General features: G+C 29.6%; 1 protein-coding gene, 2 long non-coding RNA genes and 2 other non-coding genes across 8 annotated transcripts; 1 reads left to right on the top strand and 4 right to left on the bottom strand.

Moving 5' to 3' along the window:
* The first annotated feature begins 7,677 nt into the window (after positions 1-7,677).
* On the top strand, positions 7,678-13,955 carry LOC106795437 (gibberellin 2-beta-dioxygenase 8). 4 transcript variants are annotated; one of them, XM_041007617.1, is made up of 5 exons: positions 7,678-7,950; positions 8,093-8,152; positions 8,740-9,198; positions 11,240-11,561; positions 13,435-13,955. In XM_041007617.1, exons 3-5 carry the CDS (start codon positions 8,780-8,782, stop codon positions 13,663-13,665), a joined length of 972 nt encoding a protein of 323 aa, XP_040863551.1. In that variant the 5' UTR covers positions 7,678-7,950; positions 8,093-8,152; positions 8,740-8,779; the 3' UTR covers positions 13,666-13,955. The 4 variants fall into 4 exon arrangements, with proteins under 4 accessions (XP_040863551.1, XP_040863550.1, XP_014620559.1 ...); XM_041007616.1 differs by having other exon boundaries at positions 8,744-9,198; XM_014765073.2 differs by lacking the exon at positions 8,093-8,152 and having other exon boundaries at positions 7,679-7,950.
* Positions 13,956-22,499: 8,544 nt separating this feature from the next.
* On the bottom strand, positions 22,500-25,012 carry LOC102670250 (uncharacterized). The gene is made up of 3 exons (XR_417276.4): positions 24,561-25,012; positions 24,326-24,448; positions 22,500-24,112 (listed from the first exon to the last, which is right to left on the bottom strand). It is a non-coding gene; the product is annotated as an uncharacterized lncRNA (long non-coding RNA).
* Positions 25,013-46,010: 20,998 nt separating this feature from the next.
* On the bottom strand, positions 46,011-46,161 carry MIR5040 (microRNA MIR5040). The gene has a single exon (NR_048827.1). It is a non-coding gene; the product is annotated as a microRNA MIR5040 (primary transcript).
* A 97-nt stretch (positions 46,162-46,258) lies between these two features.
* Positions 46,259-46,403, bottom strand: MIR4348A (microRNA MIR4348a). Its single transcript, NR_048668.1, has one exon. It is a non-coding gene; the product is annotated as a microRNA MIR4348a (primary transcript).
* Positions 46,404-46,880: 477 nt separating this feature from the next.
* LOC121173217 (uncharacterized) lies at positions 46,881-47,752 on the bottom strand. The gene is made up of 3 exons (XR_005887634.1): positions 47,329-47,752; positions 47,082-47,208; positions 46,881-46,906 (listed from the first exon to the last, which is right to left on the bottom strand). It is a non-coding gene; the product is annotated as an uncharacterized lncRNA (long non-coding RNA).
* Positions 47,753-68,937: the final 21,185 nt, after the last annotated feature.

Consider the following 68,937-nt stretch of genomic DNA (forward strand, 5'->3'; position numbering starts at 1 on the left):
TGGCCATGTTGTAATGGTTAGAAAGTATCAGCTGAATTGTAATTTAAGAATGAACTTGTCTAAAAGGAAAGTGTAAATTTTGTCCAACCTAGTAAAAATTAGGATGAATTGTAATTTTATTCTCCCTATAATTTCAAATTTAGATTTTCTTACTTTTTTTCTCACGATTTTGGTTTTTCTATTTTAAAAAATTCATAATTTTGATTTAGTTTTTAATATTATATTTTTTTATTTGAATTCAGTTGAATCCTAGATATAACATATTCACTTAAGATATCATAAAAAATAACTTAATTAATTAAAACATAAAAATAAAAGAAATAAATGCATGCAAAATTAAGGATTAAATCAAAATTATCATCTTTAAAATAGGAGATCGAAATTATGAGAGATAAAAATAATAAATCAAAATTATGAATTAAGAATTATAGGAGACCAAAAATTACAATTTAGCCTAAAAATAAAATCGTGAACAACAGGTCACAAACAAGAATATTAAAGCAAGTGAAAAGGTGAATGTTGGTGTTGGTGTTGGTGTTGTCGAAAAGGAAAATATGATGGGGTTGATGTCCAGAAGGAAAATGTGAAACTTGAAAGAATGGTGAAGCATAGGCGTATTAAAGGATGCAGGGGTCAAATGGTGTTGATGGAAAAAGCAATCAAACTGAGTATGAAGGTGTAGCTTATAATAATGATGACTTGTGTAGGATATGCATTTTAATGATAATGAATAAAAGAGATATCTAGGATTAGGTAACGGTTTTGAAATAATTATGGAAGAGACTAAGGCAACACTAAATAAACAAGTGAAGAAAGTAAAGATAAAATTAATGCCTCCAAAGATATCCTATGGATCAGGAGAATTAGCAACAATAACTGGTTAGTAAAAAGACACTAACAGAAAGAAAAGTACTTTATGTAGTGAACCTATTACCTAATTTTGTAGTTTATAATTATGAGGAATAATAGCGGTAATACCGTGATTTTTAAAAATGCATGCATGATTTAGTGATGGTAATTAATTAACAAATGTAATTAAAGTTAAATAAAGTGTTTGAAGTAAATTAATTATTTACTTGAGAATGATGTGCTTATGTTTGTTGTGTTAGTGAGTTTGGGCTTGAGTAGATGAACCTTGATGTATGTTAAGGGATAAGTATGCTTAGAAAAAGTCTCGATGTGAAAAGGATAACTTGTAAGGGTCATAAACCCTTTCCTAATCCTCACAATTCAAATCTACTTTTACAATGAGCTCTCTTTCTCTTTTCCAAGAGATACTCAAATCATAAAAGCTTGAGGTTTGATGTTGGTAATCAAAGGAGACCCTTTTCCTTTCCCTTTGATGTTGTTTGGCTGAGTCATGGAGGGGTAAATATATTTTTTTCCTCCCTTTGACTCCATTTTTGTTTTCCTTCATAGAGCACCCATGGGGTTCATGAAAGTACTCATTTGGGGTTTTAATGTTGAGTGGTAATGAGAAAACATGCATCTTAGACCCAAAGTCTCCTCATTTCCTTCCTTTGTTTGTGTCGAAGCAAGTTCATTAAGTTTGATAGGTAAGGAAAGCTTTACCTTTTTTATATGTTTAGGTTACTTTGGATTGATTTAAATGTTGGTTGAGAATGAATCATGTTGTTTAAAAATAGAAGTTTGAGCATTTGAGGTTTTAAGTTTGAAATTCGCGTTTTTGATTATTTGATGAATATTAATGAAAAGTTCATATTTGAAAAGAGTTTTTATGTTGTTTATGTAGTGGAATTGATAGACAAAGGGTTTCGATTTGCTTTGGGATGATTTGGAAGTCATGAGAGACAATTCTATAGAATTTTGAAATTCTGTAGAATTTGAGTTCAGTGATCAGTTTGTGTCCATTGATTTTGCGTCCATTGATCAGTTTTGCATTCATTGACCAGGTTTGCGTTCATTGACCAGTTTTAAGTCCAGTGATCAATTTTTAGTCCAGTGTTCAATGATTAGTTTTAAGTCTAGTGACCAATTTTTAGTCCATGACCAGTTTTGAGTCCAATAACTAGTTCTGACGTGGATGTGATTAATGTTTATTTTTCTTGCGTAAATTAATTATTTTGAGATCTTAATGAATTTATGATGATATGAGATGCGATTGAGATGAAGTTGTTTTATGGTTAGAATTAATTTTATGTTGAGATCATGGGACTCACATTCATGAGTTTTTGGTGAGTTGTTTGCAAGAAATCAAGGGTGTTGGAATGTCTTGCTATGCTTATTGAACAATATGTTGGACTCACATTTATGATGATATGAGATGCGATTGAGATGAAGTTGTTTTATGGTTAGAATTAATTTTATGTTGAGATCATGGGACTCACATTCATGAGTTTTTGGTGAGTTGTTTGCAAGAAATCAAGGGTGTTGGAATGTCTTGCTATGCTTATTGAACAATATGTGGATTCATTAGTGTGATGAACATATGAATAATGAATCTATGATACTTATGGTGTTGAGATTGATGAATCAATATTTGATTGCGTATGATATTGATTCGAATGATTTTAACATGCATGCATTGATGAAAAACATTTCATGTGAGTAGATACGAAAGTTGCGAGTGTTAAGAAGGCCCTTAACCTAGTGCTGAAGGTTGTCGTGGTGGCTAACATCGAATGGGCTTATAGAATGAATGTGTGGGCGAATTCTTAGATAGGTTAAGGTCTTTGCAAGTCTTATTGAGCTAAGCCACTACCATTGCTCATTTATTTTCGATAAAACCACACATTCTTTGCAGGGTTAATTTGAGTCTGGTCTAATGGTTAGACCATATAGTACGAATATGTTAAGGAATGTGTCTAGGTTAACCACTCGAGAGGTGAAATCTTTCAGGTGTAAAGAGTTAGCATGACATAACATGATAGATAGAAATGTGCACTGATAATTGTGACTTGAGAATGATGTGTTACTTGACGACTCATGGAAATATTGTGCTATTTGATGATTGATGGACTCATGGTGACGATGATGTGTGATGATTGAACCTTTATGTAATGGTTGAAAAACTGGTGATTATTATGAGATATTCTATTATGAGAATTCCAAGACTTGTGCTTTATGTATGGTTTTTGCATGTTATGTTATATATGTGATAATGGATCATGCTTTATGTTAAGTTTTATTCCTTTTTATTGTGCTTGTTTTGGTAAGTTTACCCTTGTGTTATTGTACGTGTGGTTTATGCATGTGATTATCTCATATCTGACGTACATGGGAGTAGATCGATAAAAGGTAGTCACGTGCTTTTGGAGACTCCATGGATATGTGTACCTAGACGTGAATATGTGTTATCCTTTTTGTTTTCTCTTTAAAGTTATGTATAATGTTGACCGACTTAGAATTTATATAGTTTATTCTTATAACGTGATTTATGTTTATATGTGTTAACTCGTTGGCAAGTGTACCAAATTTGTCACAAGTAGTAAAGTACTCGGAAGTCCGAGTGTCGAATCCACAGAGACTTTGTTTGTACTTAGATTAATGCAAACCCAATCTAAAAGCAATAGATAAAGAATTTAAAATAAAGATAAGAAAATATAGTAGATAAGATAAAGATTTAAAAGAAAGGATAAAAGATTTAAAGATAAATATAGAAGATAAAATATTTAAATTAAGATATGATAAAGATAAGAGAAAATAGAAGATAAAAAAAATAAGATAAGAAAAGTAAAAGATAAAAATAGAAGATAAAATCAGAATATGATAAGGTTGGAACCTGACCTGCCTTGTTTGCCTAGGATGTATGAGTTTATGATTTTTCTTTATCAATTTAGGTGACTCTGTTTTACCCACATCTTTTCAATTACTTGCCCCTGATTCCTCAGGATGACAAGCCTATTTTATTTATTTATCTTCCAAATTCCTTTGCAAAACTCAACAAATAAAATGCATGAAGTATGAATTCTAGATATTTGCAAGAATGCATGAGCATAAAATAATCATTCTATTCCTAGCAATGACTCCCTTATGAAATCCTTTCTTTTTGTTCTATTAGAAATTACCCTCTTCCGAGTGTCTAACCCCTAAAACCAATCCATGCATACCTTCTTTAAATCTTATTTAGAAGTTACCCTCTCCCGAGCGTCTAACCCCTAACAGAATATAAAGATGAATAATGCAAGATAAAAGCAGAAAAGATAATAGGATAGAAAACACATTTGCATTGATAAATAGTGAGTACATCATATATCGCTTGCCTTTTAGGCCTGCTAACTAGAGGCTTAGCCACTCATAGCCATTGAAGGCTTTACAATGAGAAGGGGGTGAAAGAAAGAGAGGTAGTAAATGAAACCCCTAGGAGAGGGGGGTAGTTGTGTGTGGTTGTTTGGAGTGAACTTGGGCCTAATGCTAGAAATCTTTCTTTTTTTGATATTTTTAATATCTTTTGGATTTGTTTTGCTTGTAATCCTATCTTCTTGAGATTTTGGATATTTTCTGGATCTTTTTCTCCTTTAATCTCTCCTTTTCATATCTGCAAGTCGAAAAATATCAAATCTTAATATTTAAGTCAAAGATAACTGCTAAATTAATATTTTTAAAGATATTTTCAATATATTTTTATTATCAAAATAACTCATATTTAGCCGTTATCAATATGCATGTACTGAAGAGATTTGAGTTACTTTGATGTCATATAATTCTACTTTTGATGTTGTGCGTTTTAGTCTTTAGCTTTTGAGACGTAAAAAATTTATATACAAATACTTTTATAAATAAATTAATTGAAGAGTTTTAATTAATGGATTAAAATAAAGTTTTTCAGTTAACATAATTTATTGTTCCCATGTAATGATGGTGAGTTGTTACAATAACAATACTCTTTTCCTAATACTCGTCCTGCAATCGCTAAAAATATATTATAAATCATCAATTTTATTGAGTCTCACTTATAAATTAGGAAGAAAAACATTAAAGAAGAAATAGAACCCACTAAAAGTTTCGATTGAGAACCACTAGTATTTATCTTTAAATTAATAAATAGAGCAAGTGTTAGAAAAAGTTTGGACTGAGAATCACTAGAAAAACCCAATAAATTTCAATTAATAATAGAACAAGTGTTAGAAAAAATTCGGATTGAGAATCACTAGTATTTATCTTTAAATTAATAAATTTAAGCTAATAAAAAAATATGTTTCTAACCTTCTTCATTTTTTCCCCATGACTAATAGATGTGAACATTGAAAAGGGAAACTGAAAATAAAATAAAAAGAATAATTAATTTCTGAATGTACAATTTTTAACTTTTTTTTTCATTTTGTCTCCAATTTTAAATTTTTCTGCTCCTTCGTTTCTTGCCTCTGCCAAATATAGGGTTAGTGGTCAGTGCAAAAAAGTTTTAACAAGTAGTGGACATATAAAAGATAAGACAGAGAGATAACTAATAAGATCGTGGTCATGGGATGAAAGATAAGAATCGTGGTCATTTAAGTTGACACCCTGATCAAATCTTTAATGAGTGCGGGGAAAGACTATAAAGACATATTAGTCTATGCAGGGCAAGAGGATTTATAATAAAAAGAGTTAAACTCTATTTATTAAGCGCGCCTTTAATATTTTATTAAATATTTTACTAACTTTAGGACGGATTAATTAATCTGAACTATAAAAACATAATCATAGATTAAAATATTAACCAATATCTCACAAGTTTTCAAGAGCTTGATATAGTCTGAAATATGTGCGCCTTTAGTCAGTTAATATTTTGGAGGTCACTTAAGTCTATATGAATTTAATTCCACCATTGATTTTGGTTTATAAAAAAATCTCAATTTTTATTATTTAAAATCTTAACAAATTAAATTGATTAAACCTTATTTTACGTACTAAAAACTGATCAATAAATTAAAATATCAAAATTTACTAAAAAATATCGTATTGTTTCTTCTTTAAATTCTAATCTTATATATATATATATATATATATATATATATATATATATATATATATATTATAAAATCCTTCAAATTTTATAGCTATCATTAATTTGTTTTACTAAATTTCCAACTTCTATATTTTTAAATTATTCCATATTTCAAATTTGTTATAAATATCAGAATATCTAAACAGAAAATAATAATTTAAAATTAAAGTTAGAACAATTCATTGATTATAAAAATAAAAAGATAACTAGAATGATTAAAATCACGTAGCAAAAATGAAATTACACCATTTTTTTATTTTATAAAATACGTACTACTATAGTAGCTACTTATCCAATTACTATTATTCAAAGTTTTTGAGAGTTTTATCTGTGCCTAGATGTACAGGGATGGTACTTCTGGTGCCTTCCTAACTATGTTTACTACCCACATATAAATACATATTCATTTTGCTGGGAAAAAACTATTATTCTTCGTAATTGCTTCTTACCCTCGGATTTGAGTTTTATGCTTGAAAAAATGTGATTGAAAGGATATATTTTATTAAAGGTGGTCTGTCAAGTTCTTAGATAAATTAACTATAATTAAAGTTGATGAATACTTTGCATCAAGAACATGATTACCAAAAAAATGCATCTAGTGAATAAGTGTGTCAATATGGGACCCCCAGATGGGAATTTTTTTTTCTACGGGAATAGGGATAAATATTCTCTAGTGAGCACGACAGAGACGGGGGCATGGATCACACCCCTTCCAGCGGGGTTTCTGTCGCGAGAAAATTATATAATTATCCTTATATTAATTACTATTTTATATTTTAAATATTAAAATATTTAAAATTAATTTTACATTTTTAATACACTTAATCATTTAATGTATATACAATTACACACACTTATACAACATATCAAGTAACAAAACAACAACAATCTTTTTTAAATTTACTTGTATTAGGATTTAAAATTAATATTTTTTTAAAAATTTTGAACCCTGAGAAGACTGCGGGGACCCACAGGGATGAAGATAGGGAAAAAAACTCCAATAATGAGGATCAAGAATGGAAACCAGGGATTAGTTGGGGGGTGGGGAGCAAGGAGTACTCCCCTCTTCCCTATTCCCGCCCTACCCGGTTGACATCCCTACTAGTGAAAGAGGTGCAAACATTTAGTGTTAGACCATACTTAATTTGGACTGCCTTGGAGATAGAATACTTTTGCAAATTTAATTTGTAAACTGATGTTTGCTAACTTTAATCTAAACATGTACTTAGTCTTTAACAAACGTGAAACTTAATTCGGTCTTTAACAAACGTGAAACTTAGTCTTTCCAATATCTAATGGAAAAGGTATCAATATGTTATTAATCCGAGTGAAACTTAGTTCGATCCTCTTAAATAAAGTTTCGGGATCGAATTTTGTGATTGAAATAAACGTGATTAAAAGGAGAAATTTTATTAAAAGGGATCATTCAAGTTTTCTGGCAAGATTATCCATAGACAAAGTTATTGAACACTTTATACCAATAACATAATTATCACCAAAAAATATATCTAATAAAAGAGGTGCTCACAATTAGTCTCATATGCTTAATTTGGACTAACTAGAAGGATACATGTGAGAAAAATAAAAATAATATAACAATTATATAGTAACAATGTAAAAATTTGACTGGTTGCGCTTACCCTCTCAACGCACGTACGTTTATTCCACATTGCACTTCGCGGCTACAAGTAAGAACTGGTTTCGTATGTTGTAGTTGTGGTTTTGCATGCGTTTGTCCCCTCTTTTTTCTGATGCAATGCTTGGCCGCGTGGTCTCTACTATAGCCATATACTTAATTGTTGTATAGTGCTATTCCAATGATTCTAGATTCAAGATGCATACAAATATGTGGCGCAACCACCAATATCTCATTAAGTAATCTAAACTAACCCATTACTCTTCTTGTTGGTCACAGTTGAATCCCAATCATGATCGTCCCATTTTTCTCATTCCAAAACTAGAAGTTTCTTCAAGCAAGGACTAGTTCACCTTGAGTTTCTTTGGTACGTAGAATTAAATTAAATTAGAATAAATCAAGTCCTTATTATAGCTAGCTACCAAAGGATCCCTCGATCTCTTTCCTTTTACATTTACTTTTTCTATGCTGTGTTTAGTTTTTCACGGATTTCTAGCTTACTATGGTAGGCATTTGAAAGCCGCGAGTAGATCGGTTGAAATTCCATAATCATCTTCAAACAAGCACTGGTGAAACTTTGATCCTGGCATGATTTTTTTTTATTATCTTATATTAGGATGTTTGGATGCTCCTTAAAATTATAGTAACTATATCAAAACAACTATATGTTTATTTCACATTCAACGTGGTTTCATAATTAATTTTGTATCACCTCAGTGTCATCCCAAATATGTTATATGTCTATGAAGCTTTTCATGATAATGGTTGAATTTTTAAATAGATAAAGTGCATATATACTTCCAATCAAATCTTAAGTATATACATAGTTAAAACTCCAGATGTTTGTGTGTCTCATGTATCACAGAAATTAGGGCAACAGTGGTTGCTACTAGCACTAAATATTTGCAACATTTCAGCCCGAGTTTTGCATGAAAGCTTAATCTTCTGTTTGAACCTAGAGAAAGCATTGAGCATAATTAAATGCATGCGTAAACATAGGTATTTTTTAAGAGAAATGATCATCTTTTTTAAAATAAAAAATCCCATTTAAGTTTCATAAAATAAGTTGAACCAATTCCATACTAAAACTTTGCTGATTTTCCTGTCAATGTAATTTGTGGCACACACACCTAATAATTGATTCTTTTTTTTGAAGCTAGCTATTGTAAGATTTTCATACACGTATAGCTCCCAAAATGGCTCATGAACCACCATTCCTCGAGACCTACAAGACCCTTGTGCAAAAACACCAAGGGGATTCAAGGAATGGGTACTCCTCCTGCTCTATAGTGGAGAGATGTGATATACCTTTGATCGACCTTAGCCGGTTAAGTCTTGAGAGAGAAGAATGCATGAGAGAAATTGCAGAAGCTGCAAGAGAATGGGGTTTCTTTCAAGTTGTTAATCATGGAATTTCACATGAGCTTCTGAAGAGCCTGCAAATTGAGCAAAAGAAAGTGTTCTATCAACCATTTGTGAACAAGTCATCAACACAAGCCAAAGCTTACAGGTGGGGGAATCGATTTGCTACCGATCTGAGACAACTGTCATGGTCAGAAGCCTTTCATTTCTATCTGACAGACATCTCAAGGATGGACAAACATGAAACTCTGAGGTAAATACATCTTCAATTTTTCTTTTTCTTTTTGGAACTATATATGTTTGAAAAGTAAAAACATTGGGATGCAACAACTAAATTTTCAAGGAACCAAAATATAAAAAGACAATATAATGGCATGTCACCTCTTAATTTTCACTTTGTTTCTATATTTGTTTATGTATCATCTAATTATTAACATTACTTTATTTAACATTTGATCCCTTATACGTACTGAATTTAGACCATAGCTTTCTTGTTATGGTGTACTATGGCGAATAGATGTTTTAACTTATTATGACTATCAAACAGCACTAGTACAATAGTGGGTGCCTCTGTAACCCAACTCGTGATCATACATCTTCATTTTCTTCACAAGCTTTTAAAGGTAGACAATTCTTGTCACGTCACCCTTTTTTTCTCTTATATTTAATTTACACTTATAAAAAATCAAATTACCTTTAAAAAAAGAAAAAAAAATTGTGTGTGAATAAGACTCTTTTCCGATAGATGTAAAAGTAATGTAACAAGAAGTAATATGTGAGATAATTATAGACTAATAATTCTTTATTTAATCTATTTGGTTGAAAAGAAATATACATATTTTAAAGTACGAGTCAGTTGATTTGATGAATTTCTTGAATCCTCTTAAAATCATATATAGCTTGAATTTAGTTCTCTGCAAAATTAGATGGGAATGCAGGTTTTTTGTATTGGTGTTTCTGTCTTTCTAATGTTAAAGTACTATACCATCCTTGTTTGTCTGATTACAAGAAAATAAATGTCCATAAATTAACGCTTTCTCTGAGCTCATATTTGACAGCAAAAATAGCAACTTGAGATATGAAGAATCAAAAAAATTATTCTAATAGCAATGTTATATTTTTTTTAATTAGATTTTTAATTTCTATTAATTGATCTAACATATATTTTATATAGAAAGTACTAAATGAAAAGTTATATATATTTAATATCCTAAAAATATAAATTACCTTATGTAAAACTATTTTAAATTGATTAAAAAGTATTTAATTAAAATTGTTCTTATTATAATTAGAATATGAATTCACTTCTAGATAGTTCATGCATGTTTCAAATTAATAAATTAAGGTAACAATTTTAATACAATGTTATAAAATTTTGTTTTTTTTTCCTTTCCAGCTACAAGATAATAAATTGATGTAAAAATATTTTAAATTGATTAAAAAGTATTTTAAATTGATTAAAAAAGTATTTAAAATTGTTCTTATTATAATTAGAATATGAATTAACTTCTAGATAGTTCATGCATGTTTCAAATTAATAAATTAAGGTAACAATTTTAATACAATGTTATAAATTACCTTATTTTTTATGTAAAACTATTTTAAATTGATTAAAAAGTATTTAAAATTGTTCTTATTATAATTAGAATATGAATTCACTTCTAGATAGTTCATGCATGTTTCAAATTAATACATTAAGGTAACAATTTTAATACAATGTTATAAACTTTTGTTTTCTTCCCCTTTCCAGCTACAAGACAATAAATTGATGTAACAAATGTATATATTCTTCGGTCAGTAATTGTTAGAGAAGTTTTCAAATGAGCGGTACTATATATGTTTTTGCTACGAAATGAATCGTACTATATATTTAACACACAAAATACACAAATTTAAACAGCTCGTAAAAAGAAAAGAAAAAAAAAAAGGAGGGGCAAAGAAACGTACGTGGAAGGGATAGAAAATTCGAGGGAAAACAAATTAAGAGAGATAAGGCATGCATGCTCGCTTTTCTTTTGGTAAGCAAAAAATTATTAATAAACACCGAAATGGCATGCATGCTTTCGTATGACTTCGTTGTATTACTATGCTTTGTGTGTTTACTTTTTTCTTTTTTTGGTAGACAAATATAATTATATTAAGGTGAGTATAAGTAATTTTCCATATAAATCAGATCAACTAGAACAACAGTTCCAATTTTAAAACATCAAATAGCTAAATAGAAACAATGAGAACAAGACCATGTGTGTTTTACTTAATAACTTATATAATTAGTACTTTTTTTTAAAATTTAGATCAAGTCTTGAAGCTTTTGCAATAAGAATGTTCTCCGTTGCCCAAAGCTTGGCGGAAATACTGGTGTGCAGATTGAATACGAAATCCAACTATTTCCGAGAACATTGCTTGCCAGAAAGTTCTTTCATTCGACTGAATAGATACCCTCCATGCCCTATATCGTCAAAGGTGCATGGCTTGTTGCCTCACAGTGACACTAGTTTTCTTACCATCGTGCATCAAGACCAGGTTGGGGGATTGCAATTGCTGAAAGATGGAAAATGGGTTGGTGTCAAGCCTAATCCACATGCTCTGGTCGTTAATATTGGTGACTTATTTCAGGTGAAATCTCATCATTTATTTTAGAATAATGTTGCTTTTTTTTTTGTACAATATCTTTTTAATTTATTTTAAAAATATTAAATAAAGTAAATATATTTAGTAATTTTTTTTAAAATTTTTATAACAAATATTTAACAGTTTGTTTTTGTTTGATAAATAGAAAGATTAACAAAAAAATGTTAAAGCAGAATTTAAAATTTTATTTTTCAATGTTGGATAAATGACCTCAATAACTTAAGAAGAGAGAGTGAATTAAGTTTCAAAATTTTTCACTAACAAACCTTTAACCCCCTTCTAAATGATAGACTCAGGATGCAGAAGAAGAAACAACAATCAATTTAATAATGTTCTTTAAACATGCAAGACAAAATTGATTGCAATAATATAAATGAGATAAGGAAAGAGAGAAATGCAAACTCAATTTATATTGGTTCGGCCACTTTTCGTGCTTATGTCCAGCCCTCAAGCAACCCACTTGAGATTTTCCACTATCTCTATAAATCCTTTAACTTTGAACACACCTTGAGATCTTTCATCCTTGTGTTCAAAGATTCTCTAAGAGACAATCCGTCTCTTGATTACAATTCTCACAATCCAAGAGACAATCAGTTTCTTGATTACAACTGACTTTCTTTGATATGAACAAAAATATTTCTCTCCTTTAGAGTGGATGATACAAATTAAAGTTCCTAGATGAATTTCTCTCTTTTAGATATGATAATACAATTTAAAGTTCTTGGATGAATTCTCAATAGATTTGCAAGTGTTTGCCCTAGAGTTGTTGAGAGAGCGTTTGACAATTATGTTCTCTTAAAATATCTCTCTCTTACTTTTTGAAGTTAGACACATATATATAAGTTCTTCGTGTCTTTTCAAAATGGTTTGAAGAGATGTGTCTTTTCAAAAAAAATTTCTAAAAAATTTCACTGGTAATCGATTACACAGTTATATTTTAAAGGGTCATGACTTTTCAAATTGAATTTCAAGAGTTCTATTGCTGATAATCAATTATATATCAATGGTAATCGATTACAACTTTTAAATTCTAATTTCAAAACTCTTCTAAAAGTTGATTTTTCAAAATTGTCTTCTGATAATCGATTACCAGAACTTTGATCTCTTGGAAATATTTTTTTAAACAAAAATTTGATCTTGAATTAATCTTGAAACAATACTTATTTGTTGAAACAACTTTATATTAATCTTAAAGCAATACTTAACCTTTGAATGTTTGTTAAAGTAATCTTGAAAATAATCTTGTTTAATTATTCTTTTGACATTATCAAAATCATATATTGATATATTTACATTTAAAATATGCTGAATAACTAAATAACATTTCTTAATTTACTCAAAATTCTTGGTCGGCAGTAGCATATTGGAAAATTATTATTTTCAAAAGGACAATGATTACATAGAGGACGTGCCTTGATAAATGCACAATATGTTTGCGTGCTTTTCATTTTCAATTAGCACTCCGTAATGGCTAAAACCCACCAACTTTTCATCAAATCTCAATGGACAAAAAAGGCTTGAAATTAAATATGATCCCGCGAGTCCAAGGGAAATGATTAGAATAGCTAAAATGCATACGTCAGAAGGTATTAACAATACAATAACATAATTCACGTTGAAGTAAAAAGCACAATTTCTAGCATGCATTAAGTTGCTTTCCATTTACTTTTTTTTTTTTGGGACTCCAATCAAAAAGCAATCACCAGTATCAGTATCGGGAAAATGGCTGACAAAAATATCGTTAAATTAATACCCTCAATAATTTGATTTTTGATATTTCTATTGGTTGACTAAAACAAGTCTTCTCGAATTCTTTCTAAATTAATTAACTTTAATATGTGCTTCCTATAATGTGCAGGCATTGAGCAATGGTGTTTATAAAAGCATAAAACACCGAGTGGTTGCTGCTGAGAAAGTAGAGAGGTTTTCTATGGCATTTTTCTATTGCCCCTCTGAGGAGGCAGTTATAAAAAGTAAAATCAAGCCACTTATGTACAGAAAATTCACTTTGATGGAGTATAGACAACAAACTGAGAAAGATGTCAAGCAAACCGGGGATAAAGTGGGGCTCTCTAGATTTCTTCTGTAGAAGTATATTCGTACTTCTATGTAGACTTTATATTAAGTTCTTAACGTCCGTTTAATCAAGTGTTGATGAATATTTCCTTAAAGGTAATATAAGCGAGTTATTTCATTTGATGTCAACACGAATGAATTTAAATAAGTTTGGATTCAATATTTCTTTTAAATCCTGAGAGTCTCTATCAGTGGACATAGCTCAATGTCCCCCCCTCCCCCCTACTGGTGTATTGTTCTTAATATAATGTATTTATTTATCTGTTTAATTTGGCTTTGTAAGACTTTTGTATTCTATAAGAGCACCCCTTGTACTTTGTTTTTTAAATAATGTTTTGCTTATAAAAAACATTGAGAGTCTCAAACAAAACAAAATATCAACATTATTAATATCTTTTAAACAAATTATTGTTTTTTTTACAAATTTATTTATTTATTTATATAATAAAAATTAAGGGTATGATTGATGACTAGGATATGATACATAAGACAGTTATTCTATCACGTTCCACACAAATAATAATAATAATAATAATAATAATTATAATTATAATTATAAATTCTTATATAATTTTTTAGAATTTTAAATACATAAATAAAAAATAATTTCATAAAACTTAGTTCACATGATATTTTTCTAATTTTTAAAAATTAAAAAATAAATCTAAAGTTTCTTTTTGAAAATATATATACAGAACATTTGTCATTTGAAAATAAATTATATCATATTTTATTATTATTTGGGCCATATCAAATAAAGGATAAACTTAAATACAATAATGATATCTAATTTGTTATTTGGTACACACCAATTATTTGATTGTTTAAAACTTTTGTTCTTATCATGATTTTATACCTTATCCTCCTATCATATATATCTTGACAACCAAACAATTAAGGAGGTGTTAATTATCAATTTCATAGATAATAAAAGAAATAAAAAAGGTAACTTTAGATAATCATTAAACAAGTCAATAAGTAAAAAACATGTCAATATGAAACCTCAAATAAATATTTTATAAATTAGAAAGTCTTAATCATATAATAACTAATACATCCTTAAATAATAATTTTTTTTAATCATATGATTTTTGTTCATAACATTTTTTTCTTCATGTCATAGTAAATACTTATTTTTATCTTTGAATTTGTGAACATTTTCACTTTAGTCCTTAAATAGAGGAAAATAATTCTTGAATTTGTATTCCATCTTTTATTTTGTCCTTGGATGGACGTATGTACATTTTCTAATGTTATTAATTAAGTTGATATGTCATGTTAAGTACCAAACAGTGTAGGTATAAAATAAAGTAAACAAAGATTAAAATGGAGTATATACTGTAAATTGATTCTACATTATCATTCAATCATAAACAATCATTTTATAATAAATTTATTGACTTTTACAATAATCATCTTTAAAATCATACTAAATGTGTTTTTTTTATTGGTTGATAGTGTAAAAGTTTTTACACTAACAATACATAATTATAACTAAATCACATCCTTAATTTAAAATTTTGTAAAAAAAATGTCCTTAATTTAAATTTAAAAATTATAATAATAATTTATAAAAATGGTTTATGCCAACTAAAGTATTTTCTTCGAAACATTTTTTTACAAGATGACTCAACTAAATCTACCCCTTAATTTGATTTAGAAAATAAATATAATGATATCAAATACAATTCCATAAAAGAAGATTGAATAAGATGATATATATGTATAATTTGTAATATGTTCAGCACTATTGTTTGCAAGCATAAATTCAAACAGTATAATAGATAAATAAAAGAAAACATGCATATGAGAAAACAAATAAACGATTAATGATTGTTATTTCCTATCTTTATTATAGATTTTATTTTATGAGAAAAATAAAAATAGTTATGCATTCACCCTATAAAAAGTTTTACATATTCATCCAATTGTAATCCATTATATATAGTAAGTTTATTGACTTTTAAAATAATTATTTTAAATTAATTAAAATAATAATTTATTATTAAATAATAATATAAATGTTAAACAATTTTACACGGTATATAAACATTTAACTGTTGTTTTCTTACCATTTTATATTTTCGTACCTTTGTATCACTATTTTTAAAAGCCGAAACCTAAATATATACTTGTACTAAAGCCCATATAAAAATCGGCCCAATCTAACCCTTCTTCAGTTCCTTCTCCCAAGTGAACAAAGCCCGATTACCGATTACTGATTACTGCATCTGCTTCGTACTAATCTAGGTAGGTATTAAGAAGCCATTTATTTGCTTCAAATCTCGCATAATCACCAACCATTTGCCTATAACAGTATAATAGTTTGCGGGTTAATTTGAATCCTTAAAGGACAAGATTCTTCTCTTCTTTCATTTCGAGTTTGATGTTCTTGTTTTATCTCTTTATTGGTTTCTCCATGACCGAGCTTGAGTAGTTTAATTTCATAGTTTATAGGGATTATATATATATTAATGTTGAAGGATTGATTGTTTTCCCCATTGTTAATGTTTTAAATTCTCAAACTTATTAAAAAATATAGGAGTATATGATACATAAGCTTTCCTTATTTAATTAATCAAGTCAAATTTCAAACTTAAATTTGTTTCGTTTTAAAAGTTAAAATGTAAACTTAATTTGTTTAATTACCTAAAACTCAAATATTTGTCTTTCATATGATAAATATCTTCTTTTTTTATATTTATTATTTGAGAATTTGATAAAAAATAATAACGTAGAGAAAATATAAAAAATTTCAAATTAAAATTAGGTAATGAGAATTGTTTGGATAATAGTATAACTTAATACTTATAATATCGTATTTCTTTAATCCAAAATTAACATGTTTTATTGCATAAAAAAAAACGGTGTTGTTCACAAGTACTTTTAATTTAAAATAGTGTCATTTATAAAATTAAGTGTAATATCAAGTTTGAGCTTATTTATTTTACTACACAAATAAACACTGAGCATTTAAGAAGTTCACAACTCAAATAAGGGTATTTGTTGTGTGGTTTGATTTAATTTTTGATTAAAAAGTCATCTAAAACATACATAAAAGTTATATGTGATTTGATTTGATTCCGTCTGAATAGAATATCGAATTCAAATTAAATCAGTCTTTTATACTTTAGTTTGGATTAATTTTTGCGGTTTTTAATATTTTTAATTTTATCTTTATATGATTTTAAAAATATTTAATTTAACTAACAAAAGAATGATAGTAACACTACCAAACATTCAAAATCTTATTTACACAATATAGGTCAACCGTACCTAATAAGTTCATATACATTTTAAAATTTGATGTGTTTTGACTTCTATAAATTATATGAAGTAAAAAATAGAAACTAATATTATAATCAACACACACAAGTATAGTTAAACTCAAATTACACTTAGAAAGAATTATAACTCAATCATATATATATATTTGTCTTGTACATGAAAAACAAACAAAATATATTACACTAATTAGAATTAGAATGGACTATAATTCAATCTATATATTCAAATAATAAATATAAATATAATGTTATAAAAAAATATTTTTGGTTTGATTCGATTTCACACATGCCAATCACTATCCAAACTAAAATGTTCGATTTATTCAAAAATAAATCCAAACAAATCCAAAATATATTGATTTGCATCAATTTTTAGTTTTTTTTAAACAGTTTTCAATTTAAATTTGAACACCCTATTTCAAATAATTCACACCTTTAGTAGATATTATTTATTCATAATTGTTGTACCATCAATACACTTTTATAAATGAAATGTTCACAATTATATTATGGAATATTTTCCTGCACCGATATTATATTTTATAGGGCTTTGGTACCCTCATTTAAGTGGACATATATAATGGAGACACGTCATTTACTGATCCATGTTATAATGAACTAAATTGTAGAACAATACATTTTGTTAAGGCCAACCTATCAAAAAATAAAATAATATATATATATATATATATATATATATATTATTTTTTAATTAGTAAAATTAATGTTGCATCATTAGTTGATGTGTTTGTAAAATATTTGTCCACATAGAACAGGGTTCCATTGCCCTAAGAGATGTAAGGGCTCGGGAGAGTTGCTCTTATATCAATGCATTTAACCAATTACTATATGACAACTAAAATAGATGATCATAATTCTAATAACAAGAAAAAGTGGTTGTTGTTGGTCAATGTCTAACAACCCTTTAGTGCAAACGTGAATACTGGTGATTGAAGATCATAAGTTATGACAATCATAAGGACATGTTATACATTGCATGGTTTTTTGTGGTTGATAGTGAATCTAACGAACGATTTATAAGGTTGAGCTAGAATTTTACTTACTTATGATTACATAACTAGGAAGGAAGGAGTTAAATCCAACTTGAAACATTGATTCTTTGGCTTTGGTTTCAAGTTGATTATCCTTCCATTGTTCCATTCATGTGATCTCATATTGACAATGTTATTGCACTTGCAATCACCATATACTTCGAAGGTGGTGGCTTTTAGTTTGTGGGCCGAGTAATGGGATCAATGCCAATCTTAACAAGGCTTTTCATTGTTAAACAACAATATCGAAGCAAAGATCCCTATTACCCACAAATCAAAAGTTTTGAAACATATGGTGGTGACCAATCCAAGGACATTGCCGACTTGAAGCCGAAGCCAGATAATTCATGACGTAAGTTAGATCAAGCTCCTTCATTCCCCCAATTCATTAGATTCACTATCAACCAAACATAATATTATAGTGTATAACATATATGCTCTTATGCTTGTTGCATATTATGACCCTTGAATCACCTGTATTGACATTGAGCTTCCTAAAAAGAAAGTTTATTGTCTCAACCAATGTAGAACAATTCATCAACATCAAAAAGTTCACTCTCATATAAGAGTGATGTTAATGTAAAAAAAACTAGTAGTCAAACTCAAGAAAATGTTAGACTATGTGTCAAAATTATAAGATGATGACATTATAATAGTTGTGGAGTAGAGTGTCACTTTTTTTTAATAATTTTTTGTTACTTATAGTCATAATTAATACAAGAAGTGGATTTTCTAAATTCATTCTAATAAATGTAGAAAATAGCTTTCAATACCCAAAACCATTATTATGTCATCATCATACAAATTTGACACAACCCTTCATTTTCTTTTGAGGTTGACTACTTGTTTTCATGACATTACCATTTCAATGTTGATGATTTGCTCTACATTAGTTGAGATAATAAGCTTTCTTGTTAGGAAGCATGCGGATACAGGTGATTAAATGATATGCAATAAGCATAAGAGCGTACACGTTAGAGTGAAGGAGCTTGAACCAACTTGAAACGTGAATTTTCTGGCTTCGACTTCAAATCAAACACTTTATTGAGCCATGTGGTTCATATCGACAACTGCTTAATTAGACTGATCACCACTATAGTTATAGGACTTTGATTTCTGGGTAATAGAATTTATACCCATCCAAATAAGCCTTTTCTTGATGTTTTCGTTCTGGATCCCAGTGTTTATTTTCTTGGGCAAGTGATGCTACGATTATCTGCATTTGTAACATACATAACCAGAGGGAATTAAGTAAAGGAAAACAAAAGAGGCTATCAAAGCATTTTCTTATGAGTTAATTTTTTCATTTATCTCTTTTTTTTTTCATTTCTAAATGGTTTAATAGTGACAGTTGATGAAAATAGCAGGAAATAACCTAGTTTCATATTATTAACCATTCTAACAATAGAAAAATTTCAAAGCAAAAAAAAAAAAAAAAAGCTAACTTGTTTCCAAGGAGAGCATGAAGTTGAGTAGTGGTGGGATCTTCCAGAGTGACAAGCTGAAGTTTCCTTGTTTTATCTCTGATTTGAGGTTGTTAATCTACCTGAGTCTGCAACTCTTTCTACATCTTTATGATGACCTACATACATGTATGCTTGTAACATAAATGAAAATGGGAAAACTCCATTCCTCGAACACGAAGAACACTATAAATAGATTTGAGAAAATAAAATAGATGGTACACAAAAGTTGTTTTACCCGCTTAAGCAGGAACTGAATGCTAGAATTTCCATGGCCATGCTTTTCAACATAAGGTATCCGAAAGTAAAATTTTTAAAAAAACAACACAATTTTATAAAAGAAAAATAATATTTGAAATAAAATGATTAAGTTATAATTAGGATATATAGTTTTTTTATATAAGGATATATAGTATTTAAAAGTATAATTTTTGTTTGTTTGGCTTTTATTATATTTTGTTAATATAATAGTACATTTTTTTAAATAAAAGTATATTCTAAATTTAAATGTATATGTTTAAAAATATACTAGTAAATATGTACATTTTTTATACTCACGTATTTAAGTTAAATATAAGTGTATATATTTTTTATACACATACCATAGCTAATTGTCCTTGTGCTTTGTTGTGTTACTCTCCAATTAGAGTTTGGAGCTGCGGGTTCAAACCCACCTTGAACACTTCGCCAATTTCTAAACCTACCTGTACGTACCTAATACCTAGGAAACCAAAACTATATACGTAGTAATGGTGCAATACGAGGATGTACCCATCATAATAAGAGAATAATTTTATAAAAAAAAATATGTATGCATCTTAAAAAAATAATTAACATGGTAATTTCTTAGGAGCCTGCTGCACCGCGGATTGTACACCTTCTGATCAGCAATCAATGATTTTGGGAACCATTAAATTAACAAGAGGCTCCAAGATGTATAGCACGAACTCCAGATAATGTGACTTCAGAAACAATACTACGAACTTGAATGATTGAGTATGTGTTTGGATTAAAGTTTGCAAAAGTAACACAAAAGTCTTGCTTTCAAAATTTTAAAGCACAAATGTACTTTTGAGAGTAACCATGCATGTTACAAAACTAACTTTATTCTTCAAAAATACTTCTTGAAGGATTAATCAAACACGCTATGATCGAAAAGATTACTATTGTGCTTGTGCTGATGGAAAGGAATTGCGTAATTGGTTTGTGATAGCAATTCAGCAGACACTAAGTGGTTGCAGACCCTCCACTTTAGTTAGTTACAGCATTCCACTAGTTAGTTAAACAAGATCATTCTGTTATAATCATTTCCAATTCTGTTAGAATAATTAGCATAAGTATGTCAAGCAGTGGAATGAATAGGCAATCAGAACTATTATCTCTATTAGTATTCCTTCTTAATTTCTTGGTAGTGTAGCAGTAGCATAGAGTAGCGTTATTCGTATCAGTTTGGTGAATGTAGCTGCACTAACCCAATCAAACATCCAGCAATCTATAAAAGGGACCAAGGCTGAGAATCAGACAGCCATCCAGAAAATAATACCCAAAAGGGGTACCATCTACTGCGTATATTAATAATAGCCCTTTATTATTTCATCCACGTACAGTACTATGCCAATTGCGTAACGCCAGACTATTACTTCTTTCTTTCCAGATGATTGATGCTTAATATATTTTTTCTTACAAAAAATATTTGAAGATGATGATAGTATTTATAGGAAATAATTTTATTAAAATATTTTTAATCTCTTTCTTAATTTTAATAAATTTATTATTAAGTCTTTTAAGACAAAAGTGTATATTAGAGAACAAAATTAAAATAGATCTTTTAACACATCTCATTGAAAATTAAAAATATTAGTGAATATGAAACATTTTTTTAATAATAAAGGGGGCCAAAGGCCCAAAAAAAAACTAAACAGAAGTGAAACGAGGAGTTTGCACTCCCATGGGATCACTCAGTAGCAACTAACTTAGGAAAGATGGTGTTGTTGCTCTAACTTCAGGATATCAACCTCCAAACTGCACGTGTAATCAGCTAACTTCGCATATATAGCAATTGTCTGTCCTCTAGAGTATGCGAATTATAGTCTGGATCAGAGGGGAGTAATTACACATGAAAGTTTTTTTAATCCTGAAAATCAGTCAATTTAAAATGGAAGGAGCAATTACATGGTTCCAGACTACTATCATGTTTATGTTCTGAACTAATTTTCATGCTACGTATAGTTTAGATTTTCATTTTACGAGAAAGAGTTAATATCACTCAATTGAAGATTGATTGACATCATAATAGTCTTGAATCAAGTTATATATAATTTCTACAATAAACATGAGAAATTAGTAAACATGTATTGAATTAAATATATATACCACCACCTATTACTATAACCACCTTAGCCAATCACTCCAATATGTAAATAACAAGTGGCATAATAACGAGTGAAGTTATAGAGGATCCCTTGGTAGAGTCCCCTGCTCAGTACCGTATCGTCTGCACAAAAGATACCTATAATGCAGGAGTTTCTCCCTCACGTTCTCCAAATTGATTGTGTTACCCCACTCCCAAAACAAGCTGCAGGAGTTTGAAACCAACAAGAAAGGGTATTTGAATCACACCTAACTGTGAATCATTGGCAAGAATAGAGTTTTACTACAACTAGTTTTTTCACTTTCCTCCTTTCTATTGGCCACAAAATGTAAGAGTTTCGAGTCAGGTCAGCCATATAGATGACTACACAATTGTATTTCATTCACATTTTTTAGGGTTATCTAAGGTTTTAGTTTTTAAATTTTTAAAAAATTTTAATTTTAATCCCTAAATTTTTGTTTAATTAGTCAAGATTCTTCAATTTTTTCCATTTAAAATTTTAGTCTCTAAACTTTTATTTTATTGGTTAATATTTCCTTAACTCTTTTTCATTAGGATTATTAGTTCTTAAAATTTTAAAAAATTTCATTTTTTTCCCTTAAAATCTCATTAAACAAATAAAAATAATATGTTCAAACTTTTTTCAGGAAGCTAGTCTAAAATCTTTAAAAGTTTAAAATCTTTAATTATAACTTAATTACTCCATTTTAAATAAATTTTCTTTTATTAAATTATATTTTTTAAAATAATAATTTTAAGATTTATTTTATAAATATCTTGGTTAAGTTTCCTTGTATTAAATGAATGTGATAAAATGAAAAAAAAAAATCCACAGTGAATACACTACTAAAAAAATCTTGTATAGAACAATGGTCTCTAAAGATATTCTATCTCTGATCAATTTAGAGACGAAGACATAGACAGAGACAAACTTGAATTCGTTGTAGATTTTAGGCGACTTTGAGTATTCAAAAATGATTATTAAATTCTATCTTTGTCTAGGAAAATTTTTCATCTCTAACTTCAACTTCACGTCGAGCAGTCTTCCATTGTGTCTTGTGGTTCATATTGATAACATCCTAGTACTAGTTACCACCATATAGGTTTCAAAAGTTTTGGCTTCTAAATTGTAGATAATGGGATCTATGTTCATCTTGATAAGTTTTTTCAATTGTTAAACTTCAAGGTTATACCTAAAGTGTTGTTAAATTAATCACAACCATAGACACTTACAAAGGGAAAAGTTTAACATCACTCAAAGTGGATAATCTTCAAAGTTTAACAACAAAGATGGACAAAAATTCTATTATCCACAAGTGAAAAGCAAACACCTTCAAAGCTTATGATTGTGACCTCCAAAAATGTTGTCAATACATAGCATAATAGGAGACAAATACAAGTTGCAAGTTGGATCAAACTCCTTTGTTTCCCTAGTTCATTAGATTCACTATCAACCAAACACAACAATGATGTGTATAACATGTATGTTCTCATGCTTGTTACATATCATGAGTCATGACCTTCAATGACCAATATGCATTTTGAGCTTCCTAGATTAAAAAAAAAACTTATTGTCTCAATCAATGTAGAATAGTTGTCCATTAAAGAAAAATAATCACTCTCATACGAATGATGATAATATCATAGAAACTAATAGTCAAACTCAAAAGATAATGAAAGACTATAGGTCAAACTTACAAAATGATGACATTATGGTGACATGATTATGGAGGTAGAAATTCGCTTTTCACATTAATATTCACTATAATGTCACCGTCTTGTAAGTTTGACACATAAATTTTTATTATCTTTTGAGCTCGACTACTAATTTCAATCACATTAGCATCACTCTTATATTAGAGTAAACTTTCCATGTTGGTGAATTGTCAAACATTGATTGAGATAGTAAGCTTTTTACTTGGGATGCTTACTTGGTGATTGAAGGCCTAGGTCATGATATATGAGGGCATGTATATATATTATACACTATGTTGTTGTGTTTAGTTGATAGTGAATCTAATGAAGTGGGAAAACAAAGGAGTTAAATCCAACTTACAATAAGATTCTCTTGCTAGAGCATCAAATTGAGCATTCTCCCATCATGTGGTTGATTCTGATGACGTCCTTCGACTGATGACCACCATAGGCTTCAAAGGTGTTAGCTTTTGATTTATGGGTAATTGAATGTATGTCCATTCTGATAAATCTTTTCTTGACGTTGGTGTTCCAATAATTCATGATCCCATTGCTCGTTTGCTTCCACAAGTGTGATGCTATGATTGACCACCTACATAGGCAATATACATATAACCGGAGAAATCATTTATTTATCTCATATCTGTTTTCTATTTTTCTTAATTGTGAAAAAAACATTAAAAATATTAGTAGTTATAAAAAATTTCACTTCTAAAATGGAAAAAATAGCAGGAAAAAACCTGGTTTTATATTATTAACAATTTTAACGATAGAAAAATCTTTTAAGAGTCAAAAGAAAGCTCACTTGTTTCCAACATGGAGTTCAATAATGGTGAGATCTTCGAAGCTAGTTTCCTCGTTCTATCTTTGGTTTGAGGTTATTAATCCACCTCAGTCGATCTGCAACTCTTTCTATATCTTTGAAGTCCTATATGCAATGTAACATAAATGAAAATGGGAAAACTCGATTCCTCGAACACAAAGTAGACTCATAAATAGATATGATAAAATAAAACAGATGGCACACAAAAGTGGTTTACCTGCTTTGGCAGGAATTGAACGCCAGTTTCCATGGCCATGCTTTTCAACATAAGCCACAAGCTTTGAGTTCTACTTCATCCCTTCCCTAAATAAACTATCATTTCCTATGACACTCATGTAACTTGTTGCACCAGTTTTGAAGCCTCAATTCATTATATAAGAGGCAAAAGTAAATAGTAAATCACTTTAACCAAATTCACGTATAACACTTTAAATACAAATATCGATCGAGTCCTCCATCTGTAATGTCATAAAGTGCTTTTCAAATGAAGCATCTACTAGATCCCCTGATGGCAACTCTGATTTAATATAGTACAGACACTGGAGATAGCACCGACAACTTAAATCATATTTGGCCCAAATTTCCTGTAAATTAAACATAGAGTAAGTTATTCAAAATGAAGGCATGGCAGTATTTAATGAGTAATAACAGTACGTAGTTGGGGGAGAATAGAAAGTAATATATATGTACTTAAAATTCAACGTAACTTTTTAAAAGTAATAAAATTGCTATTTGAATCCCTTAGTGGGCATACAAAGTTGCACGTTTATTTGTCCATGAACGCGTTCAGTCTTAGATTTTAAGTCAGCTTTTAATATATTAATTCTTAAAAATATTTGAGGGGACCAACTTATGAAAAAATCCTAGATACATAAACAATTTAAAAAAAAATAAAATAAGTGAGCATGGTTCCCCCCTCCTATTATGCTCTGCCGCTGGCCAGCACAAGGCCAATTAGACAACCATCTTAGGTCTTAGATCCCAGATCAAACTCCTAAATTTTTTAATATATTAATTGAAAAATTATTTTAATTTAAATTATTAAGTAATAGATTTTATTATAATTTGCAACTAACATTCTGAAATTTAAAAATATGTATGTACAGAGATATTATTTTAGATTATTAGAGAAATTAATCACTCATTTAGAAAGTTATAGGATAAATTAGTTTACATTTAGCTTTTTTTAAAAAAAATTGACGTTGAAATGTACATAGAAATTAAATTTCAGTAGTACGATTCAAATTTTTTTATTGAAAATATTAGTGATAGATCACATGTTCAATTTTAGTAAAAAATAAAAGATCACATGTTCATGTTCAGTTAAAGATAAATTCTTGAGATATATTAAAAACTCAAATTTTTAGTGCATGTAATATTTATTGAATATGATAAATAATACTTACAATATATCCAACACTTGCATTGGGAGTGTATGATGCATACATTCAAGATCCCGCGAGAGGGAGATGGTGATTAAGGGTCAGAATGAGAAATGTAAAAGTAAATGTGGAACAAGAAAGAAGATGCAATCGAGAAGAACCCTAATTGCTACGGTGGTTACAACTTACAAGTTACAACCCTCGGTTAATGGGAAGTACAATTTTTATTTTATTTTTTAAGTGAAATAATTTGAACCCTCAAATTGAATGAAATTAACGGATAAGATTTGGTGTAAATCTTTCTTACCCCTGGTGTAAACTAATCCTATCATATATATATATATATATATATATATATATATATATATATATATATATATATATATATAAAACGTTTCGTATGAGAATCATCTTTTTTATGTGAGAATGAAATGATCATTTTTATCCGTTAGATTAAAATAAAAAATTAAGATTAAAATATTATTTAATTATAAATTTTTTATTAGATTTATCATACAGAAAATCAAATATTTTAAAACGAACATGACTGCTCCTGTCATTGCTGCTATTGTTGACGGCGACAATCACAACGGTAATGACAATGACGATTATGTTAATGGTGGCGACCGCTGTCTTGTTGATCATAATGATGATGGTTGTAATGATGATATTGACGTAAATTAATTCTTTAAAATATTTAAATTTATGTTTAGTAAATCTTATAGATATTTTATAGTTAGATATGATTCTAATTTAAATTTAAAATATTTTAATCTGATTAATCTAACCAATAAGAATTACTTTTTCATTTTCACATAAATTGTCATATAAGAAAATCATTCTCACATAATTTAAATTGGACTGTTTTTTAAATTTTTTTAAAAAAAAGATAAAAAGGGACGGAGAAGTCAAATAAATGTTTGTAATAAAAAATAATATTTTAATATAAATTAAAATATAATTTTCATTCTTATAAAATTTTTTAGTGATGTTTTTTATTCTATCAAAATTGAAATGTATCAAAATTTAGTCTCTAATTAGACTCGGTCCAAACCTACGTGAATATTTCTGAATTTAAAAATAGCCACAAATTACAAAATAAAAAAAATAATTCAATTTGTTGCGGACAATTTTTAACTCCAAAAAATAGAACCTCCAAAAGTTGTAAATATGTCCCACAAATTGCAGAACATAGGTTCATATATTCGAACTAGCTCCCTGCCCAATTGGCACATTTCAATTTTGCTAGATAAAAAACGTACTAAAAACTTTGAGGATAATATGAACAATTTCAGTTTTACGAAAACAAAAAACATATTTTAATCTTTAATAAAATGTGTCGAGCGCTTGTTACGTGGGTTCTGCTAGTCAATTAATGATGTGTTACAGCACAATTTGGTTGATGGTTTATTTGTGCAGAATGCAGATCAATTTTGGTGTCAGGCCCTTGCTTGTTCGGTGTGTTTTATTTGCATCTCTATCATCGTGTCAATGCAGATCCGGAGCCACGGTTAATGTGAATTATTTGGCTTGGAGTAATTCTTTGATGTGTCTCTCTGTTAATGTGAATTATTTGACGCTGTGTGGCATCAATGGTTTGATTATGCTGATTAATTCTACTGCAGGCATCACGAACTAGCTGTATGTGAAGTTTGATCTCTGATGTTATAATGCTTGCAGTGTTCTGCATTTGTCCTTAGTTTAATTTCTCTCTTTTGTTTAGTTGATGAATATGTGCATGGTAATTTGGCTTTTTCTGATATATATGGAGGTCTGGTTCAAATTATAAAACCAAGGCGCACAATATATATTTACTATAGCAGGAATTGGCTTAACTCGCATTCGGATATGAAGGTTGAGTAATGTTTTGAAGACATTCATATGTCTATCAGTCTTTGAGCACTTAGAGGGACAAAGAAATATGAGCCTGTAAGAGAGATTCCATGCGCTACAATGAAGATGGCGTCTTTGCAATGGTAGAACTGTCAAATGAGTGAGTTATGGCTTCACCATGTTCGTCATTGTCTCATTCGGCTGAGCCTGTAAAGCTTCCATGGTTTTCATACGGGTGTTTTCAGCCATGGTGACAATTAAAGCACCAAAATGTTATGACAATATTTAATATTAGAAGAAGAAGCCATTGTTTTATTGCTTTCTATTAACAAATCAACTCCCACTATATGAATTAATGAGGAAAAGTGACCTTACAATAATGAAAGTGTTGGGATCCCTCCTTAATTTGAGAGGTTCTAGAACTATTTAGAAAAGTGTAAAATTTTCTAGAACGTCCTGGAGAACTCTAGAGTAGTGTAAAACTCTAGAAATTTATGAAAGAATGTGAAAACTTCTAGAGATGTGTGAAACCTTATGAAAGAGTATGGAAGGATATGAAAGCGAAGAGTGTAAAGACTCCTAAAATGTGTAGAGCATTCTAGAGAATTGATCTTCACCCTAGACTACAAGTAATCTCCATCATTCATTATGGAGGTGGAGTAGTATAAATAAGGGTAAGAAAGCTAAAAAGTTAGAGAGCCTCTTTGAGAGAAAAGATAAATAGTTTGGGAAGTCTCTATCCTTAAGCTTGGGTGAGCCACGGTAGATAAATAGCTTGGGAAGTCTCTATCCCGCTTGAGTGAGTCACCGTAGAGTAGAGTGAGTCAATCCAAGACAAGAGTGAATCCACTTCTTAGAGTGAAGTTAGAGAGTCTCTTTGAGAGAGAAGATAAATAGCTTGAGAAGTCTCTTTTCTCAGATTTGAGTGAGTCACAATGAGTCAATTTTTGTAAACATATCCTTGTAACACTACTATTTTTTTGTATAGTGGAATAATCTCCATATTGAAAAATTATAATCATGTGTTCCCATTACCACTAAATGTTTATCTTAACTTCACGAAACTTAAAAGTTCGAGTTTTTCCAACAGAAAGTTACAACAGAAAAGAATAGAACTAGAGAAGGGGAGAATTCAGAATCTAGAGGGAAAGATTTCATCACACATTCCACATCCTTTTCCCATCCACTCATATACCAGTCTATCACCTTGAATTGGTTACGGACACTCTCTCGCTCCTCCTTCTTCCCTCCGTTTGTCTTATTTTTCCTCTGACTCATCATTGTGTGAATGATAGCAACAGGGCACAAGTCAATAGCAGGCCCAGGAGAATTATAAGTTAATAGCAGGCCCAGGAGAATTATAAGGAAACCAGCCCATTACAAGGATTTCGTGTGAATTGCCTTAGCTAATTCTTGTTGTGTAGATGTTAGGAAATTCATCTAGATATTTTACCAAAACTACGAGAATTTGTTAGTGATAAGAAACCAATTCTGTTAGCTCCACTACTAGTTTGTTACTATCACAACTAGCCAGAGTGGCTTTGCTGCAGATTACCACTAATATGTCTTTAAACACTAGTAATGGCAATAAAATCGGCAAGAAGAAATTTACCTGATAGCTTAGCGTGTGTATATATATATATATATATATAATGAAACAAAACTTACTCATGCAATTTAAATGATTCAAAGGATTATGTACGTATACATAATCAATTATAGAAGGAAGCTTGAAGGGTATGATGTTTGTGTGAGAGTGAACAAGGTAACTTCTTGAGGATAGTCATGTGAAAGACACGAAATTCTTTGCAATTATTCTCAAACCCGAAAGCTTTTTGGGTGGACTTTGTATAAAAAAAACTTCGTACCCCATTGTCCAGAGACTCTTCGCTATGCGAAGGTATGGGGGAGGGATGTTGTACGCAGCCTTATCCTTGCATATGCAAAGAGGTTGTTTCCGGATTTTTGTATGTTTTCTTAAAAATTAATTTCATTGCTAATGAAATTCATTCAATTTGCACTGTTTCCCTTGGCTTGTTTTCCTTTTCAAGCTTATAGTGTGTTTGGTACAGTGAAAAAAGAAAAGAAAATAAGTGGAAGTGAAATTGTTATGTTTGACTGAGATGGGATTTTTTTAAAAAAAATATATGTGGGATCTAGCCTGGAGAACTTCTCTTTTAACAATCCAAGAAAAAGAGATGAGAGGCATTGTAACTTTGTCACTTTATCAAGTTGTCCCGTGCGGTCGTTAAAAAAAAAGGTTTTTAAAGGTTGCATATAATCGATTATATGCATCCCTTATAAAAAGAATAGTTTTTGTTGAGGTATATAATCGATAATGCTATACGCATGATCAATTATATGCCATTTCATTATATGCATATGCCTAAACATTTCATTTTTGGTTAAATAATAAAACTTAAAAAAACATATATACTTAAGGATAAAATGATATTTTTATTGATGTACTAATTTCTTTTATTTTACTTTTATATACCTACCAAACAACTTTACTTCAAGTATTTTTTTATTTCACTTCAATTAAACAATCTTAATTTTTACTATATTCCCTCCCCTATTTCATTCTATTCTCTCACTTCCTTCCCACACAACTAAACATAATGTTAATTCTTTACAAAAAAAAAACTTAAAAAAAACACAATGTTAATCGTACCTAACAAAACTTAATGTCCTGTTTAATAGAGAGAAAATAAATAAGATAGATAGACATAAAATACATAAGTAAAGATAAAATAGAAACAAAATATTTGATTGAAAAAATATCAAAAAATAAAAAAAAAATATTAAAAAATAAATAAGAATATGTAAAAATAATATAATAAATCCCATAAATTTCAAACTTATGTTCACTCTAATTCTTGTTTATCAAACAACTAAATTATTTCCATTTTTATCACTCCTCTCAATTTCGTTCTTCTCGGTGAAATATAGCACAAAGATCAAAGCATCCACATTTTGTACCGCAAGATTCCCTTCGAAATTTTGGATCCAAGTCGATGTATATTTAACACGAACTCCAACAAGTAATTACGTGACTGAAAAGTATGCTTGTGCTTAGGCGTACGGTAGATGCATGCAGTAACACAGTATATCAGACAAACACCAATGATCAATGAATAGAAGGACCACCTAGGCTGAGGGTAATCACATGAGACATCCAACCTGCAAACAATCAGCCCTCGGTTGTCACTTCATCGTGCCAATTGCATGTGCGACCCAGTAGACACATACTACTAAATAATTAAATATCATAAGTCATAACCATACGTAAATGAATACAATGAGTGAAGTCATGATAAAAAATTGTGGTTGTTTAATATATCCAAATTTGTGAGTATTTTTCTATAATTTATGGTGGTTGAATTTCAAAACCACCACCAATTAGAAAAAAAGATGCTACAAATTTAAAAAGACGTCACAAATTATAAAAAATGATCACAAATTAAATATTTTTATTTTTATTTTATGATTTGTGACATTTTTTTTTGTAATTTATGATGATTTTTAATCTCATAAATTTAGATATTTAGATTTTTTTGTTTATCATGAAATTATGTCTTTCGAAAAAACTTATAATATTTTTGTCTAAAAATATTAAACTATTTCTTTGTTGCCATTATTTATTTATTTTTTGGATCTGCCACTCCATGCAGCATGGTAATCCAATTGGAAATACAGTAAAATCAATATGCCCAAATTTTGTGACAGCCTCGAAATTGCTCACTACTTTGAGGATAAAGCAACATTGGTTCATATGTTGAAAATAGTAAACGCAATTATCAAACATTTGATGTCATTGTTTCCAACTGTTGATTCAATATTTAAGATAGAAGTGCCAGTAATATTCCTTCTAACACTCTCCTTCAAGCATTCTTTTTCTATTATTAGCTAGAGTTTATTACAAATATAAAATTTGGTAAATCTCTTTTCTCACTTAATGAATCACTATTTTGATTTAGAAGTCACACTTATCAAAATTTATGATTTACAACAAATTAATTCCAACCAATAATAAAAAAAGTGCTGGAAAAAGAAATTTTAAAAGTGTTTTTAGCATTCCTCCACTGACAATTCATGATGATACAGGTATTCAACCATATTGGTCAACCACTAAATTTATAAATTAAATAAGGTGCTGTAGAATTCGTAATCATCAATTAGTTTTGAAAAAAAAAAAAAAGTCCTTTTAATGCTCATGAGGAACTTTGATATTTTTGTTGGTCTTTGCAATAGAAAAGGATTAGTTGTTGAAGAATTACGTACTGTGAATCATATTGGGACTAAGGTATACATTCAAAGAATGGATATATATAGTATCATCCAACTATGAGTCCAATAGAGTTTCAAAAATGTCAATTTTCTCTTGTATTTTGTTATGACTATAAACAAAAGTGATGGACAAATCTTATCTTACGTTGAGTTGTTTTTTTTTCAAAAGCCAAACTTTCCGCATGGTTTATTTTATATTATTGTTTCAAAAGTGAAGAATAAACTTGGTCTTGAATTCACGATTTGTGATAAAAATAAATAAATAAATTTCTTCAACAACAAAAAATATTGTATATAAAAAAATATTATAAAAAATGTATATATTAATGTAATTTAATTTAAAAGATGAAAAAAAGTATATAATTAAATTTTAATGAAATAATATTTTAATAAAACCTACAAAAATTAAATCGTAAAATATTGGTTTAATTTGATTCTGATGTTATTTTAAATGAAAACCAAATTAAATTAAATAGGATAGGTTTTATAAGTTTGATTATGGTGACTTTTTAATGAAAAACTGAACCAAAGTGAGCTGTGAAGGCCCATAGGTGTGAGTGCGTTAACAAAGAACTTGTTGCTAATGGGTATTCGGTCGGATTATAAGGGTTTTAGGGATTTTTTCTTTCTTTTTTCTAATATGTTCTAAACAAGGATGTTTTACTTGCTCATGTTATTTACAACCCTATTTTTTTTCTAAGTAGATCCTGTATCCTCTTTCTACCTCTCAATTACCCATTAAATTATTTTCCACCCATCTCTTTGCAGGTCTTTCTGGAGCCCACTAATAAAGCAATCCATGACCGGTTCTTTTGTCAGACCTATGACTCGGTTAACCAAAGGAGTGAATTCCAGGTAATAGTCACCAATGGACCCACTCTGCACTAATTTGAATAGAGCAGCTTTGGGTCAGTCAAAAACAGAGGGACCAAATTCGACCTCAATAGTAAGCCTCTCGTGATCAGGAGTGCCATAGTAATATGCCCACTCAAGGGCATGAATGCCATAAAACCTGGGAAATTTCAGCTTAACGTTGCGCAGTTGGAATGGGACCCTGTTCGTATCATGATTAGAGTTCGACGCACTGTGGAATGATGTAGTAGAAGCATCAACTTTAATTTGAGGACTAGAGACTGTAAGAAAGATTCCATGTCCTGCAATGAAGATGACGTCTCTGCAATGGTTGAACTGTGGCTCGCTACCGCATTCAGCTGAGCCAGTAAATCTTCCATCGTTTTCATACGGGTGTTTTCATCCATGGTGACAAAGAAAGCACCGAAATGTTATGACACTATTTAATATCAAAAGAAGAAGCTATTGTTTTCATCACACATTCCACACCTTTTCCCCTTCCACTATTTACTCTCATATATCAGCCTATCACACATAGTCCCTCCACCTTGAATTGGTTAGGAGCAGTCTCTCACTCCTCTTTCTTTCCTTCATTTGCGGATTCGTAACTAATTCCTTTGCCACCTGTCCATTTGTCTCATCATTTTTTCTCTAACTCATCATTGTGTGGACCTCAATCTATGATGGGGTCGTTACAAATATATAACACAAAGGACCCATGTATATATATGATGATGAAACAAAACTGACTCATGCCATTTAAATGATTCAAAGGATTATGTATGTATACATAATCAATTATAGAAGGAAGCTTTGTGGATAGGATGTTTGTGTGTGAGAGTGAGCAAGGTAACTTCTTGAGGATAGTCATGTGAGACAAGAAATTCTTTGCAATTATTCTCAAACCTCGAAAGTTTTTTTGGTGGACTTCGTATTAAAAATTAATTTCATTGCTATTTCTTTCCTAACATGCAAACAAAAGAAATTCATACAATTTGCACTGTTTCCCTTAGCTTGTTTTCCTTTTCAAACTTACACTGTGTTTGGTATAGTGAAAAAGAAAAGGAAATAAGTGAAAGTGAAATTGTTATGTTTGACTGAGACGGAATTTTTAAAAAAAATATATGTGGGATCTAGCCTGGAGAACTTCTCTTTTAACAATCCAAGAAAAGAGATGAGAGGCATTGTAACTTTGTCACTTTATCAAGTTGTCTCGTGCGGTCGTTGAAAAAAAAGTTTTTAAAAGTTGCATATAATCGATTATATACATCCCTTATAAAAAAAAAATTGTGAGGTATATAATCGATAATGCTATAAGCATGATCAATTATATGCCATTTCATTATATGCATATGCCTAAAAATTTCATTTTTGGTTAAATAATAAAACCTAAAAAAACATATATACTTAAGGATAAAAAGATATTTTTATTGATGTACCAATTTCTTTTCTTTTATTTTTATATACTTTGTTGGAAATAAATTTATATGCCTACGATCCAAGTATTTCATTATGTAATCAATTCTAATTTTAATAATAAAGTATTATTTTATTTTTATTGTCATATTTCACTATTTGATTAAATGATCCATTTAATAATGTCCTTGATTAAAATTAAAGACTTACTATTATAATAGAGATTATGATAATGAGAAATAAGTTTATTCTAATTTTAATCTAAATTGTTCTTGATCATAGGATTATTGTAAATAAGATATCAATAATATGAATAGATTAATATATATGTGATAATATTTATTTGTTAAATATTAATAGATCTCATTTATTAATTTTCATATATAGATGAGTCACATGTTGATGTAATAATTGAACTGACTCAATTGAAATTTTCTAATGGTTAAATTTTTTCATAAACTGTCAATAGAAAATTCTCAAGAAGAGGTATAATAGTTTTCTTTGACCTGAGATTGTCATAGTAATTAACAGGTTATTTGTTGTATTTTGATTTCGGACATCTAATGCTTTAGAGCACTTGTTGAATGGATATTGGATATGATTAAATACCTATAGAATTAATGATTAATCAAGAAGGAATCCATCAACTCTTGGTAATGAATTTGAGCTCTACGAATAAAATTATATCCTAGCTAGGAATATTATGATGAAAGAAGAAATGAGTTTCTTAAGTCATTATGAGTTAACTCAAAAGGATTTGACAGTAATACCATACTCTAGAGTTAACCCAAAGCTATAAAGATTGAAGAAATTATTATACTACTCTTCTAATGGTTCTTGAAAGTAAAATGATACTTCATGCTGCTATCCGGACGTTAAAGAGTGTTGTTAGACACCTACCTTGATTAGTATATTAATTTGATTAATATATTATCGGCTTAGTATTGAACTTACGGAGTCACACACAAAATATACTAGCAATAATGATTTTGATTTGATCAGAAATTTGGTAGCATCCTTAACATGCTATAAGTAGAGCCTTATGCTGTTGTTGCACGTTGAAAGCATCCCAATATCACTTCTCTATTCTTATTTTTTCACTTGTTAAAATTGTTGACGAATAGAGGTTAATTTCGGTGTGGATACACTTGAAGTCTTCACACTATTAAAGAATTTTTATGTTTCAAGAACTCATCAACATGTACATATTTTAATATGTCATCTGTTTATAATATAATTTAAATAAAAAATAGATCTTTTTATTCCACAATATGTGTTTTTAAACATCTTTTTTTCCTACATACTTACCAAACAACTTTAATTCAAATATTTTTTTTTTATTTCACTTCAATTAAACGGCCTTAGTTTTTACTCTATTTCTCTCCCCTATTTCATTCTATTCTCTCACTTTCTTCCCACACAACTAAACACAATGTTAATTCTTTACAAAAAAAAACTAACTTCACAAAAAAAACATAACGTTAATTAATCATACCAAACAAAGCATAATGTCGTGAGAGAAAATAAATAAGATAAATAGAAATAAAATAGATAAGTAAAGATAAAATAGAAACAAAATTATTTGATTGAAAAAAAAATTAAAAAAAAAAAATAAATAAAAAATATTAAAAAATGAATAAAAATAATATAATAAATCCCATAAATTGAAAATTTATGTTCACTCTAATTCTTGTTTATCAAACAACTAAATTATTTCCATTTTCTATCACTTCTCTCAATTTCGTTCTTCTCGGTGAAATATAGCACAAAGATCAAAGCATCCACATTTTGTACCGCAAGATTCCCTTCGAAATTTTGGATCCCAAGATGTAGATTCAACACGAACTCCAACAAGTAATTACGTGACTGAAAAGTATGCTTGTGCTTAGGCGTATGGTAGATGCATGCAGTAACACAGTATATCAGACATACACCAATGATCAATGAATAGAAGAACCTCCTAGGCTGAGGGTAATCAGATGAGACATCCAACCTGCAAACAATCAGCCCTCTATTGTCACTTCATCGTGCCAATTGCATGTGCGACCCAGTAGACACATACTACTAAATAATTAAATATCATAAGTCATAACCATACGTAAATGAATACAATGAGTGAAGTCATGAAATCTCCTGCACAATAGCAGTAGATTTAATAGCAGCCAAACTTTATTATGTTACCCCACCTTCTCCAACTTCAAATTAAATGTTTCTCAAGCTAAAGGAGTTTGAAACCGACATGCAAGGGGGTATTTGAACTTACACCTAGCTGTGATTCATTGTTAAGAACACAGTTTTACCTCCTCTATTATTTCATTCACCTTCATCCTATTGGATGAGAACCATAAAGAGTTTTGTATATTAATCATTGCTTTTTCAATTAATCAGTTATGTAAATTATGATGGTTAGATAATAAAAAATTGTGATTGTTTAATATATTCAAATCTGTGATGATTTTTCTATAATGCATGATGGTTGAATTTCAAAACCACTACAAATTATAAAAGAAATGCCACAAATTTAAAACGAAGTAATAAATTATAAAAAAATTACTACAAATTAAATATTTTTATTTTTATTTTTATTTTATGATTTGTGGTTTTTTTTTTAATTTATGATGATTTTTAATCCCATAAGTTTAGATATTTAGATTTTTTGTTTATCATGAAATTATGTCTTTCGGAAAAACTTATAATATTTTTGTTTAAAAATATTAAACTATTTCTTTGTTGCAATTATTTATTTATTTTTTTATCTGCCACTCCATGCAGCATGGTAATCCAATTGGAAATACAGTAAAATCAATATGCCCAAATTTTTTGACAGCCTCGAAATTACTCACTACTTTGAGGATAAAGCAACATTGGTTCATATGTTGAAAATAGTAAACGCAATTATCAAACATTTGATGTCATTGTTTCCAACTGTTGATTCAATATTTAAGATAGAAGTGCCAGTAATATTCCTTCTAACACTCTCCTTCAAGCATTCTTTTTCTATTATTAGCTAGATTTTATTACAAATATAAAATTTGGTAAATCTCTTTTCTCACTTAACGAATCACTATTTTGATTTAGAAGTCACACTTATCAAAATTTATGATTTACAACAAATTAATTCCAACCAATAATAAAAAGGGTGCTAGAAAAAAAAATTAAAAGTGTTTTTAGCATTCCTCCACTGACAATTCATGATGATACAGGTATTCAACCATATTGGTCAACCACTAAATTTATAAATGGAATAAGATGCTCTAGAATTCGTAATCATCAATTAGTTTTGAAAAAAAAAGTCCTTTTAATGCTCATGAGGAACTTTGATATTTTTGTTGGTCTTTGCAATAGAAGAGGATTAGTTGTTGAAGAATTACGTACTGTGAATCATATTGGGACTAAGGTATACATTCAAAGAATGGATATATATAGTATCATCCAACTACGAGTCCAATAGAGTTTCAAAAATGTCAATTTTCTCTTGTATTTTGTTATGACTATAAACAAAAGTCAAGGACAAATCATATCTTATGTTGGATTTTTTTTTTTCAAAAGCCAAATTTTTCCCATGGTTTATTTTATATTATTGTTTCAAAAGTAAAGAATAAATCTGGGCTTGAAATAACGATTTGTGATAAACATTAATAAATAAATTTCTTCAATAACAAAAAATATTGTATATAAAAAATATTCTAAAAAATGTAATATAATGTAACTTATATTCTTTGTGCTCTATTATATATTATTTTTCATTTATTTGTCTAGCTTATTTAAGATTTTTTATTACATTATTTTTTATTCTTATAAAGAAAATAAAATTTAAATAGAGAAAATATAATATTTTTTTAACAATTACAGTAACACGGGAGAATTATGTAATATTTTTCAAACAATTAAAGGGGTTAGTGTGTGAGGGAGAGTAAGTGTATATTTTCAAAAATTAAGAATATATAATGTTGCAAGAGATAAAAGGATCGGAAGAAAAAATTGTATAATTTTATAAAATCTCAGAAATAATTTGTATGATTCACTCATTAAATTAAATACGTACGTGCATACCACGGGTGAGAAACTAGTATCACAAACACTGAAGATACTAAGATAGCACAGAGTACGGATAACTTAATTCATATTTTGCACGTTTCTTGTAAATATAAAAAGTAATTGGAAATGAAAGCATGTCAATATTTAATGAGTAATAATGTTTTCTGGACATATGTCCCTAAACACTAGAGAGATAAAAATAATAATATATAAGAAAATAATTAATATAACAATAGATATGATATAATAAAAGAGAAAGATATAGAGAGGTCCTGTTTTATCCTAAAACGCGATATTTTGCTTTTAAATTTACAAAAGTAGTATACTTGTTAAACAAAATTACATGCATGGAGTATGTGGGCTATATTTTATTTTTATATTTTCTTACAGTTAAATTAAAAATGGCACAACTTTTTTATGGTGAAAAATCGTCAAGTTGTGCTTGTTTATTTTTTATTTTTATAAGAAAACTACTATTTTAGAAATTTTAAAAGCATAATGAACTGCTATTTTTAGAAATAAAAAATAATTAAATGAGATGGGGAGAGTATCAAATAGATGATTGTAATAAAAAACATATACTAGTTTAATATTGTGGCGGGTTCTGCTAATCAATTAATGTGGTGTTGCTGCGTGTCGATTGATGGTGTGGTTTGTGCAGAATGCAGGTCAATGTTGGTTTCTGGCCCATGCTGGTCCGGTACGTGTGTTTTATTTGCAGGTGTATTATTTATATATGTTTGTCTATATACTTATGCAGCTGTATGTATATATCATTGTCTGGCTTGGAGTAATTTTGCAATGTGGATCTTTGCAGATATATTATTGGGCTCGGGCAAAGAATTTTATTATAATGATGATATATATTCTTAAAGTACGTAACAAAGTAGCAGCAAAGGAGAGTAATTCAAAATCATATCCTTATCACTAAAAGTCAATCTTGCATTTGTGTCTCTCGGCATATATATATATAAAGGCAGTGATAACTGCTAAATAATAGTGAATTAATAATAAAAAATTGGTCTAAAATTAATTTAGAATTAATTATTTAACAGTTATTTATGCTTCAATTTAGAAAGATTTAATTAATTTCAAATTTTAATTGCAGATGTGAAAAAGGAAGGTACAACAAACAAAAAGGAACAGAAATAAAGAAAAAAAGAAGAAAATCAGAAGAAGCCCAAGTCCAGCAAGGCGCCAGGATGCGCGCTGAGCGCGACGTGGCGCTGAGCGCGACGTGACGCTGAGCGCGAGGCTTCGCGCTCAGCGAGACTACGAAGGCCCAAGCCCAAGTTTACACCTATAAATAAGAGGGTCAGCCTAGGAAAAACACACCACCACAGAACCCCCTCTCCTAGGGGTTTCATTTACTCCCTTCCTTTCATCCCCTTCTCATTGTATAGTCATCATGACTATGAGTGGCTAAACTCCCTAACTAGGGCTTGACAGGCCTAAAAAGTCTGTATGGAGCATTTCAAGAGTTATCAATGAAAAGAGGAATTTCCTCCAGGTTCTTTTATTTATTTATCGTTCTTTCTTTTTACATTCTGTATCTCGGAACTTACTTTCTATTAGGGTTTAGACCACTCGGGAGAGGGTAAAGCCTAATTAGGGGTAAGGAATGAATACTTGAATCTGTTTTAAGGGTTAAGCCACTCGGAAGAGGGTAACACTTAATAGAACACTAAAAGAAAGAAATTATCGGGTTATCTTTTAGAGGGTTTTTCTTACAGGTTCTTTTATCTGCTTTTCTTTCTTATTTATTCTGCATCTCGGACTTTATTTTCTGTTAGTCTTTAGGCAACTCAGGAGAGGGTAAAGCCTAATTAGGGATAAGGAATGAATGCGTGAATCGATTTTAAGGGTTAGGCCACTCGGGAGAGAATAACGCTTAATAGAACAATAAAAGAAAGAAATCATTGGGTTCGCATGACCTAATGCCCCAATGCCCATGTTTTCGCAAACATCTAGAATGTAATCTTAATGCATCTTAGTTATTGATTTTTAGGTAATTAAGGTAGGCTTGTCTTCGTGAGGCATAAGGGGCAAGTAGATGGATAGATGTGGGGTAGAATTAGTTCACTGGTATTGATAACAGACAAATCCTGAATTCATATATCTAGGCTGATTAGACTTGTTAGGTTTTAGCAATTTTAATATATAGATTTTATTTCCTATTTTATTATTGAAGTTTCTTATTTGAATTTCGTAGAAGTAGTTATTTTTATCATATCGCAATTTACATATTTTATCTTCTATTTTGATCTTTCAATCTTTTATCTTTTTCTTTTATCTTTGAATCTTATCTTTAAATATCTTATCTTTTCTTTTATCTTTAAATATCTTATCTTTTATTTACCTTATTTTCTATCTTTCTTTATCTTTCATTTTAAATTTTTATCTCTTGCTTTTAAATTGAGTTTGCATTAATCTAAATACAAACAAAGTCCCTATAGATTCGACACCCGAACTTCCGAGAACTTTACTACTTATAATGATTTGGTATGTTTTTTTATCGAGTTAACAGGCACTCACTTGCATATATACTATACAAATAATAAATTACTAGCACTTATAGTAAATTAGAGAACACGTTCAAATACTTAAACGGGTTAAACAACACATGCAGTAGCTCAAAGTTAGGGCTACAAGACCAATGCACATTTTGTACTACATAGCAGTTAAAGAATTTAGCATTCCAAGTAACATACGTGTCGAGCAAAACTAGCACGAACTTGAATGACCTAAAAGTTTACTTGTGCGGATAGGAACGAATAACTGCAAATAATTGGTGTAGGTACGTAGCTGCATGCACTATTAGAATCAGACATGCATTAATCAATAGAAGGGACCAAGGCTGAGGGCTATCAGAAATTAAATACCTGTAGTTGGAAAATAACTACGTGCCATCCATTCATCTTGATTTTATTTAAATAAAAGTATACATTAATGATTGAGATTCGTGCCATTAAAAAATAACCTGCATAGCATCTTGATCTGATCACAACCACAACTGAAATTTAGCAGTGAGATGAGAGTCCTTGATGAGACAGTCCCCCTACTCAATACTATATCCACGATCTGCAAAATAGAATTAGATTTAATAGCAGCCAAATTTGAATATTACGTAATAAAATTAATTTTAACTCAACATAATTTTATAGAATAGTAATAAGAGACAAAAGTAAATGGTAAATTACTTTAACCAAATTACTGAGTGAAGATAGCACCGAGTACCGACGACAACTTAAATCATATTTTACCCACGTTCCCTGTCAACATAAAATAAAAAAATAAAAATTGAAAACTAATGCATGGCTGTATTTAACGAGTTAGAAATATTTTGTGAACATGCATATGTCCATAAACTTAAATTTCCTCTTCTGGTGTGTTTGCTATGTTGGAGTTGTTTTGCCAGGGAACAATATACTTATTTGACCACCTTTTCAAACATCCATAATTTGATCATTTTTCTCTATCTATCACTTCATATCACCTATAATATATTTATATTTTTTTCTTTTTTCTCTTTCTCTTTAGGTGTCTAATAACATGTTAGGTGTCCAAATATTATTTTCCTGTACAAAACCTAATTTTTTTCCAACGGTCAATTATATATTATTGTTGCCAGAGTGAAGAATAAATCTAGGCTAAAAATCATGATTTGTGATGAAGTAAATCAGTTTCTTCAACAACAAAAAATATTATATTTAAAAAAAGTTCTGAAAAATACAATATAATGTAATTTACTCCCACGGTCAATTATATATTATGCTTTGTCTATATTTTGCATTTTTTTTGTCTTATATCATTGAGGCGTTTTGGTGAAGGAACTGTGCCATAACGTGGCTTGGTTTTATTATGCTCATTTGTATTACGCGCTGTATGTGGAGTTTGATGCTATATTGCTAGCAGTCACGGTCTTGTATTTTGCCTGAGTACGTGTTCTCTCTCGTTTAGTTGATTGAGGAATATGTGGTTGAGTGCATGTTAATGGGCTTTTTCTGATATGTTTACTTGGTCTGGTTCATATTATAAAATCAATGTGCGCATATTATCTAATATGCATGGCAGGTTCTAGTTTAACTCGCATTCATGTGTGATGAATTTTTCCTTTGCATGGAAGTATTTAACGAGTAATGTTTGTGGACATTCATATGTGATATATCTATGAATACTGACAAAGAAAAAGAAATAGAAGAGATAATAAAATGGGATATTTTGCTTTGAAAATTACTAAAGTAGCTAGTATACTTGTTAAAAAGTTTACGTGCACAAAACCAAAGTTTTACACCCATTAAACATCATTGCCATATATTAACACATAACTCAAAGGATGTGTGTGCGTGGGTCCTAAATCTTGAAAATAACACTATATAGAGGCAGACACATCCGCTCATATACAATATATATAAATAATAATCATCATAATTAAGAGATAATTTCTCAGTAATTGGAGAACACTTCCAAAAATAGCACTTAAACGCTTGAATAACACAGTAGCTCCAGGTTAGGGCTAAAAGACCGATGCAGCTAGCCATTTTGTACTCCATGATTAATATTCCAATGATCAGCAGCCAATGAATTTGGGGTTCCAAGATGTATAAAACGAACTCCATGCAAGTAACGTGTCCAGCAACAATACCACGAACTTGAATAATAGAAAAGTTTACTTGCGCTTATGCGGATCAAAACAATTTTGTAATTGGTGAAGGTAGCTGCACTAACCAAATCACACATCCAGCAATCAATAGAAGGGACCAATGCTGAGGGCAATCAAACTGCCGACAATCAGCTTCAATTCTATCACTTCATCCTCCAGTACTGTTCATATAATTGCATGTACTGGTCACAGATCAATTAAATACCACAAGCTGTCATCATAATTAATCACATTAGCCAATGCACTTCAATCCGTAAATGAAGAACTGAAATTCAATAAAAAGTGAAGTAATTAATAAGAGTCCCCTGCTCTGCCCAAGGGATTAATACACCAGTTTGCATATGGAAGACCACATGACAGAACACTCCTGCAACTAAACCAGGCCCAAGAAATTTATTTGACATGTTCAAAAACCCTCTCTAAATCTGGTTCCACATCCCGAAAGATAACCTAGCTCGTTTCTTTGAAGCCATAGACACCAACATATTGCACGCCAAAGTAGCTAGGTGACGAAACCGTGCTGCAAATAATGATTGCGCACCTCAGTAATCTGCACCATATATGGAGACTCCCAACCAGCCAAACACCTTAATCCACAACTGATAAGAGAATTCGCATTGCAGAAAAAGATGAGCAGCATACTCCTCTTCTTTCTGGCAGAATAGGCAATATGTTTTTAATAAATTCAAACAATCATTTCTTAAATTTTTATTCATATTAATTTTAGTCCAGAAATGATTTAGATTATTAAAAAAAAACAAATGTATAAATATAAGTTTTAGGTGTGTGTGGAACGTACCAAATGAGAACACTCTTCTTAATATGAGAAATAAAAACTATACAGATGACCTATTAAATCTTATTTAAATGCTAAATGTACCACAAAATAAGTTTTAATTTTAACCATCCATGTATTTTTTTTAAAACAACCGAGAAAAGGACAACAAAAGACAACAGGGCAGGAAACTAATAATAGACAACCACCGGAAAACTGAATCCCCAAGGCATCAACAAAAACAAAAGAGTTTACACTCTCCGGAGGCTCACCGAAAGAGTTTAATATATATGACTTAAATTTAAAATTTTAATATTTTTAAAAAGAATATTATTCTCATTTTATTTGTAAGTTGTGTACGCACATACACCAAATAAAAAATCAAAAAATACACGTCACAGATGTCACATCAGTCAGTCAGGATTAAAAATAAATAACTGTAATTTACTTAATTCATTTTGTTTAAAAAGATTAAACATAAAATTCACTTGTTTAACTCATTTGCAACTTAAATATTTATTTTCATACTACAAATATCTTCTTGATTCATTTTTAAATTTACTGATTTAGTATTTGATAAATAATTTATTATACAAGAAAGTAAAGAATTAAAAAACTGAACATTAAAATTAAGTAATGCTAATTGCTTACATCATTGTTTTTAAAATTGGACCAAATTAACCGGGCTATTCGAAGGGTTCGACCAATAATTTGGTGATGGATTTTGTTGACTCTAAAAAATTGGCTCTTCTCATAATCTTTGGAAAATTATCCAAAATCAGTGCAGGAAATTGGTTTGAAGGGTTTTAAAAAAAATACAATAATACTTTTAATTTTGTAATCTTATTTTATTTTATTTTTTAAATTTAATGTAAACATTTTTAAGATAAAAAGGCACATATATAAAGATTACAACATAAGTATAGAAAAGGGGAATTAGGAATTTGCAGCGGCATATGGCAGTGATTCGAGGCTCGCCGCCGTAACCAAATTCAGTGGCAGCTTGTAGATCCACGCTGTCAATGCACACCCCTGCTCTTCCCACAACCTTCAACCTTCCTTCCCCAGCTTCAAACACTTCCCTCGTCACCTTGGTTCCGCTCCTCACAATCAAAGTGTCACAATACAAAATATTTGTGCAAAGCTCCTTCTATGGGGTTAATTGTTTTCAAAACATTGTGGACCTAAAAATTAGCACGAGAGAGATTTGGGGTCTTTAATCCACTTTCGATTATATGAACGAAAATCATTATCTCAAATGTTTAAAGCATCTTGTCTTTCCTTTATTTGGGGTGCGATTCTTTTTTTTTTTCTTCTATAAATTGCAAATGCCAACAATTTATTGGTCGAACGTTAAATAATTAAAAATTAACTATCACTTCATTTTAATAGAGATATTTAACGGGAACCAAACATCAAATGGAAAAATAGTTAAGGAACCAAAATAGTCAAATATTAGTTTAGGGGTTAAAAACAAAAATTTTCAATAATTAAGGAACTAAAATCATATTTTAATCTAAATTAATGAATGAATGTATAAAAACTATTTAAATTGTCATTGCATGTGTTATTTTCCCCCTTTATTATTGCATAGAAAAAGTAGAGTTGTTCACAAGTTTTTAATTAATGTCAATATTGACTCACTTACAAATTTATTAGATATCATGCATCTATGCATTGAAATTGTTGTACAATGAACACTTTTTAAAGTAAAATTATATCAACATAATATAGAGATAGGAGAAAATCTTTACAACTACAATAAGGTATTTAACTAATACTTAGTATGACAAATAAATGATAAAATTTCTAAAGTCAAGCAAAAGCAATTGTCATTGGCTAATGTCTAAACCCTCAGCTACAATCATGGATACTAGTGATTGAAGACCATAATCGTTTTGTGACAATCATGAAGATGTACATGTTAAAAATTGTCTTGTGATATTTGATTGATAGTGAATTTATAGAATGATAAGGTTGAGTTGAAATTTTGATAATGATTACCTAAGGGTTTGGGAAGGAGCTATATCTAACTTGCAACATGGATTCTTCGTCTTGGATTTTACATTGAACACTCTCCATTGTTCCATGTGGTTCATATATATTGACATTGTTCTTAGAGTCATCACCATTGGATTCGGGGTGTTGGCTTTAGTTTGTGGGTAATGAGACCCATGTCCATCTTGATAAGGCTTTTCGTTGTTAAACTTCAAAGATTATCTCTTTGGTGTTGTTAAATGTATTACCACCTCAAACATTTCAAAAGTAATAATTTTAAAAACAAATGGACTTATTGAAATTAGTATAGATCCATTATCTACAAACTAAAAGTCAACACCTTTAAAACCTATGGTGGTGACTAATCCAAAAACAATAAACAATGAGCAAAAAATTCTTGTTGCACGTTGGATCCAATTCTTTCATTCCCCCGGTTCATTAGATTCACTATCAACCAAACACAACAACATTGTATATAACATTTATATCCTCATGCTTGTTATATATCATGACCTTCAATCAGTAATATTCTCATTGAGTTTCCTATCTAAAAAGCTTATTATCCAAACTAATGTAGGATAATTACTAAAATTGAAAGTTCACTTTCATATAAGGGTTATGGTAATATTGTAGAAATTAATAGTCAAACTCAAAAGATAATGAAAAATTATGTATCAAACTTGCAAGATGATGACATTGTGATAGTTATGGATGTAAATCACTTTTTACATTGGTTGTAACTTGATCCAATATAGAAGGTCATTTTTACATTCATAACCATCATAATGTCACCATCTTACAAGTTTAACACATAGTTTTTCATTATTTTTTGAATTTGACTACTAATTTCTATAACATTATCATAATCCTTATATGAAAGTGAAAGTTACAATGTTAGTAAATTATCCTACATTAGTTTAGACATTAATAAGCTTTCTACCTAGGAAGCTCAATGTGAATATTAGTGATTGAAGGTCATGATATATAACAAGCATGAGAACATAAATGTTATATACAATGTTGTTATGTTTGGTTGATAGTGATTCTAATGAACCGGGGGAATGAAAGAGTTGGATCCAACTTGCATGGATTTTCTAGCTTTAGCTTCAAATCTAGCACTTTCTTGTTGCCCTATGTGCTTCATATTGACAGCATCCTTTGACTGGTCTTCAAATTAAAGGTAGTGGCTTTTTGTTCGTGAGTAATTGAATGTATGCCCTTTCTCATAAGCCTTTTCTTGATGTTGGTGTTCCAATAATTCTTGATCTCATTATTTGTTGTATTGGGCAAGTGAGATGCTATGATTGACCATCGATCTGCATAGGCAATATACATAACGAGTGATAAAGTAAGGGAAAACAAGCTGGTTTCGTTTCCTAAAGACGTAAAAGTGACTGTTGGAAAATTGACATGAAATATCGTGGTTTCATTACTTTCATATTATAAACCATTCTAAAAACAGAAAAATCTCAAAGCTGAAAGAAAGCTCACTTGTTCCCGAGAGCATGGAGTTCAATAATTGTGTGATCCTCTGCGAAACTAAAGTTTCCTCATGTTGTCTCTGGTTTGAGGTCGCTAATCCACCTCAGTCTGCAGCTCCTTCTACATCTTTGAAGACCTATATACATCCAGGAATGTAACATAAATTAAAATAGGAAAACTCAAATCACTCGAACACGAAGAAGACTCATAAATAGATTTGATGAGAAAATAAAATAGATAGTAAAAGTTGTTTCACCCGCTTTCTCTGGAACTGAACACCAGTTTCCATGGCCATGCTTTTCAACATAGACCACAAGCTTTGAGTTGATCTTCTCCATCCCTTACTATAGCATCCATGTAATTTGTTGCAGCAGACTTGAAGCATCCATTCATTATAAGAGGCAAAAGTAAATTGTAAATTACTTTGGCTGGTGATATCCATGAGATCCTTATGAAATGGAATAGGACTATTATATAGCCTACACTTTTTTTTTATATAGAACAAGATAATATTTTTGAAAATCAACCATGACCGTGAGATATGCCCACACTGGTAATACAAATGTCCTCCTTTTGTAATGTCTAGATCACCTATTGATAACTGTCATTTAAAACAGAACTACAGGGAGCAATAAATTTCTGTAGTACAGACACAGACAGGAGCGAAGAAAACGATGAACGAGTACCGAAGACAATAGTGGTTGAAAATTAATGCATGGTAGTGTTTAATGGCTAATGTTTTGTGCACATGTGTATATGTCCCATATATGTTCCAATTTCTTTGATTTATTCGGATAAAAAAAAATATGTTCATAAGGCGTGTAGATATGTAAGGAATAGAAGACAGAAGGAATAGATATAACAAAGATAGAGTTTTTTTTTTTATAACCAAAATAGGGTATTTTACTTTTAAATATTCTAAAGTAAAATGGGGTATTTTACTTTTAAATAACTCTGTTAATCATTTTACATGTACGGTTCAGTCCGATTTGTGAAATTTGAGTTTACCTTTATTAATATTTTCTGACTATTAAAAACGTCACAATTTTTCCTGATGATGAAAAACCATTAGAAAAGTACTTGCACAAAGATTCAAGGGTGAAGTCCAAAACTCCCCCCTCACCCGGTGCCACTAAAATGACTGATTTAGAGGTTTTAAGCGGGAAGAAAAAAATATATTGAAATGATTAAAATTAAATAATAAAAAATTATTAAAAGTTTTAATTTTTTTTTAATCTCCTCATAAAAAAAATCTGAATCCCCTTTCTGTTTGTTTTTTCTATATTTATTTTTTCAAATCCACTTCATGACCTCCTCTTTGACGTCACCAGCCATGTCCTACGTTTCCGCTGCCCCTTCCTTGGCCTTACCTGGTTTGGAACTCTAGAGACAATATTCTTCTCCAAGGACGCTTCTTCTCTTACAATGATTGTAACAATTCAGATGAATCACACTGAAAAGAAAAAAATTAAGATATAAGATTGTACAATTGAGACTATTTAAAGGAATTAATTGATAAATGTACTTAATTTGGATATTTATGAGATAAGTGACATTCTCGGAAGTTTTTCAAAAAAAAGTATGAGTAAAAAGATAAAATAAAAGTCTTATGTTAATTTTTCAAAATGCTTATTTAGGGGTTGTTGTTTGAAATATTTTGGTTTTTTTTTTCTGATATGGGTTAATCTTTTGCTTCACTGGTGTCAACAAATGAATTTAGATTTGATATATGGAAACTCAAGAAATTAGCATGAGAAAGTGGTGGTAGGAAAAAGTTGAAGCTTTCTCCCAATTTGTACGTAGAAACGTGAGTTGATGCTGATTTGACCAAAAATTGAATAAATCAGTAGAAGAAAGTGGTGATTTAGGATGAAATTTGAATTTGGATTCAGATTTGGGTCTTGCAAGATTTTGTAGCAAAAGAGTGGTGAATCTGGTAATGTTTGGAAGGGTTTGAAGAAATATAAAAAAAAAAAAGGAAATTTGTAATGAATTGATATTTAGAATTTGAATGAAATTGAAAAAAACATAGCAACATAACTTCTCACAATTTTGAAATGAATTTGAAATAGTGCTGGAAGGAGTTGGTCCAATTCGTTCTTGGAAGGGAGTGATGAGAGAGTTGCGGAAGAGTGGTGGAGGTGGTAGGGAATTTGATAAAATAACGGGAAAAAAATGTTATAAAAGAATTAAGTGTATTTAAAAAAAAAAAAAAAATCGGCGCCAAGTCAGTTTCCTCTCTTAAATCTCAACCCTTGAATATTTTATAAATATATATAATGGTAAAAATTAATACTTCACCGGCGAGACTGGAATTTAGGATTTCACCTTAGAATCCACCCTGAAGTTTATTCGTACGTTTGTTGATAAAAAATCTAAATGTGTAATACTTTAGTAATGCTAAAAGTAAAATGAATCATTTTAATAATAATAATAATAATAATAATAATAATAATAATAAGCCGATAAAATAGATTGAAAGTGTTAAATATATTTTTAGTAATGAGTATCTATTTTATTACCATAAGTGAAATGAAACGATCATAACCGACTCGTACAATTTATATCAGATTTCATTGAAATTTTTATGGACTCCGTATGAATACTGTATTGGAATTATACAGCAAAATGCATTCTTACTACATTTGTGTGTATTTTTGGTACTAGTAAGATCTGATAAATCTTGAAAATTACACGGGCAAGGATCTTAAAGTACGAATCAAAGTAGCAGTAAAGGAGTAACTCAAAATCCACTACTAATATTACTCATCAGTAGATTGGAGAAGATGTTCAAATACTTAAACGTTTAACACACGCTTATGCCCAAGTCTTTTTCAACTAGCTTCAAGGATCAAGCTTTTGTTCTCTACAAGCTTGGGTTAAAAAGAGCCAACAAGAATTACGTACAACAAGGTAGCGGCAACAATTAATTAAGCCATTCTGGACATCTTTTCTGAGATTTGAGGAACTGTCCTTTCCACAGTTATTTGGGTGCATGTAGTGTAGACCGTGCAAAGTTATTGATTTCAGTTTGGGGGAAGAGCTTTTATTTAGTTAGGCTTAATTTTAAAAATAGTTTTCTTATTTATTTTAACTAATTAAATAGGTCTTCTTGTAATTTAATTCATTAACTTAATCCTCTATTTATTTGTTTTAATCTGATTATTTGAATCTCCAATTTTAAAATTAAACATTGACTATTAATAGAAATAATATTAACTATTATATGTCATAATCGTTAATACACTGATTGTGGTTTGTGTATTTTTACACTCTCTTGTTGGTATATATGTATCAAACCCTATATGCTTATCTTTGGCATGGCTTATGCTAAAGTTAATTAAGATCTTTTTTTAGTAAGAAATTTATTAACGATCAACAATATAATGTCATGCTAACAATAAATTTAGTAAAAAAAATTTTACCTAATACCATAATGTCATATGTTAAACTAAAATCCTTTATTTTGAAAAATAAAAAAATTAAACATCTCTTTTTTTTTTTTTTTAATGAGTGAAGTGAAAGTTCTTCTGTAAGAGTCACATGGTCAATACCTTATCCTCTGCACTGCAATGCACTGCATGCACAATAGCAGAAGTAGATAACGCACTCCTATTTTCCCCACCTTCTCCAACTTGAAAATGTTACTGCCACACTTGGGGCACGTTTGAGTTTTCATTTATCATGCAGTAGCGCACGTCCCTAGATCGATCCAACGGAGTAACACAAAAACACTCTCTATTCTTTTGGAAACGCTGATTTGAACTCCACGGACGCATGGAAATAATCTAAGTCTCTAATCGATTAAAAATAATTACACATTAAAATATATAAATAGAAGGCAACCCTCATCCCTTGAATTAATTTTTGAGGTTGAGTTAGGTCTCCCACATTTTATATTTTAAGATACTCAAACTATTTCACTCACCTTTCAATTGGCTGAGAACAATAAAGAGTTTTGGGTCCGCAATACAGATCACATAGCTGCAAATCATACTGCTTGTCATCATAATCATTTATGAGAGTCACTACGGACAGCGTGTTTGTTTGCAAGTTTTTATTACGTGTCCATTTCGAATTTAACTTGAGCTGCTTCAATATTGTGGTTTCGTGTATTTTTATACTGATCTCTGTCGGTATACATGTATCAAACCCTATATGTTTATCTTTGGCATAAAAAAACTATTGACGATTCAACAATGTTAATTACTAATTAGAATATCAGTTAGAATGATGCAGAAATGATGGAAGGAGCATCAACGTCATTATTAACCAAGAAGCAAAGCCTCTATTCTGTTGCACTTTAATATAGAAAATTGGAAGATGCAAATTACAATCAGAGCTTAATATGTAATTATAGATGCATCTATATTTCCTTATCCCAATTGGTCTTATCAAACTATTTCAGATATTCTATGCTAAAAATCGAACATTATTTCCAAAATGGGAATTTCAAAAGTAGATTATCAACTATCAGTACTAAGTCAATATTAATAAAAACATTTAACATAGGGTCTAAAGAATACTTTTAATGCATTAAACTACTACCACAATGCCAAATAAAATAATTAAACAAATCAACATTAATAATTAATTCCAAATTAAAAATAAAAGGTTGACGAGTTTATCTATCCTAACGTGGTTTCTTGATGAGTTAAGTGGAATGAATCAAAACGAGTTGGTTGATTAAAAGTCGTAACCTGTTCCATAAAAAATTGGTTCTCATGCCAGGCATGAGCAATAACTGTAATAAGTTTATTTGGTTAGATATTTCATATATACAAAAAGAAAAGTTTACTTGCTCAGATTCCTTCACATGCATGGCAGCCATTATAAACGATCAGTGATATGCCCACTTAAACAGCTAGAAGCCTAGAAAGATTATAAACGTTCACTCCATTTTGAGGTGAAAATGGGCCAGAGAGAGGAGATAGATGGAGAGAAGAAAGAAAAGAAACAAAGAGGAGTAATAAATATGATGTGATTATGAAAATTGTAGAGAAAAAAATGAGATGAAAGTAATTTTGTAAGACAATAACACTTCATTATAATTGTGGTTGTCCCAAGTTATTTTATTTAAAATTAATCTTATTATCATTAATTTATTTTAATTTTTTTTGTCTATCATTAATATTATAAATAAATAAATAATTTTACATTAAAAAGATAAAAAAAAAATAAGATTTATTTTTTATTCTTACGTGACGACGATCATTATAATTAAGACAGAATTAATGAGTATTTAACTTTCTCACAACTTAAGCATAGGTGGATCCCCGTTTAAAAGTGTGGGAACAATTGTCCCATAAGACTTTCTTTTTACATGAATATATTTAATAAGTTCTATTTTTGCTCCCATACAAAATTTAGTACTACCCCATACGACAATTCTTTTTAAATGAAAAAAAAGTTATAAAAGATAAAAGAACGAAGAATAAATTGATATTAATTTTATCACTTCTACTTTCAAAGTTTTTATAATATTGACAATGAAAAAGTTATAAAATATAAAAATCTATAGACATCAAACAATTATAATTTATAAAAATATAGGTATTTTAGATTATTTTTTTTCATGACATTATATATTTTTGTAAAAGTTTGTAATAATTTTCTTCTGTTAAAATGTTATATATTGTGTTTTTATTCTCCCTAAAAACAATTATGAATCCACCACTGAATTTAAGTCTCTAAATTTTTTAAAATCCACAATTCTGATCCAATTCATAATTTACCAAACATATAAATCCTTTCAAACAAAATAACCATTAGAAGAAATGGAAAGTTTCAGATAGATGTTTCTAATAAAAAAAAAAAAGGTTCTGCTAGTCATTTAATGTTGTGGTTGCTGCATGTTGATTGATGGTGGTTTATGTAGAATGCAGGTCAACGTTGGTTTCAGTCCATTGCTGGTTCGGTGTGTTTTATTTGCAGGTGTATTATTATGCTTCTGGTGATCTGTTTATTTATGCAGCTTGGAGTAATTTTGGCGGTCCCTCAAAGTGTAATACAAAGTTAACTGTGTTCTTTTGGGAGCAGAAAACAAATAACTTTGGGGGTTGGAGCTTTGCAGTGTGGCAGACCTTGTTTATGAAGAATCCTGCATCAATAGTGCTCTCGCTATTATCATTGAGGCGTTTTGGTGAAGGAACCATGCATATTATACTCTGTGCATTAAGTGCTGTATGTGAAATCTTATGCTATTCTGCTTGCAATCACCTTTCTGTATTTTTGCCTTAGTGTTCCGTCTTTTGTTTAGTTGAGGAACATGGTTGACTTGAGTGCATGGTAATTAATGGGCATTTTCCGATACGAGAAATGATAGAAACACGTTATATATCGTTATCTGGCACATTTTTTTAATATATTTTAATTTGTTAATTGAAATGTATTAGAAATGATAAATTTTTATAGGTCTCACATAGTTTTCTTACTTATTTTTGTAACTTTTAATAAATTTTAACCGAGTATATTTTAAAAAACATGTTAGAAACTGCATGTGTTTTTTAATATTTCTCTTTCTAATATATATATATATGGAGGTTCATATTTCAAAATCAATGTGTATACTACTCCCTCCGTCTATAATTATAAAATTCTTTTAATTAATTTATGTATTTTAAAAAATAAGTAATTTAATTAGTTATGTTAAACTTGTCAATATTATTATTCAAAAATTAATTTTTATTTACTTAATTATTTATTTATTAATGTAAAAATTAAAAAATAATCTTATAAAATAAGATAAATAATTAAAAAAAAACTTATAATTAAAGGAGTATCGTTTAACTCAAATTCTGATATGGAGGTTAAAAGGGATCCGCTTTGTGGTATGTGGTAACTTCTCCTTCGCATATATGAAAAATATTCTAGCAGGACATATTTGTACTAATACTATAGTCAATTGATTAGGGATTCATATAAGCATAATAGAATTGTTAGGATTGTTGTGGCTTCAACTGGGTCTCTTCTGTGTCCTCATGGGCTTGTTGGGTGTTGCTGTAGTATTCCTATCAGGTATGCACAAAATACAGGACGAAAGGCTACACTAGGAAAGTGAATCGATCTGTCACCGAGTGAAAGTTTTTTTATGCGTTAGTAAGAATATATTAGTTAATTTAATTAATAATAATATGAATTTAAATTTTATTCTAACAATACTCATACAAAATAATGATAATATTTAATGATATTACACATAATTCAAAAATGATATTTTTCACCATTAAACGAGCTTGTATGATTAATAAGTCAATAAATATATCCATTTACGTTTACATGAAGAATAAATAACGTTGCCGCACTCAGCGCACACAAAGTGTGTACAAATACTTGGAACATCGAACCTTAAACTTAACAGCATCCCTTCTCCTCGTGATTTTCACCGACCTCGGATCCTTCCTCTGTGCCGTCAAAAGAAAATCCTTAATCTCATGGATCTGCTTAGGCATTGTGGTTTGTGAGATGTGAGTGATGACAGTGAAAGAAAAAGGATGGTTCTTCTTTATTATGATTTTAATTTCAACTTAATTGTTGTCTTCGTTTTGGTGATAATTTGAATGGTAGGGTTGTATATTACCCATTGTATTTTGCTCATATATAAATAATTTGTTTTAAAAAATTTATGTAAGCTAAAATTTACCATTTAAAAAATTAACCAATCTTATATTTTAAAATATTAATCGGCTATTTCATCCCTTCCCTAAACTTATCCTCTGCTTGGCATGGCACCCTTGTATCTTGTTGCACCAGACTTGAAGCATCCATTACATTGTAAGAGGCAAAAGTAAATGGTAAATTACTTTGGCAGGTGTTATCATCCGTTTGATCCTAATGAAATAGTGAAATAGAATAGGACTACTATAATGGCCACACTGTTAATACAAACCTGTACTCTAGTTGTAATGTCTAGCTATCCCCTATTGATGACTCTCCTTTAAAACGTGTGTACTCTAGCTCCTTTAAAACGTGTGTACTCTAGCTCCTTTAAAACGTGTGTACTCTAGCTAGTAAAGACAGCCAGAACTACAGGGAGAAATAAATCACTACAGTACAAACAGGGAGAAATAAATTAAAGTGATATGATTGAAAATTACACTACTAAAATAAATGTTTTTTATGACGTACTTTCAAAGTGGGTTGCAATACTACCGTCTTTATATTAGAAATGGTGACATTTTAGTAAATATTTTACATATTTAAAGACGTTTTCGTTTAGCAACATCTTTGAAAGGGATATTTTACATATTTAAGGACGTTTTCCTTTGGCAAAGTCTTTGAAAGGGAGACAGGAGCATTTTTATAGTAGTGTTAATGCATGGCAATATTTAGTGTTTAATGTTTTGTGTGTGCATGCATATGTCCATAAGCAACTAGGTATGTATAGAAATAGAAAAGAAAAGGAATAGATATAACAGAAATAGAGATATTTTTTCTTTTAACAAAATGGGTTTTCTTTTTATTTATATTTATTAAGAGGATGGATTAAGACCAAAACTAAAAAACATGTCTCTCAAAAGCAACAACAGACAACAATCCGGGTCAAGGGGAGAAATCAGAACACGGATTTCTAAAGGTTTGGAATGGGCCATTGAAGCCAACCAGTCAGCAATAGTATTAATTGGATTCCCTATAAACGTGCCTTACGGCATGTTTGGTTTTAAGTCAAATAATTCCAGATCCACATCCAGCTTAACTACGTACATATATTGGACGTGAAAAAAATTGACAGATGCACGTATATAACATGCAACCCAACACCCACTAAGGACGCGCAGAGTACTGCTGAATCTGGTGGACCAAACTACTAGCAGGATGGGTTGGTGCAATCGGCAAATGGATAATCAACTTCACGTAAGTTTATTTTGGTGACTTTTTGATGAAAAATCAAACCAAACGAACACCCATAGGTGTGAGTGCGTTAACAAAGAACTTGTTGCTGGTGGGTATTGGGTCGGATTATAAGGGTTTTAGGGATTTGTTTTTCTTTTTTCTAATATGTTGGGCCATCAGCCGCATTTTCTAAACAAGGATGTTTTATTTGCTTATGTTATTTATAATTCTATTTTTTCTGAGTACATCCTCGTATTCTCTTTCTATCTCTTAATTACTCATTATATCATTTTCTTTAAAGAAATACACTCATTTTACCTTCTAGAAATATTTTTTCAAAATTACATATACCTATTTTAAAAATGTATCTTCATAATTATTCATAGTTTTGGAGATATATTTTGAAGTATATATTTTTTTAACAAAATATCACTTAAGAATTAAGATGGTTGATGATAAATTAAAAAAAAATGATAAACATTTATCTTATACTCATGTTTGTTAGTCTTATTTTCATCATATCATTAATGTTCTTTAAATCTTATCTAAAATCTTATTTTTATTATTTTTTAAATCCTAATTTTAAACTACCTTTATCATATTTTCATTATATAATATTGTGTTTTCATCATTATTATCCAATAAAATAGTTAATGGATCAATTGTAGTGAAATTGATCCTAACTTAACTAATATATAATTTCAAGTTCAACCACTCTTTCTAATATAAAATTGTGTTAAATATTCGAGGAGAAAATTTTTATTACTCTTATTAGTTCTATCTTCTTTAAGCATAATTAGCTTCACTAAAAAAAACACATCATCACTACAAGAAAAATCATTATTTCATCGAAAATGTTTGAATTACCAATGAAATTTATCGAGGGATTATATTTCGTCGAAAAATTTTTATTTACCAACGGATTTTACTCATTGAATATTGTTAGGTAATCAACGCTCTCACAAACAAAACTACTCATACCCATAAAGGATCGTGAGAACACAACAAAGATTACATCGTAGAAAAAATAACAACACAAGAATTTAACGTAGTTCAACACCTCTTGCATACGTCCACGAAACTGTCTCAAAAGTATTTCTCTATCACAAATTTGACTACAAGATTGTAACTCACCCTAAATAGTGTATCACTCTACAAACCTGAATACCTCACTCAATGGTTACAAGAAATGATAACACTCTCACGCAAAGACACTTTTCTCTCAATAAAGTGATTTTGTTTCACAACCTCTCTTCTCACACACTCTCTCTTCACGTGTGTCTTCTCCACTAATTATCTTTTCCATTTATAGTGAAGATTGTCACCAACTAATAAGTTCTATTAGAATTTGAAACAAAAACAAATTTCAATACATCTATTCAAATAAGTTTCGTCTAATAAAGTACAATCTTTCAATTTGCATTTAAACCATCTAAATCTTAGTGATAAAAATTCAATTCTCACTATGCATTAAATGCACCTTATCTTTTTGCTTGGAACTCTACAAATACGTATCCTTCGAAATAAAAATTATACCCAAAATCAAAATAATAGGTAGACTCCACTCACATTTGTGATTTATGATAGTGCACTCGCACCCACGTTGTTGTCACACTTATTTCACCACCCATGCTGTTGTTGTCACGCGCACTCGTCGCTGTTGAACATCATTGTTGCCATCACTTCTCGTGCTTTCTACCTAATAGGTGTGTGTGACATCTCATCACTTATCCTTTCTTACCCCCCCCCCCCCCACCCTTCATCCCCTTCCATAATACCCCTCATTCTTTCTTATTCTTTCCTGAAAGTGGATTTATGCTTATTGTTAGCTCATATTGGTTCTTGTTCTTAATATTTTGTTGACTCATGGAATGATGTTAACTGATTTACTGAATGCGAAATGTTTCATCTGATGGTAAGAAGTAAGAACACGAGAAGTCTCTTTGAACAAAATATGAATAATTGTTGATATATGCCCTTCTTTGTCAATCAAAATTCAAAACTTTGATTTTCACATATGAGGTGGAGACTAAACTTGGACTGTGAGCAATTTTATACACTCTCATTCACAAGATCTAATGAAGCTTAGCTTTTAAAGTTATCATAAATTATAAATCAATTTAAGAATATGGCTCAAAAAAATTCTCATTACAAATTATTCAAGTAAAGCCCTCTTCCTGAATTAGTGTAGTGCTAATTAGCAAGCAATTGTTCTTCCTTTATAAACCTAAGCAATTCAAATAAAAAGATGCAAAAAATGGGGATGATTCATTTGAATCGAAGATGACATAACATAATTGCTAATTATGAGTATATTTTTGGGGTTAAATTATATAGAAATTTGTAAATTTTTTCTTAATTTTTCTTTTTTGATCAAATAATTGTTAAATTAACATTATTTAAGTTTTTGTGCAGAGAATATTAAAAGTGATGAATTTATATTGCTTAGTGAGTAAAACAAAGCCCAAAAAAACAAGATAATTCAGGAAGGCAGGAATAATTAAGGAAAATGAGCTAATTAAGTAAAACAACTAATTAAGGAAAACAGGACTAATTAAGGAAACAAGTGCTAATTAAGAAAAGTAGTCTAATTAAGGAAAGAATGACTAATTAAGGAAAGTAAAGGTGAGCTTAGTGCAAGAAGTTCGCTAATCTACACCTATAAAAGAAGAAGAGAAAAGAAAGAAAAGACATACAAAAATTCCAAGAGAATACAATTCCTTATAGAAAGCAAATGCTCGAAAAAGGAGAAGCAAACATTGAGAGTCATTCCTTCCCTTCATTCTCTTTCTTATCTTTTCCCTCTTTATTAAATATTTTCATCTTGCAATTGTAAAGCCTCCATGACAATGAAAGATTAAACCTCTTTTGTTGAAAACTTGACAATTAACTACTTTTGATGTAACTTCTCTTCCTGTCTATTTAATAATATTACATTTGTATTATTCTTTCTTGTGCTTAATATTATTGTTTGTGGCTTAATCACCCATTTGTATGGTAAGTTTTTGAGGTAGCGTTGAAAAATGTTACTTTCTAATAGAACTGGAAAAGTGTATCTAAATAAATTAATCACTAGGGATATGTTGATATTTGTTTAGCATGTTATACATCTTTATTCTTAATACAATTTACTATTTTAACTCTGCAAAAGGATTTGGGAGAAAAAATAGATAAATTAGACTGTTTCATGCGGGTATCAAAGTTAGAGTATGTTAGTAGATGTAGTTGTAAATTAGAATAATTATAAATAAAGAAAAATCATTAACATTATATCAAAGAGTAACTATGATAGGTTAAATTTTCAACATTCTCATCTTCTGAATTTTCTTCTACAATAATATTGGATTTTCTCATCTCTTCTGTCTTTAATTAATTTAAATTCTTGTTTAATTTCTACTCTTGTTAGATTTAATTTTTTGCCAATTTAAATTATTATTTTTCTCATAACATTTTCAAGTTAATTTTCTTTAATTTCTTTTATTAATAAAATATTCATCTACCTAACTACAAACAAAATCTTTCTGAATTCGATACTCAAACTTCTGTTTTAACTTTACTCTTAAGACACATTGGTGTACTTGCCAATTCATCAACATCAGGTGTCTTCCAATAACTTTTTTTTGTTTCAATCACAAGTCACAAAATATTTTTCAATTGGAATAAGGGAATAATAGAACAGCTTTGGAAAAAAAATCTGATAAATCCTAAAATTACAAATTCTATAGGAGTTGAAAAGTGGCACATTACATTAGGGGTGCAACTTGCTATCTTGTTTGTGTGTGTATAAGCTATGTTAACATTATTTTAACCAAACGATATCTGCTAACTTATTTGCCAGTTTCCATGTGTATTACAGCAACATAGCTTCTATGAGCTAATTGTAAACAAAGCTAGTGGTCTGGTATGCTTCTTTTATTTATTTATTTATTTTACGTTCTTCTCTATTGGAAGGTGCATGTTTTGTTGTTAAATGATGTCATCAATACTCAATTTCTTAATGCTCAGGGGCAAAGCATAGTCAGGATTTAGGTCCCTCCAAACTTTTCTGCACCATTACTCATTTGTACTTCATTTTTTCAAAATAATGTTCCCCTACCCCCAATTAATGTGTTTGTTCTTTTTGGCTCCTGTGAGAAAATTTTGTAAATTTGTTTGACCTTTTCATTTCATTAGTCGTTACTTCCTAGTCTTCCCTTTTGTGTCGGCAATTTGACATATGTAGTTGATATAGAATACAATAATATAAAACAGCTTTGTTGAAGTTGTTAACTCATTCTCTATTTTTTATTTCTTGACATCTTTAAAATACCGTGTTGCTGTAACTTTCTGGTATTATGATTTGGTATGTAAAAAAGATATGTGTAGTTATTAGCTCTCACTGATTGAGCTTGATTCCCTCTAAACCTCTAGATCAGCACCGTTAAATAATTAAGTGTTATATCCAATGGTGTTAAGAAAACTTGTGTACCGTGTCTGACATTACAACCTTGTGCACCCTAGAACCCGTCCCCAATTCATAACTTAGCAATATGTCACAATCTGTATTGTGACATTCTCACATTCCCCTATACACAAAGCATTTTGAGCTTGAAACCTAAACAATACATAAAGTCAATATGTTTTGTGACGTAAAGGAAGATTATCTTTTTGTAATGGGGCCTCCAATTATGTCTATGCACTAAATCTTTCCCTCTCGCTCAGATTTTCTAGTAAAATAAGGACAAAGGGTGTTGCTTTCCCTGTCAAGCTGTTTAATGCAATTTCAGAATTTAACAAATGAGTATTTTGTGTTCCAATTATGTCTATGCACTATCTTCTGATTTTAACATCTATGTTCATGAGCCTATTAACCTATTATCACCCACGACCCATGTTCCAGTTCAAGACCAGTGGACAGCCCTCACTAAACACTGTCATTATTTTTGTTTTTAAGCTCTAAAAGATAAGCTCACGGTGTTGGATATGGACACTCTTGGTCACCCACCCTTAGGGAAGAATACTAGAGAGTAGTAGAGATATCCCAAGTTCTGACTGAGAATTTTCTGTTTTCTACAGGATTTTTTTAGACAATTTTATTCAAAATATTGTCAAACATTTCGCTTGTATGCTTTCTTGTTCATTTTTTTTGTGAGACTTTCTTCTTCCCTTACAAATGAGAAAGTAAAAACTAGATGTTTTTGGGATAAAAGGTGTCACGTATGTTATCTATAAAAGATAAATATTAGTGATACTTTTTCTAATATTAGATATGATAGGATGGGTCCAATGAGGCCCAAATGAAAGAAAATAAAATAGTTTAAAGGTGATAAGATAATACACTTTTTTGCAGAGCATTTAACAAATTAAATCAACAAGCCAGGCTTTCTTTTTCTCTTAGAAATAATGGTGGAATCATAATATCCTAGAATAAAAAGTAGTCAATGTCAACTATTTCAATTGCCACTTTTCCAGGATCTTCACGTGTATTTTTATTGGCTTGAAACTATTGTTGTATGACTGACTTGTATCTTGATAATAAACAGCATATACGGTGATACTTACTAAATACATGGAAATGAAGGTAGAATTCAAGTGATACTATGTATGTTTGAGTTACCTTGAATAAACTGAGGCAATGTTTGAGCTTGCCTCTGGTAATTGAATTAGGCAAGTAAGGCTTACATATCTGTTGCATTTAGCTCTACTTCATAATTTGGGGTGCAAGTGATATTCTCATGATGTGATTGAAATTGTTTGTATTTGTTAATTGAGCCTTTAGGAAGTGTTTGAATTTTAAACCAATATAGCATTCTAAATGCACCACGTGCTAATACACTATGCATGAAACCAAGTAATTAATTAGTTATTACAAATTTGAGTTGAGGTCTAGAACAATTAAATTTATGAGTTATTACAATTGTTCATGAAAAATTTTCGACGGATAGTAAAGATGTATCGGTTAAAATTTCTTACGATTATTTTATCAATAAATTTTGGTCTGTTTGAAAATTTTGAATTACCATAGATTTTCAGGATTATCGATGGATTCCAGCAGTTGAAAATATCATTTTTTTTGTAGTGCATGTGGTCTCTACACAAAAATTAAAATCATCTTTACCAGCTACACTCACAATAGTGCTTTCCTCCGTGAAGCACCAGTATTCAGTAAACTATAATCAGCTTCTGCCAGTGCAGGCTACAGCGTAGCCACCATCATAATGATATCTGTTCTTAGAGACTATATTTTACTCTCTTTCTCTCCCTTTTTTCAATTGTGAATGTGATTTTTTTAATATATATATAATGATCCTTTTATTTAATTACTCTGAAATGAGTTCATTCAGCATTATTTTTATACAAATGCCCTTATCTTGGACAGGATGAATCCATACAAGTTTTGCATGCAAAAACAATATCATAAGCAAGCAATCATACAAATGTGTTAGAATTGTTTAGTTTCTGACTACTGTTAATCCATGAAATTAGTTTTATAAAATGAGTTGAATGGAAAATCTGATACATTACGATATTGTAAATTACCTTATATATGAAGAGAAGAGTTGAGTTACTCTAAGAGTAATTTTAAGTTACTCCTTATTTTCACTTCATATATATTAGTCTATGTATTGCATAAATTAAACATTTATTTTATATAATTAAAATTACATATAAAAAATATTTTTAAATACATAATTTTATTATAATAAAAATTTATAGTAAATAAATATTTTTGAACTTATAAATTATATTTCAAATTTATGATAAATAATTTATATTGTGATATAATTTTTTTTTTAAAATTATGATACATTTCTTTAAAAAAATATTAAAATTAAATTTAGAATAAATTTAAAAAAAAATCTTAAAAAACTCTGGCCAAAGAAAAGTTTTAAGAATATTATCATTTAAGCTAGTTATTTTAATTTATAATATATTAATCTTATTGGAATTTAACAAAATTACCTCATAGAAAATATTTGTCCTTTGTAAAAGAAAAAAAAATAGTATTGTATTACTTTCATATTAAAAAGACAATAGATGGATCAATCGTGTCCTTAATTTCCTTCTACATCCATTAGTCATGCAAAAAGTATGCCTACCCAATATCTTCCCTTAGCCTGAGTCTATTGCATTTGGGCTATGCTATTCTAACCCATTTTTTCACCTCCGACACTCTCACCCATTTAAGTTTACTTCTTGCCACCCCACCCTTTCCCCTCCCCTACCTTATTTCTACTCTCTCATCTCACTCCCCCAAACTCTCTCGTCGTCGCACTTCCGCCACCACACTTGCGTCGTCACACTCTCACCCACGGTCAGTTTCTCCTTTGTTTTTTTACTCTTATATTCAATTATTTATGATTTCGTTATACATTATACACAATGTATCTCTTTTGTTTTGTTTTATTTTGCTTCTAATTAGTTACATTATTATTTATTAAATTAAATTTTAGTAAGATTTTGTTAAAATATTATTAGGTCGAACATCAAGCCAGTCATCGATTATGTTTAACAGCTTCCTCGTGCTTGTAAATGTAAGTTTATGACGAGCATGGACCTTGCATGGGGGACTCCATAACTCATTTTGTCGGGGGAAGAAGATATTATGTGAGGCCTTGTATGAGTCCATAACTCATTTTTTATTTATGTTTTGTATTGTTTCACATTTAGTATTTTATTTTGTATGTATGGGTCCTATTGTATGTATTTTGGGGTTTTATATATGCTTTGGATTTATTGCGTGATTATTATTACTATTACGTTGTTGCAATTAACGCACGCGATACAAATAGAAACAAACAAAGGCAACATACATAATATTATTCTATTAAATAAAAGCGCTTTTACATAAACAGAAAAAAAAACGTAAAATTAATTATATTTTTTAATGTTTTTTCTAGCTAGCTAAGACGATAAATATATATAAACAAAATATGTAAAATTATGGTGTGCAATTTTCCAAAAAAATATATGATGCCGGAAATTTTCAAGTTGCGGACAACATTTGAAGTGATTGGAATGGCAGCATCTTGCATGGGCAGGCTAACTTCCATTTTTGGTTGTTGTGCATTTTGCCCACCAATGAATGAATGAAGTGCTTTCTTGTTTCTTTTGATCCTATCTATTTATCCATCATTTTATTGCTTGCAAACATTTTTTTTTCAAGTTCATTTATAAGTAACATCTTAAGTACGTACTGCATTTGTTTATTGTAATGCTAAATTTGATTTCTATTTTTATAATATAACAATTAATTAATATTTGAAGTACTTACTACATGTATTTACATTTGTTCAAAAAAATTTACATTTATTAAATTTCAATTGAATTGATTAACTCTTAAAATTTTATTTACGGTTCATATTTTACTCAAGTATAACTAATTAATGCGAAAATAACATTATTTCGTTATCATTATAGTTCATTTGGCGATTTCTAACTACACGCAAATCGTTGTACAAATGTAACTAGTTACTTTTACTTACATACAATATTGTTTAATTATATTTATTTTATTTTTCAACGCATGCATTGGGCACAGTATTAAAAGTTGACGATCGCAATAGTTTTTGGCTGACAATATAAAGCTAATGTGCCCTCCTCCACATAAAAAAGAAAAGCAACGATAATGTTTATTTTATGAACTAAAAATACTTTACAAGAAACATTATGGGGATGACTCTTGAAAAATTTTAATAAAACACGGATGAATAAAAAATAAATTAAATTAAATTTAACATATAATTATATTGATTAAATTTTTCATGTATTACATTTTTTATAGGCAAATATATTACATGAATGCTTTTATATTTAAGATCATTTTAAAATATAAACTAATAAAATATATACATAGGAAAAATATTTTTAGTATTATTAAAAAAATGAAAAAAAAATGCATGTCATAGAATAATGCACAATATATTTGTTCATTGCTAAAAGAAGAAGATTTTACCTTTTTACATAAAAATACATTAAAATAAGATTTTAAAAATTAAGAATAAATCATTGAAAGAGATTGGGGGAATCAATTAGGCCTCATTTTTGGTGATTTTTTGTTTCTAATTTTAAAATTATTAAAAATTAAACTCAATTTCAATTTTGAATGTTGAGTTTTAATTTTAGTTTCAGTTTTAAAATTTCAAAAATTATTGATAGTTAAAAATAGATAAAATAATTGTTCAAAAAGTCAAAAAGTATCAACAATGCTTGTTCTAAAAACCCCACTCTGTTATCTCAACCTAAACCTCCCAAACACCCCATCCATGGGGGGAGCCATGGGCAGAACCCTCTCCCTCTCTTCCTCCTTTTCCCTCACGCGCCTCTCTCTTATCCCCAAGCGCGTCCCCCTCTCCCGCCACCTCCGTCCCCACTGCTCCGTCGCCGCCGCTGGGCCGGAAACCGCCGACGCGAAGCACTTGATCCTCCTCGAGAGGTTAAAAAAAAATTCAGCTCACAGTTAATTTATAAGTTTTCAAACTGTATTTTAAATTGAAAATTGAAAACTCACTATTACCCAGAATGGAGCCTTAGTAATTTTGATTTGGTGAGTTAAAATTAAAATCTATATAATACAATATGTAAAGTTTTTGGCAAATGAAAAATAAAATAATTTTGACTTAACTAGTACTATTTGAAAAAAAAAATTAAGTTATAAAAATGTCATATTATAACTTAATTAAGATCATAAAACTATCAAGGTCAATTTTTAAATTTAAACCGTACCCTTCTAATTCTTAATTCAAGTTCTTGATTTACATCATGGGAAAATTAGAGATAGACATACATGATAGGAAAAATGTACAAGGATGATAACTTCTAATAATAAAAACCTTAGTCAATAAGGATAAAAGAGATTATGGTAATAGTCATACTATAATAGTGATATGAATGTGGATTGATATGAATGTGGATAGTAATAAAAATGATTATGATAATAATAGTGCTAATAATAATAATATTTGTTTCATATCTTTTGATAAAGAGATATATATATATATATATATATATATATATATATATATATATATATATATATATATATGAGAGTTGAATTAATGATTTGTTTCTATAATTAAGTTAAAAATATTTTAAAATTGAATTAAAAATAATTTAACTTCGAAGATATTTTCTTTTTAATTTTATGTTTAAAATAAAAGGCCACCTAATTTAATATTAAAAAAATCAATAAAATAAGATTCAAAAGGATTAGTTGAATCAGCATTGGTTTGACTGGTACAAGTAATATCGATAACGTAGTGGACACCACTTATTCAACTTTATTTCACAATTTTCTTGTAGTGAAAAAAGAACTTGAATGTACGTACATATAATTTCATTCATTAGGGCATTGGCAGTCAAGTCACTGTCTCAAGTTTGAAAGAATATTTATCTAGAAAACAAAATTTAAAAAAATGAAAATGACTTAGTGATGGGAACTTCCGAACTGAAAAACAAAACCCATAGGAAGTTTGGGTGGCAGTTCCTGTCTAGCTCATTTTCTGTCTTTTTCGTCTTGTCTTTGTTTGTCACCAAGAAATTGATCTGAAACAATCCCATGGCCATCCAATGTGAAGGACCTATCCTAGATTAAGATTATATATATATGCTTCACGTTTTGGCATTTAATTATCACGTGGGTGATCCCTACCAACTCATGCCTCTCAACTTTAAACCATAACATGGACAAGACACATAGTTAATTAAGGTTGCTCTTTTACCAATATTTTGGTTGCAAAGAACCAAAATAGGAATTAACAATCGCCATTTGGTTTTATGTCAAAAAGAAATAAAAAACGTCATTTAACTTTTGTCATTTTGGGGTGAGATTACACTGTTATCATTTTTCTTGGCGTGTATAATAATGACAATGAGATTTAAACTTAGAATATGTCTTATGTAAATTACTTTAATTTTTTTGTTGCTAGGCAGACTCTGATAAGTTATATTTTCTTTTAAAATACATGTAGATGTGTTGTAATTAAAATAATTAGAGTTTTATTCACAATGCTCACTAAAGAAATCTACTAATTGTAGAAAGAATTAATTTTAATTACAAACAAATTTAATTTTGAAATTAAGAGTTTATCTAACTAGCACTAGGACTACTTCACTACTAAAAATATCATATTTTACGACACACATTCTACGTCGGTCTTATATAATTCGACGTAGTAGTGCACACGGTGGCATTTACGTAGATATATACGTTTTATAAATGGTGCATTTCGTATACGACAACGTTTCATTTTAATCCCGCCTTTGTATCTTTGGTGGAACTTATCTAAGACGGTGTGTTTATCTTTTATCTTGTAGATATCGGTTTTCAACCGATGTAAAAGCTTCTTTTTGTAATTGTTCTTCATCTTATCATGAAATTATTAAACAATGTTTAGTTTGCTATACCTTGTCTGTTTTCACGGTCACAATATGGAGTCAGAATGAGGGGGGTTCCTTTTATATGCGCAATTGGAGGGATATATTTTCAGTATGATACAGTATACGTAACTAGGTAATGAGCTCTAGTTTTCAACATGCTTTTGTAATATGGTTGTTTTCTTCTTATACGTAGGAATTAACATAGTATTAAAGAATTTATAATATTTATATATTTTATTTAATTAATTCAACTAGATCTCTTTAATATATGATTTGATATTTTTTTGACAAACTCTTTCTTTAATAAACACTAAATCCTTTTGACGTGAAAAAAATGTTTAATTAATTTGGAAAAATAATTGATAAAAAAATGAGGGTGAATTAAACATCACATGAGAGGAGATTGTGATGGAATTCAAAACAAGGAAATTCGTTTGACCCCAATCCTTTATTACACTATTGACCCAAATTTCAATTAATTGCTCTTTTCTCGCAACCTATTTATAATTACATACGTGGGGATCAGTATATATGCTAGCATTAAGTTTTCTTTTCCCTACATGTATATGTATATATATCCTCCTTTTGACACAAAATTGTTCGAACTTTGAAGTACTCTTAGCTACCAAATATAGACATCTGTCTCATAGAATAATCTTGTGTAAATTTTTTTTGAAGTGGCTAAATAATAAAAGTTCAAGTTTATACGAGATCAAGAAATTGCATCTCAACTTTTTTTTATAATGCATCTCAACTTGTATATATCATAGAAGATAATAAGCTTGATATAAATGTATTTAAAATAAATAGATGACAACCTAAAATGAGTACTGACGCTGCAAAACAACCTTAAAATAGATGATAAAAAGTTTTCATACTTATATTTAAGTAAAGTAACTGAGTACTGACGCTGCAAAACAACCTAAAATGACCTAACCAGGAGAAATTTTTTAGTCTTCTTAATTCTTAAAATATATACCCCTCTCCTTAAAATAATAATGCCTCACTTTTTGTATGATGGTTTTTTAATTTAAAATGTTTAAAATAAAAAATTTTAAAAAATAAAATTTTAAAATTTTAAAAATTAAAATTATTATCAAATAGAGAAAGTTAAATGTAAAAAATAATTAATAACTAATATTTATTGATAAAAAATAAAAATAAGCCCAGTTAACACCATAAGTTACATTTGAAAGTTATATATGTGTGTGTGAAACATTTTCACACATGTATACTTGAGCAAACACAGCCTGCATAGGTGTCATTGTGTCATCCTCCACTACTTATTTTGTATATATTCTGCTAACTTGTACTCCACGTTATACTATTCTCTACTATATATTGATCTTGTTGGTATATATATATGATTCTACTTAAACATCGTATCACATAATAAATCCTTCTAGAAATTAACACGATTGAATTTGAGGTCAAGAGGTCAAGCAATGGGGTTATTGGAATATGGTATCTCATCCGATGAGCAAAGGTACCCCAGGGGCATGTATCTCAGTTTTTATTGGTCCCCAGATTCAGTTTGTTTTCTCTTCAATGTTAATAATACAAGCGTTGGAATTCATGTAATGCACGTTTTTTAGTAAGAAAAAAGAGTAAAAGAAAAATAAAACAAAAATGTTTAATTTTTTTTTAAAATAAAATAAAATACATTAAAAATTAC

This window comes from Glycine max, chromosome 12 (genome assembly GCF_000004515.6).
Source record: "Glycine max cultivar Williams 82 chromosome 12, Glycine_max_v4.0, whole genome shotgun sequence".
Classification (NCBI taxonomy): domain Eukaryota; kingdom Viridiplantae; phylum Streptophyta; class Magnoliopsida; order Fabales; family Fabaceae; genus Glycine; species Glycine max.

Bases quoted from the DNA above. Each gene is read 5' to 3' on its own strand.
- LOC106795437 (XM_041007617.1), top strand. From the start codon at position 8,780: ATGGCTCATGAACCACCATTCCTCGAGACCTACAAGACCCTTGTGCAA. The intron at 9,199-11,239 runs GTAAATACATCT...TTTAAAATTTAG, and splicing joins GACAAACATGAAACTCTGAG to ATCAAGTCTTGAAGCTTTTG. The intron at 11,562-13,434 runs GTGAAATCTCAT...TATAATGTGCAG, and splicing joins ATATTGGTGACTTATTTCAG to GCATTGAGCAATGGTGTTTA.